The sequence below is a fragment of the Cupressus sempervirens genome, chromosome 6, assembly GCF_028749045.1.
Source record: "Cupressus sempervirens isolate cs-2001-9-10 chromosome 6, ASM2874904v1, whole genome shotgun sequence".
Lineage (NCBI taxonomy): Eukaryota > Viridiplantae > Streptophyta > Pinopsida > Cupressales > Cupressaceae > Cupressus > Cupressus sempervirens.
This window is the reverse complement of record NC_143123.1, coordinates 285,915,220-285,987,308: the sequence shown is the minus strand read 5'-3', so window position 1 is coordinate 285,987,308 and position 72,089 is coordinate 285,915,220.

The following is a 72,089-nucleotide window of genomic DNA, read 5'->3' as shown; positions in this document are numbered from 1 at the left end:
CAGACTCATGTATTAGGGAATCTCACTATCTTTTGAGTCAACCTTCCAATCAGTGGGTGAGAAACTAGCATATGGTCCATTTGTGACGTGGCCTCTTCCCATGCCTCTATACCCCTCCAGGGCCTCCAAAGCACTGACATCAAGTCATTTAGCTACCTCCACTAGTAATGTATCCTACCTAGCTTGGACCAAGTAATCTAATGTGTGTATCTTATGATATATGACAGATCATGTTGCCTTAGATCCACAAAATAAGGCCTCACAATGGGAAGATGCTCCCATTCCCATATCTATACAACAATGACTCCTTTCGTGCTATTTGTATAATGGTATACCACCTCATGCATCTCATAATACATATGGGAAATAATTCTCTCACCCAATCCAAACTCTATGGGCTCCTACATCATCCATTCTAGCATCCTTCCTCATTGCATAGAAATACATGCTACCTTTGCCAACCACTAATATGCAACCAATAAATCTGGCCAACACACAAGGAAGAGAAGTCATTAAACCATTTCTTTGTACCCTATCATCTCATGTGATCACTTTATCTAATATCATGTCATCCTAAAAGACAGGTTTGGACGCCTCAATGCTTGGACGCACCTCTCAATCATACTCAATATGGGGTCCATGCATAATAATCCTCAATATGTAGAAGCTATCCTTTGCTACAACTATCATCTCACAACTGGGTAGGTGGAAGGTTCTCGTATCACTATGGAAATGCTCCACTAAAGCCATAAGAAGACTATGATCAATTTGAATGTTGGGTATTTCATGAAGATGTGATAGGCCCAAAATGTTGATATGAGTTACCTAAATCTTTGATAACTAACAAATAAGCCCCTATATGGGTGAATATCTAAAGGAAACATCTAGGAAATCCACCTATAAGAAGGAAAAACAAAGAAACTATCAATAATCAATTGATACAAGAATTTTTTTTTTTGTAAGAATGCATAATGAACATGTACAAAACTACTAAACAAGTAGGCAAAGATATCCATAAGTCAAGAAACAAAATTTCCAAGTCTAGGCCTATGCATTTAACTCGCTATTTTCCTATGATAAAACAATTAAGGAAATAACTGACACCTATTCTTCTATGAGAATATATAGTCTCCCATATGAGGATTCTCACCAGGTTGAATGCCAAAAGCCCCTCTTCTAGGGTACCATGTACGACAAATAGGGATGCCCCAAATAATCATACATGAGACTATATATGAGACTAAGTATTAATTATAAAGTCTTGTATGAGACATGAATAGACATTAGATAAGTAAATAAGCATGCTAGATGAAAAAACACAAAAAATGAACTAAAAATGTGCAAAGTAATGAAAATTTCAACAACCATGCAAGAATTTAATATAAAAAAGAAGGTAATAAATGACTTACCAGTGGTAGATATTCACTTGAGAAATTATCACCTTTGAATAGAAAATCTATGAGAAGGAATGAGGATCACCATTTTGGCTCAAAGAAGGTGATGTAGGGGCATCCTTGGGTTATTGGAAATCTTGCATCACTGAAAAAGATATTTGTTTAATTTTATTTTTTTCCAGTTATCTATTTGATAATTTGATTCAGTGAACACCTATTTTTCCTTTCTAGATTTTTTGTGCTTGGCTTCCTATTTTTGACTTATCAAAAATCATTATCCTAAGTGCACATAATTTGACGTTACACTTTGTGGGAGTTATGCTTCATCTTCTCAGGGGTTGATTTCCTATGTTATTCTTCATAGGATGTGTGGTATTTATTTTGGCAAGGTTCTATATTTATGAGTTAGATTACATGCTCATGGATCTAGACATATGGATAACATGTGGACCTATATATAAGGTCCTTAAAGGTTTTATAATGTATTATGCATTTAGTCATTAATTTATTGAGGGTCAGGTGTATATTGTATAATACATTTATTATTATTGAAGATTGTGAACTCAAGCTAAACTACTTGTCCTAATGGCTATATATGTATTGTAATTGAGTCTTGTGAGGTAGCATGGAAGATCCTAAATTGGAGAGAAATAGGATAGCTCAAGAGTTAAGGGTTTGGTCTGTAATCTGAAAATATATTGATTGTAACTGAGAAAGCCTTAAAACCTAACATGTATATGGCTCATTTGATGTGATTCAAGATTTGTTGTTAATAAAAGAGTTTTTTCTTAATTTATCTTGTTTACTTGTGTTATTAGTTTTTGGGGGATTGGTCATCTCCTTTGGGGATACACCTACCTTGTATTGCATTAGAAGAATAGTGAAAAGTCAAATGTATGAAATGAATTTAAAATGACCTTTTGGGGATTATATAGGTTTTGACCTAATTTTTAAAAGTGTTATGATTGGCATCAAAATCACCCCCTACTTAATTTGACAATCCTAAATCCATTTTTGGATTTGAAATCTAAATCTAAAATCACTAAACAACTCAACTCACATTAGTGTTTTTTAGGACTGATATAGACAACCACTTGTGCAATTAGTCATACAATGCAGTATTAACCCCATGATGACATCAAGTCAATTTCTCATCAAAATTTGATTTTTTTCATCAAAATTCAACTTTGGTCAACTTGGTTTAGATCAACTTTATATCATTTAATCTTCTAATATCACTCCCAAGGGGATAAAATGAACGCATCACTGCATCCCAATCAATCTATCAACCTAATCTAAATTGTAAGTCCTCATCACTAGGTGAGCATAAAAATAGGGGCATCTTAGTTTTGTCATAATCCATATCAAGCTTTAATCCATAACCTATCTACATTTATCTCAACTTTATCAAGACCCAAATAAATTTGAGACTAATTATATTTTCTAAATGATTTTTTTCCTCAAAATCCATATCAATTCACTCTAACAAGCATCTACATAAAATCTCTAGGGGTATATTAGGTTCATCAAAACCCATATCAATCTAATATTGTCTTATTCATCAAGTAATTGGCTTCATTAAGACCCATATTAAGTCATTTATCCTGATTAACTTCTTACAATAATTAGGTTCACAAAGAACCCTATAAATTTTATTATTCATTCAAAATCAAACTTATGGTAGTGACCAGTTTCATCAAACCCATATCAAATTGGTTACTTCATCATTATCATTGGATAGATGTTCAGTTTCATCAAAATCCAAATCAAACTGAATATTTTGATATCTTATCATCTTGACCTTTGTTTGATCAGCTACCCTTATACATCACATACTAAGCTTTGACTAATTAGGTGGATATGGGTCCAATTCTACTTACTTTTTCACTCCCATTTAGTTTTGTGCATTTTTTTGTTAGTTGTTCAAACAAGTTTGAATATATTTAACTTTTACTAACGCAAAAAAAAATGGTAATACCAAATGACAAAGAAGATGGGGTTGGATGGACCCACACAATCCGCCTAAGTTAACATCAAATGAGTTTAGGCATTGAAGGAAGCCTTATTTGCTCATTCGATGTGTACGAGGGCACAAAAGATCATCGATGTCATATAGAGAATGAAAATATCCTACAACACAACATCATGGTATCAAATTACCTCTTCTAGTCAAGCCCTACAAGGATGTGCAAATACAAAAAAATGCACTATAGTGCAAGATCATAAGAAGACTTTCTCTTTCTTCAAAATAACCTATGATGTCATGCAAAGGTCAAAAACACACAACAATGCAAGATCATGACATGAAAACATCATGTTGAACACAAATATATGATGTCATGTAAAGCACAAAAACACACAATTTTTGATTTCCACACCCATCGAATGAGAAAAATATGTTGAATGAGAAGAAAAAGATTCCTATGATGCCCAAACACATTTGATGTATGGAAATATACAATAGTTTTGTCCTACACAAAATCACAGCAAGAAATATCCTCTCCTCAATTTAACTTGAGATCATGCATAAGCATGAAAATATACGCGAGCTAAAATTAAAGTCTATTTTCATGCTCTACACAACATCGCAAGTCTTTTGTGTAGGAAGAGGTTTCTTGATGTGAAGTTGTGCCAGTGTATACTTGTACTTGCATAGGATCACAAGTCAATCATGAAGGATGGAAAATCATGTTGTGGTCTTGTAAAAAGCACAAAAATGCAGTGGCAAAAAATCACAACATGATTTTCCATCCTTCACAATAGACCTGTGATGTTGTGCAAGCACAAAAATACATTGATACAACATCACAATACAATTTTCCTTCTCTTCAAGCTAGCTTGTGATCATGTGAAAAGGGAAAAAACACATTGGTGCAAGATCACAACATGAAACTCTTCTTGCATAAAATACCCAAGATGTCATACAAGAACTAAAATACACTTCAATTTTGACTTTAGTAACATCGCACCAAGACTTTCATCTCCTCAAATTAACCTTGTGATCATGCAAAAAGTACAAAAATGCACTGTGCAAGATTGCAACATGATTTTACATCCTTCACAATAGACTCATGATGTTACACAAGCACAAAAATTTACTGATGTAACATCCCAACATGATTTTCCTTTCCTTTAGACTGGCATGTGATCATGCACAAAGGTCAAAAAGACACTGGAGTAAGATCACAACATGAACCTCTTACTGCAAAAAAGACCCAAGATGTCACACAAACACTAAAATACACTTAAATTTTGACTTTCGCACCATCTCACCAAAACTTTCATTTCCTCGTATTGACCTTGTGATCATGCAAAAGGATCAAAAACTCACTAGCGCAAGATAGCAACATGCGCGACTTTGAAACTTGCAAGATCACAATATTATGCATTTTTGGTGTTGTAGGTGCTGGTCAAATGAGTTTTTTTTTTGTTGTATGAGTCCTCTTTTACTCATTCGATATTCACAAGTAAAATATGCACTACATTTTCATGCCTACATAGGATAGCAAGTGAGTTTAAAGTGAAGGGACTCTTCGATACGATATTGTGCATGCCAAAAATGTACAATGGTCTGCACCATATGAGTTTGTCTTGTGACAGGAAGTCTTATCTTCTCATTCAACATGTTTTTCTCATTTGATGCGCATATGGACCAAAAATGTGGTATACTTTCATGTTTTTGTGACATCACAAGTCTTTTGTGCAGAAAGATGGTTCATGTTAAGATGTTATGTTGCAGGATGTTTTTATTTTTTTGTATGACTACAAGTGATTGTGAGAAGATGGAAAATATCAGTGTGATGGTGTAAAATTTGACTATGTTATGTATTTTCATGCTTGTGCGACATAGCAAGCTAAATAAATTAGATAAACAATCTTGATGCAGTGTTACATAACCCAAAAATGTTGTGCATTTTTGCATGTCATAGGAGAGGCATCAAATGAATTTGGGATTGTAGGAAACCTTATCTTCTCATTTGATATGTTTTTTCTCATTTGATGTACATGCCAATAGAAACTATTATGTGTTTTTCAACCTTTTCACATGATTGCATGTCTTTTGGAAAGAAGGAAATATTAAGTGTGATGGTGTGTTGTTAAAAATGTTGCGTGTTTTCATGCCTATGTTAATTTTTTCTATTGGTTGTGATGCAACCTAAGTGGTCAATATTTATTTCCAAATTTGTTTTGGACCTTTATCATGTGACAAAAATGATTTTCCTTCCTTTGTTGCCACTTGCATAGGGTATGAGGATGATTTCTCGATTGGGGGAGCATTTATAAATCCAAGCTAGAATGTAATATTTTATATATTGTTAGTCAATAAATGAACAATGAAAATTTAAAACTTCTTGTGTTTATCCCTTCCAAATGAGTGAAAGTATTAATATTTGTTTTTTGATAAAAATGCATCACACATTAAACGTAAGAACTCATCCATTTTGGTAAAATGTTGGGTACTGGAACTATTAAATGGTTCAATGAAATGTTGGTATTAGCTAAAAATTAGTTGTGGCTAAGGATATCTCTTCATCTTCTATAATCACCCCTAGAGGTGTCTTTGCTTCCTAATGTGGCTCACCTAAGTAAAATTTTAAATCCTTTTCAACAAACCAATTTTTTTTCTAATATCCTAAAAATAGATGTTCCACTACAATGGTGTGCCAAATAGTTCAAGTGCTCACATTTTACATATCCTATAGTAATGGTATTCTATAAATAATTCTTTGAGGCATTATATTAGTTAGATCAAATGTCTTGTCTAGTCTTCCATATTTTGCTACATATCTATAGCATCTAGGAGAAATTATTTCTTTTATCATGTGGTAGAAGTTCATGCCACATTCAAAAGATTTTATTTTGGTATATGAAGGGAGGATCCTAGCTAAGATTGTGACCTCTTGATTTACACTTGCTAGTTACATTAGAGAGAAAGTTTTTGAATCCTTGTCAATAAACACATTTTGGGCATATCCTGCAATTGTAGTAGTAAAAACATCACCCTGTCAAACATTTATCATGCCTTGCCTACACTTCCACATTTTTCTTATGTGTTTACCAATGTATTTCCAAGAAAAAATGACAAAGGTCCATGCACTCTAGTCGAAAGCTCCCATTTTGATACAAGCCAGTACAAATGAAAAATGTTGGTTTGGTAATCTTTTTGCTTGATTTGGAAATCTGATGGGTGGGAAAAAATTCAAAACATGTTTGAAAATATTCAACTTTGGGCAAGATTAAAATGACGAACAAGATGGGGTTGGAGGGGCGCACACCATCCACCTAAGTGTGGTCAATGCTTAGTGTGTGATGTTTAAGCTGCATGTATTTGATCAAGTTCAAAGTCAATTGTCTATTTACTTGTTTGATATTCTTTCAATAAAGTTTGAATTCAATTCTAATTGTCCTTTGACATATGTTAAGTTTCATCAAAAACCATATCAAACTACATGTTTTGATACCTTATGGTATTGACCTTTATTTGATCAATTTCTATCTTACCACTTGGTCTTCATCTAATCAAACTCATAGTTGGTTTTGCCTCACAATATTTTTAGGAGTGGCTTCATCAATCCATATCAAGTTGTCTTGTGTTTTATAATTAATAATTCTTTGAATTAGTGTGTTTCTTGCACATCAATTCAAAGAGGGCCAAATCTAATCACCTAAAAATGGTCTTCTAAACTAGGCGCCCCTAATCTCAATTATCGATCAAAAAATCATTAAAGTCCTAACCAAAAAGACATTTCAATTTCCATGATTTATTTGATCTAAATATTAAATTTCATAAAATCCTTAGCTAACAATGATCATTAAAATCTATTAATCCTTTAATATCGACCTTTATTGGTAATTAAATCATCCTAAATTGATTAATTTAATTAAAAGTTTTAACACATTTAATTAATTTTGAACCCATTTCCCAATTACACATGAAAAGATAATTAATTGGATTAAAATTGAATCAAATATATCAAATATATTGATTTTGGGACTTAATATTCATAAATTGAGATAATTTATTTTTTTGAGATAACTTTTCAATTGTTCTTTCAAAAGCTCAAAAAAATCCTAAAATTGTGGAAAAACATGAATTAAAATAAATAAATAAATAAAGGTGACAAATTAGTTAACTCAAAATTAGAAAAGGAGATTAATTTGTGAACTAAGCTTTCTGAACAGATGGATCAGTCAACTCCTTAATCACTCCCAACCATGAAAAGGTAATGGGGTTGTTAACTAAGATTCTCAGTTTTAATTTCTCTATTAAATATTCTTATTGCTCTATTAACTTTCCTGATTGATCTTTTAACCTCCTTGATTGCTTCATCAACTCAGTTTTGAGTCATCCTAGACTCAATTATGATTGATCTAATAACTCATCTCTAACTCAACTCTGATTTGATTGTGGGATTTCTATAAAAGGAAGTCTCACACTTCTCATTATATATGTACAATTAAAGAGAGGAAAAATGCTCTTGGAATTATTTTTGAGACATTGTGCATCAAACTTGAAGATCATTATTTATTGTTTAATCTTGCTATCATTTAGGCTTATCTTGCATACTAGACCACTAATTGTTCATCTAGACTCAATCATTTTATTTACATTAAAAAATAATAAAAAATAGCTTATCTTGCATTCAAAACTCCTTGGTTTTAATAGTGCCTATAACTCTAAGAGTATTTCAAACTCATGTTAGATAGGAGGCACCAATTTACCTTGTTAATTTGATCATGTTTTATTTTGATCATTATGTTATCTGATTCAATCTAACTTGCAATAACTTATTGAAGTGTGTTGTTATAAAATGTTGCCTTGTAGCTATAAACAACACACTTTAATAGGTCAGTGTAGGTTATATTGAATTAGATAAAATAATGAGTGGGATAAAGCATGAAGATCCATCTATACTAATGAAACCTACTAATACTATGTGTAAGGAATGTTTGATGGGTTAGAAAACTATATCTCTTTCAAAAAAAACTAATTTTACAAAAGTGATGTTAAATCTTGCGCATATTGATTTGTGTGGTCCATCTAGAACTAGGAGTTATCATGGATATCAACACTTCATATTATTTGTGGATAATTATTCAAGGATGATGTGGGTTATTTTTTTGAAATAAAAATCTAATGTTGTTCACAAGTTTGGGATCTTTAAAGCAATGGTTGAGATAGAGAAAAGTCTAAATAGTATGTGGCTAAGATCAAATAGAGGTGGTGAATTTACATAAGGTGAGTTTAATACTTTTTGTGAGTAACATAGGATAAAAAGAAATACTTCTCTCTAAGGAGTTCACAAGAAAATAGCAAAGTGGAGATAAGGAATAGATTAGTCCTAGATACAACTAGGATCATGATGACAAAGGAAAATGTTTCACAGGTCTATTGGAGAGATGCAATTCTGACATCAAGTTATACATTGAACTGAATGCAAATAAAAAGTGGAATTGATAAGACACATTATTTACTTTGGTATGGTAACAAAAATTATATGAAATATTTTAGAGTTTTTGGAATAAAATGTTATATCAAAATATATGAAGACTTCCAAATTTTTATCCTAAAAGTGATGAAGACATTTTTCTTGGTTATTCTACTGAGAGAAAGACATATAAGTTCTACAATAAGAGGTTGAGAATAATAATTGAGAGTGCAAGTATAAAAATTAAATAATTGAATCAAAGACAATGTAGATATTTTTCTTATGAACAAACAACAACTTGATACAAATAGAAATCAGGAAGCACAAACACAATCACACAATTAACTTAATATTGTTCCTAGAGTTCATGATGATCAAGATGAGGAAGTTCATATTAAACATGGCTCTCAAGAATTAGGTATTCGTACAAATCCAAAGACTCCAAGGTATGTAAAGCTAAATAATTCTTAAAAATGGATAACATGTGATAAGAATCAAGGTGTTCATATGGTTGGTATCTCCAAGTTTTGTTGTCTATTAGTGTCAAACAATTAGTCATAGATAAGGCAGAGTCAGTCCCTCATCACTGCAACCGAGCTACTCTATATAGGTCGAGTCATGTAAAGACTTGTAAATAATCATGTATATGTCAAGATTTAGAGGAGCCAAGAAAATATTTGGTTGCTAATTTATATAGAAGAAGCTAAGTAATTAAGGTTGAGCAACAATAGGAAAAATATTTATGACTGAACATCAGAGACAATGTGTGCCGAGTAAAACAGAGGGAACAAAAATGTATGGAATGGTTCAAAATTTGAGGTAAACCATTTTGAGCTAACTTGTACATGAAATTTAATGATCCTAGAGTTTTTTTATAGAGGTTGTTACCCATTTTTACTTGGATCATTGATCCCTATGAGGAATGAATAACCAATTAGATGAAGAGGCAAAAAGGGAAGCATCTAGAAGGCTCTAATGGTGTCTTTAAATAGGTAGATCCAAACTCTTTTTTGATATGATGATTATGATGATACATTGTGGATGAGAATGCAAAGTATATGAAGGAAGTGAAGTATTGTACAAAGAATTTAAGTTTTGGATGTTGCATGCGAAAGTTGTGAAGAACAGAGTTAGCAACCTAATGAAGTAGTGAAGGATAAAGTAAGGACATATCATATTGGAGATCATATCAAAGATTGGAAGGAGAATATATGTAATCAATAATTGTAAGTACAAACTAAAGGATCAAGGTAGACCCCTCATAGGGTATATCATCAGAAGTGATCAAAATTTTAATTCTAATAGGCTATCTTTGTTATTGTAGTACTGAAGATTTGTGGGTGTCATCCCCACCCTAGTTTTACCTTGACCCTAGAGGGTTTCTAGATTATCAAAATTTGTTGTGTTATGTGTTTAGATTTCATGGATGTGATGCATAGTTAGATTTATTTTAGTGCTTGAGTTTTCAAGTTATCTTATGCATAAGCTAGATAGGAGATGGTTAACTTCGTGAATGCCAATAAAGGTTTTTTGAAGGATAAAAGTTTTATAGATCTTAATTCCTCCCACCCCCTCAGTATCTCAATTTCCCAATAAACTTCCAAAAATTGGTATCAAAGCCCAATTTTCTTTAAAGAAGTTTAACAACTTGGGAGTTTAAATCTTGGAGATGGAGGCTTACAAATTGGGAAAGATTATTGACAACAAGTAATTGACATCTAGCTCATACTACAATAACTTGAAGCAACAAGAGAGGAACTAGGGAAATCCATAAGAAAGAGAAAATATATGGTCATTTAACAGAGTGACACACTTTATGAAGAAGTTGATACACATGGATTATTTTACACTGGAAATTCCAATTGAAGTGATGCAGCAATTGCAGATATGTTAGAGAAGAACAATATCCTAAATGAAGAAATCAAAGGATTGAAAAGAGAACATGAAATCCAGTTAGTAAGGCTATGTGAAGTGACCAAATAGAAGAACAAAGATGAAGAAGAAAAAGTTGTGGCTAAAGAAGACAAAAGACAAATGTCTATTAGACTTAAAGAGAGGTTATCTAATGTACATAAGCTTAAAAACACTCAGCTAGACATGATGAATCAATTGATGCTTGCAAATCAAGAATTTAATAGGAAGGACATAGAGATAGAAAATTCGAGATCATAGAGTGACCTATTGAGGAATGAGTTAAGATCTGAGAAAGAACTTGTGGAAATAATGACCAAGCCTAGTGAAGCAAGAATATACCTTGAAGAACTAATGAGATCGCCTAGGTCACGTGGTGACACTTTTGGACTAGGACATATAAAGAAACATTCATCTACTGAAGAAGGAGAATCGTCCAAGAGTGGAGAGATAAGGAATGCAAAATCAAAAGAAAAACCTACATGCTATCATTGTGGTAAACTTGGACATAATGAAAACATTTATAGAAGCAAGAATGGTATGAAAAGCCCTAAACCTAAGTTTACTGGTTACTATTTTTATTGTAAGAAGCAAGGACATCAAATACATGAGTGTAGATCTAAGATGAACAATACACCTACTACACTTGGTTTTGAGGGATATTGTTATAATTGTCAAAAGTTTGGACATAGAGCATATTAATGTAGATCATAGGCAGAACCTAAGTGGAAAAACAAAAGGTAGAACAATGCACCTAAGATAGTTTTTTTCTAATTGTCACAAGATAGACATGTGAGAAAAACTATAGGACCTGAGCGCTAGTACCAAATAATGAACACATCAAGGGTAAAGGAAAAGTGGATGTTAAACAAACAAAGAAGGAGTTGAATAAAACCTAGAAGAAAAAGGTGGAAGCAGAAAGTAGTGGAACAAATGAAGTTAAGATCACCCAATCCAATAGAGAAGGTGATCACACCACCTCAAACTGATTAAGAAAGATATGTAAGGAATTGTATACTTAATGATTTATCTTACAACTGTCCCTAACATAAATTATGCAAAAGTTCATATCTACATGAGAAAAGATGCACTAGAACAAATCTATGGAAAGAATAGTGCAAAATAATCATTTACATGTTGGGTGTCAAGAATTAGTAAATTTATCTATATTGACTGAGCATTGTAATAAGGACCGAGTACCCCAAATGTTATGTATAAGCCAATTTAGATGGAATTGATTGAGCTATATAATGGAAATTGAGTTCAAAAGTTTAGTAATGACTGAGACAATTGGATTCCACCTAAAAAAGGATACAACATTCATGGAGACCCTAACTTGAATGAATGGAGGGATATATCAAGAATTTGAAGGTATTTTACACATCTTGCATTCAAATTTTGAGAGCACAAAGTGATTTGAACAACTTGAAAAGAGATTTTAAGGTGATTGGAAGAAAATTAGAAGTGAAAGAGTGATTGAGTATTGATTTTTAGTTGTGTTGATTTGTTTAGGAAGTGCACAATTTCAAAACCCTAACACACAAAAATGGCATCATCATCATCTGCAACAAAGAATCAAGGAGAAGAGGTAAGACATGTTCAATTGGTGAAGAGTGACACTTTTCCTCCACCTAAGTATCATGCTATTCTTGAAATTTCCATGAAAGGAGATTCAATGGATGCATTATCATTGATAATGATTCACAATGTAAGGATTTGGTACATGTGCAAAATTGGTAAAGTTGGAGACTATGAGATTCATGTGACATATAAAAAATTGTGTGATGAAGGAATATTAAAGGATGAGTTTAAAATTTCTAAGAGGAAAGGGTTAACTTGTGCCCTAGATTTTTTGAGAAATATCAAAATCAAATGGATTAAGGATGTGTGAGCAAAATTCATGACATGAAGTTATGTCTAGAAAATGGACCAATTAAGATTCCAAAGAAGATAATTCATGTTGTTATTGGTCACCCAATATTCAACAGAAAAGAAGATAATGTGGTGCTAAAGCAAAGAAGTTGTTGAGGAAAATACCGAAGTTGAGTGGAATGGGTGTGGCATGTCTAATTATAACTTCACTAATTCATTAATCAAGCTTTCTATGAGAGTAATCTCTCATAAGTTTTATCAATCAAGCCGACTGAATAGTGTGTCGTGTATGGTAGTTGATTAAGCATGGAATATTGTGTTGAAAGATCATGAATATGATCTTGCCAAGTTACAATAGATGTAACTAGTAGAGAATTTGATATCAATTAGGAAAGCGAAGAATTTAATATGTAAGTTTGAATCATTGATTATGTGTATTTTATTTTACACTCAAGATTATTTTCTAGCTATTGGAAATTTTGTACGGGAACAAGACAAACCTACTACAAAGACGATTAGTGAGTATGCAATGTAGTTGGGAGAAAATTTTGAGAATGTTCTCAATGGATATTTTGAAGATTTCAAATAGAAGATGAGAAAGTGATTAAGGATTCCTAAACCCTTAGTAGAGAAGCATTATAATGATGTATATTTTCTAGTTGATATAGGTAACACATTTGTACAGGTAGTTAAGCCTAATATAGCCTAGATTAAGCCTTTTGGCTATGAAATTGAGATGATGATGTGAGTGAAGCCATCACTACACTACTAAAGGAAGAAATTGATGCAAAGGTTGAGCCTTTTTCCAAATTTGAAGAAGAAAAAGGTAGAATAACAATAGACATCAATATTTCTCTTCCCCATCTTTGTTGGGGTATTTGGAAAGAAACGAATAATAGAATTTTTAGAAGTAGGGAATCTCCTCCTTTGGATTGGTTGAAAGCTAATTTTGATGGATTTGCTAAAGGAAACCCTAGAAGAGTGGTGCATGGTGGAGTTTTGAGAGACCATTATAATAGAGTGGTGGATGTTGTTGCTATTCCTAATGGTCACTCGAATAGTCATAAAGTTGAGGCTACAATGACTTTATATACTGTTAAGCTAGCAGTGGAATCTAGATATAGAAACTTATGGTTGGAAGGGGATTCTTTAAATATTGTGAACATGTTGAATAACAAGAGTTTGACTACATGGAATATTGATGGTAGTATTATAGAAATTAAAGATTTAATTTTAAAAATTGGCAAAGTAACTATAACCCATATATTCTATGAAGGCAATAAAGTGGTTGACTGTATAGCAAATAAAGTGGTCATTAGGGACACTAAGATGACTTGGTGTGATTACCTCAGCAAGGAAAGTGCACTGATAGTGATTATTAATAATGATATGACTAATGCTATTGAAGGAAATATCACTTAAGATTGAGCGATTTATTATGACAAGTGATGATTTTATTGCAGATTTTTTGTGTATCTTTAGGAGGTACTATTGTGTCATCATCAAAAGTACTTGGCACATTTTAAGGGTGAAAATTTTTCTTGAGATAAAATATACCTTGTTCTTAGTTGAAGTTACCATTTTAAAGAAAATTTATAGATCAGGTGACACTATGGGTGGCGAGTGAGGAAACAAGAGTCATATACCTGGAAGGAATGGAAGGCAAAATTTGTGGTGTGGGAGATTCTCTAGAAGGGCAAAGTGACAGCATACATCAAGAAGTTGCATGACTACAAGCACCATATTACTAATTATTTCTTCAAGAATTGGACTGAGGAATGGGTTACTCTTCATCGAGTAATAGTAAATTTGACTGAGGAGTTTATTAATGGTCTTCCAATGGGGGGGCTAAAATTTAGAAAGCAAACAAACATATCGAATGTAATGTTGGCCTAGTTTCTCACATGTTGAAATTTTCCTCAAATATGGTATGAAAAAATCTAGTTGACATGGAATAATTAGGGATTCTATGTTTCTTTATATTTTATGCCCTAGAAATTCCTTCTTTTTTTTGTTTTTCCCTAATGTTGTTTGTGCCCTAGGGTATTCATAATTTTTTTATATTATTGTGGTCCACATTTTCAAAATGTGCTTGGGAAATTCTAAAGCCCTAAAAATCTTCCAAAATCCTCTTATTATAAGGTTTTCCTACATTTGTTTGAATTTTTTTTTCGTTGTTTCTGCCCTACCCTAGTTCCTAACTTTTTATTAACCTAAGGTCTTATCGTAATACTTTTATCTCCTACATGGGTTACCCTTTTAAATCAAAGTTATGGTTAGATAACAATAACCCTTGATCTTCCTTTAAGATCAAGGGTTTTTGCTTTGTCGTTATAGAAAACTAAAGGTATTTTAATCATAATGACATAGTGATAGAGTGACACTTGTCTGTGGGACCCAGATGAGGTAAAAATTCATAATAGACTACTATTGTAGATCAAAATTTAAATCTAAGGTTGTTGCTATGTCACTAACAAAAGCTGTTTTATTTTTAATCTATGTGACATAATGATATGAAGACACACATCCTTGTGGGCCACTTCCTTTTGTAGCTGGTAAGGTTGTCAAGAGAGATGACATGTGTTCATTTTTTATTGGTTGTTCTATAAAGTAAGTTAGGTTCTTGAAATATTCTATTCACCATCAATCTGCAGATTAATCAATAGATGTCATTTTGTCACCATGAAGATTGGCATGATGTTTAACCATAACGACATAGAAACAACATGACATGTGAAATTGGTGGGACCTTTTCTTTCTAAGTCACCATTTGAAATAACTAAAGAAAATTATGAGGATCGTCAAATCAAAAGGAAGATCTATGGTTGTCACTTTATCGCTATGGAAAGATGAAGGTATTTTAATCATAACAACATAGCGGCAACATGATTCGTGTCCCAATGGGCCCATTTCATTCTATAATGTAGTCATTAATCCAACCATTAGATCAAAGGTAGATTAAGGGTTGTTTCTATGTCCCTAACCCAAAGTGTAAGATTGCTAACTATAGTGACATGATGACACATAGCACAGGTGGACCACTTTCAAACAAAGTTGAAGTCTTGTTCTTGATTGTCAAATTTGTGAAAGATCTATGACTGTCACTATGTCACTAGAAGAAATTTCTCAACTTTTAACCATAGAGACATAACAACAGAATGACACGTCTTAGGACATCTAAGTAGTATATGAGGAATTCCGACAAGGTAAAAAGGTATCAAAGCACAAATTGTATTTTGACCATCAAATTTTTGCGAATCAATGACCCTTTCTTCAAATTTTTAAGAAAAAATGCCATTATATTCTATACAACACATTTATGGAAATTAAAGACTTCTCGTGTGAATTAATACGAAGGCTATAAAAAAAAAGATTAAAAATCTCATTCTGCTAATAGATTGTTGAAGAATTGGAGCGAGTTTCTTGCTAAAGAATTGTTACTTAGTTGAGCCAAATTGTGAGCTACCGCATCACCAATCTACTACAACCATTAGAAACAAATTGATGAAACCGTGTAAGTACTTTTCTCCACTTGTAAAAAAGAATTTGGGTATCATATGTCTGATAGTTATAATGCCTCCAAAGAAGGGTTTCTCCGAGCAAAGGGATTACACTTATAGAGATATTCATGATGGATTTTTGGATTAGTTGAATGAATCCATTAATGATGCTATACAGATGGAAAAATAAATCCCTGTAAGCCCTACGTTGAAGGTAGAAAAAGGTTTGTATGATAGGGAGAATTGAACCCAAGATCTAGTAACATCCAAAATGGGATTACACTTGTTCAAGAAATAGTTCTCTAAGAGGAAATCGTTTGCTCCTCATGGCAATATTTGGAATTTTGACCTAGGGAAGCTAGTAGTCCTAGGAGTATTTATGGACTTAAACCTACTTACTTCTATAGCTCAAAATTATGACCCTATAGCCCAAGTTATAAGGGGAACAAACAAAGAATGTCTGATAAAAATCATTATTGAAGAAATTCAAGAAGTGTTTGGAATAGATCTCACTTTGCAATATCATGAAGTCATTGATTTCTAGGGTTTGGAGAAGGAGTATATGTCACACAAAGACTAGATCAAACAAGGTGCACTAAGACGATGTTCAACCACAATTGGAAATTTCATGTTAGTCACAACCTCTACTAAGGAACACTTTAAGAAGCAATTCTTTAATTCTTGTGCCATAGACATATGCATATCTCTATGTAGGGTTTTTGGTGAAGATGAGAAGGATTTTATGCCCATAAATTTTATGTATATGATGATTCAGATTTCATCATTTTGGGTTGATGTTATTTTTTATTTTACATCTTTTCTAGCTAACAAAATCTATGTGGGATTGATAGGGATTGCTAAAGGAAAAAATGAAAAGACTTTTAGTCTTTACTCTATGCTAATGCACATGATTCTTTTTAAGGGAGTTAAATATTTTGAGAGAGAGATGGACTTGACAAGAGAGCATGAAGTAGAGCCTCTACCAATTCAATTATGGAGTGTAGATATGACTTGGGATGCAAAAGAAGCCAAATTTGTAAGATTTAACAAATACTTTGCATCTAGGTTGAGGATCCTCTTGTCAGATGATAATCCTAGGATACCTAAACTATTATTGGATTTCGTTAGACACATGGATTTCCCTAACAATTTGAAAATCTCCCATTATTGGGCAGAGATTATTCCATATCTAGTGTTTACTTTTTTTAGGGTATATGGATTCCAAGGAACTCCACATGTGCTACCCTACCAAGTTGCTTTTGAGGTAGGACTAGCTAAAATTATATGGCAGATAGGTGGATTAGAAGAGGTAGAGTTAATTGGTAGATCAAGGGGTTCTATTTTTCCATCTTATATTATGGCTCATCAGTTTGTAATTACAAAGGGTGGCTGGATTTTTCTATATAAAATATTAAACCCATATAAAATGATAGTTTCTCATCCCAGATTCAGTGACAGCTGTAATCACCTAAAAATGGTCATCTAGACTATTAGCCCCCTTCTCAGCATTTTGGCTAAATTAATTTAATCATTTACCTAGACCAAATTGCTAATAATCAATTTATTTGATTATAACCTATAGTTTGACTATGCTATCCTAAGTTCATTATTTGATTAAAAGAACATGTCCCCTTTTAATTAAATAAAAGACCCCATTCTTCTAACCCACTTAAAGTGCACACATAAAGTCCTTTTTCTATTTTGCAATTAAAAGAAAAGGCTTTGTGACTTTTGTCTTATATGACAAGTCAACTTATATTCTATTGGTTGATTTGTGTGTGCACATGGATCACTCCTATTTTCGAATTCCACCGTTGATCATCCACCATCTTTATCTTGATCTCCACCGTCCATACATCTTTAAAAGGGAGAGAGCTTTCCCCCTCAAAGCATCCATCTTTTGAACATTGTTATGCTGCAGGTTTTCTAACAGGTTTCTTTGGAGCTTTGTGGAGAACTTCTATTTCTTGTCTACATTCTCTCATCCATGGCATCCATGGCATTTTAGCTTAGCTTAGCTTCATTTTTACATTTAGCTTAAATCATATAGTCTAATAGTTGGATTGTAACACTCTCATTCATATTCTAGCATAGCTGCATTTGACATTCTCATTTTAGCTTAATCTTCATTTGCATTGCATCCTTGAGGAACTCCTTGAGACATTTGCATTCTTGCATCTTGTCTTTGGAACCTCCCATTGCTTTCCACATAGACTATGTGTATCCTCAAGGGCTACCTCTAAAAGAAACTCAAGCTAACCTTCACTTGGTTGCAAACTTTTTCCATGCTACTAATCCTAAACATCCTCAACCTTCATGCACTACTCCATTCACTCTTCATTCTCCCTTGTCCTTAGAAGTGGCTCCATGTCAAGAGGACTCTCAAAAAGAAAAAGCTATAAATGTCAAGAAAGATCAAAATCAAGCACCCTTTCATCTCTTTCAAGATTTTTCCCCTCCATATCCTATAAATTGTCCACCTCCTAAGTATGATGAAGATACCACTTCCATTATCTCCCTTGAGCTTACTGAAAATTATGAGAAAAGTTCTCTTCATATGCTATCCAAAGCTACTTGTCAAGATCAAAGTGTCCCCTCATGTTCTACTTCTCCATATCCACTTAAAAATTGTGCTCAAGCTTCAAGTCCTCCTATTAAAAATGGTGTTCCTATCAAAGGTACTCATGAGTCTATTCATGGCTTTGACCACGTTGCTCACTCTAAAGATGTTGATATCCCTTTTCACTATCCATTTGCATCTCCTAAGTCTATCCTTGGTCCTTATCCATCAAAGCTAAAGCATTCAAACCTTCCATCCATTTTGGGGCCTTATGTTCCTCCATCTCCTACATTCACTCCTAGCTCTCCCACCATACCTCAAGATCAACAAAGACACTCATCCTTGATGAATTATCACCCATCTATCCACCTAAACCAGTCATATCAGCTTTATTCATCCATAAATCCCAAGTCCTTTGGAAGTGAGAATAAACATAAGAATCCATTGAAAAAGAAAGATCACTATGTCCCATCTAATCGACATGTGAATGCTAAGAAGGAAAATGCACAAAAGAGACTACAAAGGTCCACTATTAAGAGAGCTAAATCAAAGAAAATGTGGGTTCCTAAATCCATCATTGAAGAAATGCACTCTCAAGCACCCAAAGAACAAGGAAAATCTAAAGCTATATGGATTCCCAAGTCTCTTTTAAAAGACTTGAATATTGAAAATACTTTAGAGTTGACATTCAAGCTTCCAAAGGCTTCCATTCCATCTTCTTCCAAAAATATTTCTAAAAATATTCCAAAGCTTTCCACTCAACTTTTTTCCAAATCTCTTCTACCACCTCATACATCTAAATCTCAAGCTATTTCATCCATGATTCCTCCATTGTTCCAATACCCTTCAAGGTGTGTGTCAATGTTGATCTTGTCCAATATTTTAGCTACCCACATGAAATCCTCTAAAGCTTACACCTCCTTTCTATACATGAACTCTTATCCTCCATATATTCTTCCTACTACCATTTCCCTTTCATCACCCTATCAACATCTTTGAGCATACCTTTCTATGGTCTTGGATTATCATGACTTATCTTTCCTATAGGAGCACTATCTACATTCAAAAAGCTTGAGCTCTTTCTAAAAATGAAAAAAAAAAAAATGAAAATGTGCCTTGGTGAAAATCACTTCTTGTGGCACCTTGGTAGCAAAAGTTAAGAGAAATAAATCCATCCTATGGTGAAAACTACTTCTTGTGGCACCTTGGATAAGTACCATGATGAAAACCTGGCAAACAGGCATCATGCGTAATTCTTCCATCATCCATCTATCCCCTCTTCTCTCTTTGATCTTGACAATGTTGAGCTATCTTTGCATATTGGCTATCTTATCTACCAGATTTTTCTATTGTGCTCTCCCATTCACTCATAGCCTCTATCTTGAGCTTTATTCTTATTGCTCTATCCCATTGCTATACTATCTAGTTGACCCCTTGGTCTTGATCATAATAAATGAAACATGGTTCTCATAGGTCTCTTGACATGGCTACTCTTTTGGACTACATGCTTCATGCTATCTCACTTGTTGGCTTCACTTCTTATCCTACATGCTATCTTGCTCATTTCTTCCATTTCTTATCCAAAACATGCTTCATATGACTATTTCACCTCTTTCCCTAGCTTGGGTACTCTTGAGGAGTCAGTCCTTGAGGATCACTTTCACTTGCTTCATACTCTTTTTTCATCCATCTTTGCTTATCCACTGGCTTGTTGCTCCATCATATCCTATACCTTGCTAGACATTAGGAGAAAATGATGTGATCTTGCTCGAGAACTAGCAATCTCTAAAACCTTCTAAAAAATCCAAAAAAATCATATATGATGCTGAAAAAATCCTAAAAATCAAAAAATGTTCTGAAAAAAAAGATTTTCTTAGTGAAAACCTAGCAATAGGTACTTTGATGTATCACCAAAAAAAAAAAATCTGTCAAAGTGGTGAAAACCTGGAAATAGGCGCTACTTGAAACCCTTGCACTTATGTCTATCAATCTCAATCATCCACTTTGCTACACATTTCCTAGCTTGGAATTGTTTCTTGTCCTCATCTTGGGGGCATAGCTACTTAGCCTATTGAGGTATTCTTGTGGATTAGGGTTTCTTTGACAACTCATAAAATAGTGTTTCTTAACACTACCCCCACCCACTTTGACATCAAGTGTTTTTCAACACTTTACAGATAGTTTACCTATGGTCTCCGATGTTGCGATATTTCTCACTATCAGAATCAAGTCTGGAAGAAATGGCCAAGTGACTTACACACACACACTTTAACACTTAAACGACTGAGCTATGCTGACATTTATCTACTTTGTGTGCTGTCTATGATGATTTCTTTGCCAGGTGTTCCCTCCCTAATAGTCTTTCAAGGATGTCATTGACTAGAAGACTGGGGGCATGGGACATATTTTCTTGATTTCTGCTTGTGGATATACTTTTGTTTGTCTATAGTGTTGTAAGCATTTATGCTTGACCTATTCAACACTTTGACTTATAAATGTATCATCCTTGACTGTTTTGCAAGATCACACTTAGGGTTTATCCTGGCGCTTATGCCTTGATATAAGTGTAATATTGCTAAATTAAACTTAGGGAATCTAATCATGTAGTTATCTTGACTTACATGTCTCTGATGCTTAGATTGGATTTTCACATACCTATCTAATATCGATCATATTCATATCCTCATAGTTATACTAGTGATGGTTGTATGATCTCATGATGTCCCTAATAAATGCTCAATGATGAAATTAAGAGTCTAAATGTTATACACTTCTTGCTGGTAAACCACTTTGCATATTAGCTTGCATTTGAGGTTCATTTTCTAGCTTAGTCTTGCATTCTTGCATATGGGGAGAGCTCTCTCTTCATCTTTTTGTGGACATATTAGCTAACTCCTTTCATATATTTCTTTACTTTCTTCTTGTTCATGTCTTTTCACCTTCTTAATCTTTCGCTTCATCTCTTTTCTATCTTGTCATCACATTATATAAAGTTTTGACCTCTTAAATAATTTTGACATCCTAGATTCATTGTCGGGATCGAAATCCAAATTCGAGTTCATCTTGATGGTCAAAATTGTATTTTAAAATTCTACTTTCTTCTGAGCAGTTAGCTGACCTTTTGAGGTCTAATCTCTGAATCATCACTAGGGCATCTTCATTTCTTCATGTCTTCATCATTTCCATACTTAATATCTACTTAAATTCACTATTTCATGTCTAAAATCACCTTTCTACTCATTTCGACCTTATTTTTATGCTATATCCTTCAAGGTCAACTCTAGTCAAACTGGGGCATTTTATCAATTTTTTTATATAGTCATTCTTGGGTTCTAATCATCTATCTGTTATCTTGGACATTGCTATATTTTGATTTTCTCATTTCTAGCCAGTTTTTGCATCCCTTTACCTCATTTCAATTTCGATCCCGAGGGGGCAGAAATACTCTATCACTACTTAGGAGCATTTGTTTGATCTTCTCACTTGCTCTCACTCTATCTGCTTTTCTAAGTGTTAGTAATCTTCTTGAATTCTAACATCATCTCTTCCTAGTGTTCAGTACTACTGCTATCAGGCTGTGCATTTAGGACTTGCTATCTATTTCTGCATTTCACTCTTTGGAATTAGACATCTATATCTATCATCACCCACTTGGCTTCGATTTTCTTTGACATAATGTGTTCCCAGATCGATCACGCATTAGTCAAAGAGGGGCAAATGTAATCACCTAAAAATGGTCATCTAGACTATTAGCCCCCTTTTCAACATTTTGGCTAAATTAATTTAATCACTTACCTAAGCCAAATTGCTAATAATCAATTTATTTGATTATAACCTATAGTTTGACTATGCTATCCTAAGTTCATTATTTGATTAAAAGAACATGTCCCCTTTTAATTAAATAAAAGACCCCATTCTTCTAACCCACTTAAAGTGCACACATAAAGTCCTTTTTCTATTTTACAATTAAAAGAAAAGGCTTTGTGACTTTTGTCTTATATGACAAGTCAACTTATATTCTATTGGTTGATTTGTGTGTGCACATGGATCACTCCTCTTTTCGAATTCAACCGTTGATCATCCACAATCTTCATCTTGATCTCCACCGTCCATACATCTTTAAAAGGGAGAGAGCTTTCCCCCTCAATCGATCCATCTTTTGAACATTGTTATGCTGCAGGTTTTCTAACAGGTTTCTTTGGAGCTTTGTGGAGAACTTCTATTTCTTGTCTACATTCTCTCATCCATGGCATTCTAGCTTAGCTTAGTTTTTATTTTTACATGTAGCTTAATCTCACATAGCTTAATATTTGGATTGTAACACTCTCATCCATGCTTAGAATAGCTTCATTTTTCATATTCATTCTAGTTTAATCTTTAGTTGCGTTGCATTCTTGAGGAACTCCTTGGGACATTTGCATTCTTGCATCTTGTCTTTGGAACCTCCCATTGCATGGTTTACTAGCAAGAAGAGTATCTCTAAGGCTCATCTAAGAGATTTCTTATTCTTGAAATATACTCTCTTGCACTCCATGGATAGGGAGCTCTAAGCCGGCATCCAAGCATTCCAACTCATGGAATCGTTTGGATAGAAGGGTTTAGAGTGGGACACTTTCGAGTGTACAACAGCAAGGGATTCTTCAAAAAATTTAGAGAGAGGGCCAAGGCCAAAGCTCACCAGCATGAATTCTATTTTCCAAAAGATATAATAAGAAATGATTTCTCCCTACAAGAACAAGAAAGAAAAAACAAAAAATGGAGAGTTTATTCTAGAGTATTGGAATTCATTAATTGTTTTGAGAAGGAGTATAGTCCATTAAAAGATGCTAAGACATCAACTAACAAGATAAATAAGTTAATGATGACCTTTGCAAAGAACATGGACACCATGAATGAAAAGAAAGCCCTCCTTATCAATACTCACCCTAATAGAGCAAGGGATGTAATGAAAAGATTATCTCTTACCCCTATTGTAGGTACAGGCCAATTGATTATTCAAAAGAGAAATGGTTATAGCATAGTCATAATTAAGGAGTAGTTTAGTGTAAAGGGAAAGGAAAAGGTTGGATCAAGCACTGGTGTTCTAACAAGGAAACTTCAGTTTGAAGAGAGACCTTTAGAGCTAATGCCTAAGAGGAAAAAAATAGAAGCAAAGCAGGTGCTACAAGAAGAAAATAATACACCATCCCAATCTCCCCTACCTATAGGAGAAGAAAAACTTACTAGTGATAAAATTGAACAACTTGGATCCCAATGTGGAGTGTTCATTACTATAGTAGGACTGGAAGAAGGAAATCCTAGGGAACCTCCTATACCCAACCTAGAATTAACTGTTGTTGATTTCAAACGAAAAGAGCTAGATCCTATAATTGAACAACCTAGCCATTAATTTTTATTTGATGATAATTTTATTAAGTCAAGGGCCTTTTACCAATTTGCATGGAGAACAAATATTGCAAATTTTGAGGAAGGATGTAATAGAAGGAAAAATGAGCAGCCATAGAAAGAAGACTTGATCATACAAAATGAGATCAAGGAAGAGATGATGCAAGAAATGCCAAAGACTTGCCATCTATACATGTAGATATAATCAATATTCTCCCTTTATCATTACATGTGATTGTAAATCTTCTGATTCAGCTCCTTCATTAATTTAGGTAGCTCCTAAAGTAAGATCCACTACATCAAGTTGTAAGATACAACATTTAGCTTAGTTGATGCAGGGCACTACTCATGCTTCTCAAGTAGATTTGGATAGGGATATCACCCCTAGTTTACCTCTAAGATATTCATGAGCATCCTTAGGTAAAGCTTTCATGAATATATTAGCTATCTATTCTTTTGTATTCACATATTTCATTCTCACTTCTTTGTCTTGAACTAATTCTCTCAAGTATTGATACTTGATTGCAATGTGATTTGTATTTGTGTGCATCACAGGGTTCTTAAATATATTTATAACACTTGTATTATCACAATAAAGTACCACAGGTTCAGTAATTTCTTCCTTCATTCCTTTGAATAGCTATTTGATCCATACTATATTGCTACAATTTACTATAGTAGCCACATATTTAGCTTCAATAGTAGAATGAGATATACAATTTTGTTTTTTACTAGTCCATGAGACTAATCTATTTCCCAAGAAAAATGCTCCACCACTTGTACTTTTTTTGCCATTAATATTTCTAGCCTAGTCAGCATCTGTGTAGGCTCTCAATTCAAATTTATTATTCTTCTTATGCTATTGACCATAATCTTCTGTTTCTTTTAGATATCTCATAATACTCTTATTAGCCATCAAATGATTATCCTTAGGATTTGTAAAAAAACTTGCAACAATCCCAACAACTAGTGCAATATTAGGTCTACTATGCACTGCATATTGTAACTTGCCAATCATAGACCTGTATAATGTTTGATTCACTTTAGCAAAATCATCAATATTTGAAAGTTTATGTGACCATAGGAGTCCTAACTAGTATTGAATCCTCCAAACCCAAAAAAAAAGAATATTTTCTTGACATACTTAGATTGAGCAATGTAAATACCATATTTCATTTGATAAACTTGCAAACCAACAAAGAAATATATCTATCAAAACATTGACATCTCAAATTCTTTCTTCATTTCATTTGCAAATGTTTTGCATAATTCATTTGGTCCACCAAATATAATATCATCAACAAATATTTCAGCTAGTAAAATTCCTTTTCCTCCTTCAATATTCAATTATAAGTTGTTGTTATCATCAGTCTTCTCAAAACTAATCTTCACAAGATAATTGTGAAGCCTTTCAGACCATGATCTTGGGGATTTCCTTAAACTATATAAAGCTTTGTGTAATCTACATACCATGTTCTTGTTGTCTAGATCATCAAATCCTTCTGGTTATTCAATGTAAACCTCTTCTTCTAATATTCTATTCTAAAATGTTGACTTCACGTCCATTTGATAAACTTGGAAACCTTAGTATGCAGAGTAAGCAAACATAGTTCTCACTCCTTCCAATCTTGCAATAGGAAAATGTTAGTTTGTGGTGACCGATCAAGGAAGTATTGTACATACTTTATAATTCTTTGGGGTTAGGCCCTATTTTATCGCTAATATTTTTATCAATAATTTTGGGCCGACATGTTGTAACCCTAAAGTGGCAAAAATACTTTTATAAAAGTGCTTAGGGTTAGGTATCTTTTCATTAAGGTATGATGCTAAAATTGGTTCTTGTGGTAGTATTGAGCCATAAGGGATTACAGATTGTAATTAGGTTTTAATTACTAGATTATAATAATATTGGACTTGTTGTTTGGTGGACGTAGCCCAGGGATTGGGTGAACCACGTTAAATCTTGGTGTCTTGTGTTCTTCTCTATGTAATTTATTATTCCGTGATATTGTTTATATTTGCATCTAATTTTTATTATTGTCTAAGGTTAAACCTAATAGGGAAAATGTCTCTCCATAGTCAATTCCCTCTTCTTGTGCATACACTTTGCAAACTAATCTTGCCTTATTCCTTGTGATTTCAACATTCTCATCTAATTTGTTTCTGAATAACCACTTGTGTTAGAAATATAAGAGGAGTAAATAAGAGGGGAGGGGTGAATTTATTACCACAAAAATAAATCCCAGATCCCTTAGATGTCAACACAGAACATAAACTTCACTAAAAATATTGATGCTTAGTAAACACATAGGCACTCAATTTACACTAGATTATAACTCGACAAGAACTAAAAAAGCAATTGTAACTTGGCAAATGTTTAACATGTAAATTTTAAGATATTATCTATGATTAACATTACTTATTTGCATACACATGAAAGAAATAGCATGAAAACAAGTAACACCAAGATTTAATGTGCAAACCCAATTTGGAAAAAACCACCAATTACAACTAGTTATTGATTTTCACTCTTCTAAAGTGAGCCATGTTAGGAGCCAACCCTATTAAAGGTTAAAAAATGAACTATTAGGTGTGACCTTGTCAGAGGATTTAATCACCTTGTTAGGAGCAGCCTTGTTAAAGGTCTTTAGACACTTCAATCTAGAGATGCCACCTTGTTAGAGGATTTACAAATGGTTGTTAAGCCAACACTATTAAGAGATTTAGATCACTACTAACAATGATTAGAGAATGAAAATGAGATGACCTAATTTTTGATACAACTAAATTGCTTATTATAGATATCAATTCTAGCTTGCATACTTGATCCTTTCTGATCAAATGTATCTTTGCAGCTCCACACAAATATTCTTCTTATCCTTCTAACTCAATTCCTCTAAGCATCTTCAAATCATCTATTCACTTCCACACATTCAATCCTCAACTTGACCTTATATTTATATCTTACACATTGTCAAGGTGGCTTGAATGCAACTTAGGATAATTAATATTCATCTCTTCAATCAGCTAGAACCAACAAATAAATCTATTACAATATGCCAAAACAAGAAAATCCTTCATTAGCTGACCCTTCTTAGTAGACACTAACTCATAAACAATTTTCCTATGTTAACCAAGTAAACTTGGTTAATACTGCATATTCACAAAGTTCCTTCTGTAATCGAGTGAGATTGGTTAACACTGGTTCCATCCAACTTTCCTTGATTAATCGAGTGAGCTCGATTAACACTAAATCTTTGCAAACTTCTCTTTGTCGCCAGAGTGAACTTGGTAGACATTATCTTCTGAACTAGGAAAACTCTAGAATACTTGGCAGACACAGGAAACTTTCTTCATCACCTAAGTGAGTTCAACATATACTAACTGGAAATGATATGAAATTTTGTGTAACATCAAAGACAATACACAATTAACCAAGTCTCTTCAATAATCGCCCTCCTGGCATTGATTGCAGCACAACATGTCATAATATAATAAAATTTTGGAGTAAGAATAAAGTACAAAACATATCCTTAGTTTTATTCTGATTCTCATCCATGAGAACTCCCTCTATCAATTTGAACTCTCTCTACCTTTAGTTTCTTCCTTTGTCAACAATAATATGTCTTCAACATCTTCTTTTGATAAAAACCCTCCCTTTATGATATCAGACCAAGTTCTTCCTCTTTGACATCTTCAAACAAAATTTATGTGATATGACATCAAACTCTCCCTATCATTATGCATGATGCTTAATGATAGGAATACTTTTGAACTCTTCTCTTAAAAAGCTAATCTGGGATCAACTCCAAGGTTTTGGGCAATCTTGCGACCTACTAGAATCTACTTAGTAGAATATAAATGTGAGTGTTCACAAGGAGGCCTTTGTTGTTTCAATCGATTTTGGATAAGATGTTGAATCTTCTTGTTATCCCACAAAAGTAACCACACAAAAAGAAATATATTTTTGTATTTTTGTATTTATAATGAATTTAGTTTTAACTATACAAATCTATGAATTCCTAAATTAACAAGTATTTGTAAAAGAAAATAATGAAGATAGGGCAATAAGAAGTTTAAGAAAATGACTTGAAAAGTAAATTACTAGTGGACATAAGCCATGGAAACAACACATCTACAAGTTAAGCCTTTCAAAAGATTGGTAGGTAACCAATAAAAATAAGAGCAACACTTCCTCAATTCCACGAATGCAATCATCGATGGGAATTTAGTAACCATAAGATGTTTTACTTTTCATTAGATCACAAGGCTACAAAAAGTGCTCTCATGTGAGATAAAAAGCTATGCAAGAACAATAGGTAATCTCTTCTCCAACTAAGTATGTTAGTGAAATTTGTAAACACGCGAAAAACACCATAATTAAAAGATTGCTCAATCAAAATAACATAATAAAACAATTAGCTCCATTACACTCCATGAATATACATTCACAAAATATAACACACTTTCACAAGAATAACTACACTCAGAATGAGAGCACCAATAACATATATTATAGCATCAAAATAATGGTTTGGAATACATATTTAATTCCTTAATTTATAGGTAATCTTCTCCTCAATTTGTGTTGAGAGTGAGAGATTCATTCATGAAAATATATGCTGAAAACTAATAAAACAAATCTAAATATATACAAACTGACTCTCTAGGAGGTGTTAAGTAGGACTACAACTTTATTTATATAATTTAATGGGTGCATGAGCCTTTACATATCTTTAAAAAAATTAAGCATGAGAAAATAAGAAAGGAAGCCAACAAATGATGTAGGAGTCTCTAGAGATGGCAAAAATAGAAGCTCAATCTTCTTTGGGTGTTTGTAAGAGTTGAACTGTCATCAGAATGTGTTTATAGTACATGGAAAGCTCTAAATTTGGAACTCATAGTTAACTATCAGTGCACCTCTGAATTCTTCAAAAACTTCCAACACACCTTTGGAGAGGCACCCCTTGTGCACCTTGCTCACCTTGGGGGAAGCACACCTTGTGCACCTTGGTGATAGGTCCAAAAAATGCAAAATTTTCCCAAGTGTCAAAACTGAAATTCTAGCTTCTGAGTTTTCTTCCTCTTCACTTGAGCTACATCTGGTAAATCCAAAGCAACATACTTATCCTTTACTATTTGTCGATAGTTTCCTACTTCTATGCGAGTCTTCATAAAGTCTCCCAATTTTACATCCAACTCTAGCAATCCCTCCTCTATCTTAAATGGTTGTCTAATGTCTTCATCAGTTGAAGCTTCTTCAAAGGTCTTCTAAAACTGTTCGACAACTGCTTGTATAGACACGAGTTTATCCCTTGACTCATCTTCAAAAATGTCAAGGCAAGCATCACTGTAATACTTCTCAACTTGCAAAATTTGCTCTTAGGTTTGATCCTTAAGCCTATGAATGTCCACATGTAATGTCTCCATTATTTTATTACCAGCTACAATCTTCTCAATCCAATCATCTATATTATCTAACTCATCCCCTGAATATACATCCATCAGCATACGATACCTCTTACCTTTTATTGACTGCAATGCTCAAAGGTCTTTTCCCCAAGTATGTACCTCGTCCATCAATCCAAAATCTTAGTTCAATATAGTAACCAACTTCTCTACATTATTTTTCATATGGTGTAATAATTTAAGGTTCCCCTATATTATTTGCACACCCTTTTCCTGAAAACTTTCTTGCCATAACTAACAAGCCTTCAAAAATGGATCCACCTGTATAACTACCCTCTCTTTATCTCTCTTCTCTAAAGATACTTCAAGGGTTGCCTTTGGATTATTTGGGTCAATAGGACTGACTAACTCATGCAGAATCCTCTCATGATTTCATTCCACTATCTCAACTTGACCAATTCAGCCTCATCTTTATTTAAGTGGTTAAACACTTCTTTAATTCTTGTGGTGACCATCAATTTAGTTGTGTCCATAGTTGGCTTTCCCAACAAGACTTCTTTCATCTGATAATCATTTTTGGTCAAATGATCAGTATTTACATGTAGAGGAGGGATATCAATGTGAGCAAACAAGTCCTAATTTTGGTTCCTCATAATAAAGTCCAATGTACATGCACCACCCTTAGGTAACTTAGGCTTCTTGAGGGCTTCTACTAATTCTCTCATTCCCTCTTCCTCACTATAATATAGTTGTCTTTTATGCCTTACCATCACCTCTTTTCTCAACCATCTTGGAGTAGTTTCCATCATAGACTTATATTTAGATAAAGAGCGGGTTTTTTCTGCTAGACCCTTTCCCTTATCACTCCTCTCCAAAGTCCTTTCTTTTTGTGATGGATCTACATTAGGTATCCATGTATCATTTGAGTCCACAATCCTTTCCTCTATATCTTGGGAATTTTTTTGAGGTTCTTCATATATCTGCCCTTTTTTTATTCTTCATCAATGGGTTTCTATTGTGGCTCCTCCTCCTGCACAACTTGTATTTTCTCTTCATTAACAGGAGGGAGAGCAATGGATGAACCTTTATCCAAGAAAGATAAATCTTAACTCGGTGATGGTGGGGCACCTTGAATTCCTTGTGGTTTAGGTGGTGATTGACTCCAACCCCCTTCCAAAGGTTGATTTTATTGGTGTATCCCTTATCTTATCACCAACAAGTTTAGTGCCTACAGGTATGAAGTCAAAATCTAATTTATTAAATTTATCATTTCCTTTATCCTATTATTCATCAACCCACTATTGTAGCTCATTCTCTGAGATTGTAACCTAAATAGGTTATGTGGGAATAGATGGTGGCGTTATAGTGGAACTCCTTCTTTGTTATGCCTTGGTAGCCCTAGCTAGATGAGTCCTTTGATTCAAGGGAATGTTATGCTCTTCATCTTCCTCATGCTCTTCAACTTCTTTAGGAATGGTTTCTGGTACTAAAGGAATAGGAATAACCTGACTTTTTACTTTTTGTCTCCTAGTAGTTTTAATTGGAGTCTTAGCCTTTTTTCTCTTAGGATCTGAAGGAGAGGCTTCTTTTTCTTGAAACTATAGGGACACCTCTTGTGCTTCCTCTTCAAGTTCCTGTACATATTCTAGTGGTGGCATTTGTGGATTATCTTGAGCTTGAGTGGCTTCTTGGGCTTCAATTGCCTCCTGGGCTTGAGTCCTTTCAACTTCAAGCTTAGCTCACTGCAAAGAAACTCTTTTCCTTTTATTCTTTCCTTTCTATGCCTTGAAGTATCCAAATTCCCTATCATGCTAATACACTATCTCTAGCCTAATTGGAGATTGGATTGTGAATGTTGGTATTGTAACCTTTGCCTCTCTACCTTTCACTAGGTAGGTTGTAGCTTGGAAAACTACTTCTTGTGAAATTGGGTCCAGCTTGAAGGGCTTCTTGATCCAATCTTTGCTTAACTGAATAATATGTCTTTCCCTATAATTGATATCTGCATTCTCCTCCCTGTCAATCTCTACATTTATGATTGGTCAATCAAATATCTTATCTTGATTGTATAGGGGATCCAAGACATCTAAATTGCCTTGTTGAACAACCTTCAATGAGACCTTCATTTTCAAGGCACTACTTAGAAAATAAAGAGCGATTCTACAATAATTTCTTATCTAGATATCATAGTCATCTACTACATTCATCCAGTGATCCTCTATGGTATCTTCATGTTTAAATTGTTTCCCTGCCAAGTATTGAACTCTGTCAATATTGTCAAAACATGGAGAAGGGGAGTTATAGTCCTCCAAGGAATACTAATCTCATTCTAACTCAAAATTCATGATATCCTACTTCTGCTTGACACCAAACGGACCTATGGTGATGGGCCATACGCAAGTCTTCTTATGCTATTTCCTTACTCTGTCATTTGTAGATGATAGTTGTTGAGCAATATCTAGCAAAATGAGTCTATCACATGGATACATAGAGAGCTTCTTAGGATTTACAGTCATACCTACTATGTTTAGGTAGGTGAATATCTTAAACCTAATGTAGTAGGCACCTATTTCTATAATTCTTGTTGCTATCTCTTCTGACATCCTTTTTGCATAGTCTCCCTCAATGAACCAAATGATTACAAAAATGAAAGCATCATTCACTATTCTATATTCTTTGTTGTGATATGAGAGCTTTTCTTCACCAGTTGGGAGTATACCACATAAGGCCATGCATCAACATCTTGCAAGTTGCCCCTCTTAAACAACCCTGGGTAGTTTTTAGTCCTTACTACTAACAGATACACCAAATAAAATGTCATATAAAACCTTAGATAATTTTTTACTGCCACTAGTTGTTCATCTAAATTCTCACTGAGAATTGTGGCCCAATCAATTGGAATTTTAGTTGTTCTAATGATCTCAAGGAAATGTACCATCCAAATGTTCAAGTGCCCTACTGATAGTAGTCCCATGATCCTACTTAGGAGCACTATGAAGTAGTTGATATCATCCTTCATATACCCTCTATTTATGTCAACTTTTCCAACTTTTCTTCCCATAGGTGTCCTATCAATCAAATATGATGATTGAATAATTTATGTGGCTTCTTGTTCATGTTCCCTGTACCAACATTTTGCTTGATGATAAGTCAACCTAATATACTGATCTACCCTTGGAAGATGGAATACTTTCTTGATGTTCTTTGGTGTCAGATCTAGAATGATCTCTCCTATTATGCTTTTCACCGCTCTTTCCTCTGATACATAATTCTCTACTATGGCCATAATCAATTCTAAAGATTATACTAATATAGGGTGTGAAGTTGCTTTTACCGGTCCTGATCTAATAAGTGCATAAATCATTGTGGATCTCTCATTTGGTTTGTTGCAAAGAACTAGGAATGCATTCTAGACAATATGACCTAACTCAGTGACTTGAGACTCTAAATGTGCATCCTAGAATTGTGATTTTGGTTAGACACCTTGAAACTTAAAGACCATCAATTTTGGAGTAATCTTCGTTGTGAGTGAGGATGAGGAGGAAGCCATTTTATCTACACAAAAAATAAATACATTAGTCTAAAGGTGGAAAAAAAAAATCCTAAACAAACCCTATTCACTAGAAAATCTGACCCAAAATCGTAAAATGCCAATAAAACACCTAAAAACCTATTGTTATGCTATGTTACACAAGTTTTGGTGCACCTTGAAGGTGCAATTAAAATTATCTCAAACTTTCAAGACTAAAGGGTGCACACCTTGTGGGATGTGCATGTGCACACCGTAACTCTTTGCAAAGGCACTTTAAGTGTCAAAAAAGGATGTGCACATTCATACCTTGGATAGGGTGCGCATGTGTGCACTATTTTTACCTAGAATTTCTTAGTTTAGCTCTTTGAAAGTTGTGCATATGTACACCTTTCTCTTAGATGAAGGTTTCTTAAGTTATGTTTTGTAAATAAAGGTATGCACCTTGCACACCTTATTTAACTTGGTGTGTGCATGTGTGTAGGTATGAAGAAAGTGGCACACCTCAAAGGGTGTAGAGGTGCATTATCGAATTGATGAGGGAAGAAAAATGCATAAGGGGGGAGGGGGATCCTGGGCTTTTATAGGCCTGGGATAGAGTGCACCTCATGCACAGGTGCATGCTCCAAGAAAGTGTGCTCTACACTAGTGTAGCTGGCATACTAGTGCACCTTGAAGGGTGTGCTAGGTGTGCTAGGTGCGCCTGTGTGCCCCTCTACATGCAAAATTCACAACTTCATCCAAAATGCACAATTTCTAACACATGGTTTTTTTGGGCAGAGGGCTAGGCTAGACTTAGACACCATATAGAGCCCTAAAAAGACTCAGACCCTAGACTAGGGGTCTAGAAAAGAAAAAATTTACTAGGAGTCCCCATTTCTTAGAAATGGGGCATGCGTTGTGAAACCACAAAAATATGAAAGCAAACTCTCCATCCTTGACATCTCATGCCAAAGATAATATTCAGTAAATATCAGTGTACCTCATGTACTAATTCATATGCAATATACCCTTTTGAATGCTGCATCGAATGACTGATGTTTAGCATGCTCTGGTTGATGCATCACTAAGCTTCATTTAGTGAGCTTCAGATAGGGGAATGGCCCCTAACTTACCTCTTAGATACAAAAATGCATCCTTAGGTAATGTCTTAGTGAATATGTCTACAATTTGCTCTTTAGTATTCACATATTCTAATCTTACCTCTTTATCTTGCACCAGTTCTCTCAGAAAATGATATTTTATAGCAATATTCTTGGTTTTGGTATGCATCACAGGGTTCTTTGATATATTAATTGCATTGGTGTTATCATAGAAGATAACCACTAGATCCTTGATTTCTATCTTCATACCTACCAATAGTTGCTTGAACCAAACAACAATGGAACAAATAGCTATTACTGCCACATATTCTGCCTCTATCATAGACTGAGAAATACAATTCTACTTCTTGCTTGTCCAAGACACTAATCTTTTACCAAGAAAGAACACTCCACCACTAGTGCTTGTCCTGTCATCAACACTTCTTGCCCAATCAACATCTATGAAGGCTTTCAAATCTAAATCACCTCCTTTCTTATACCATAATCCATAGTCTTCTATACCCTTCAAGTACCTCATGATTCTCTTGATTGCCATCATGTGATTTTATTTAGGATTTGTAGAGAATCTTGCCACCATACCAATTGCTAATGCAATATTAGGTCTTGTGTGCATTACATATTGCAATATTCCAATCATTGATCTGTATGTGGTCTAATCTACCTCTTTGGAAACATCATTCTTGGAAAGCTTATGTCTAGTAGACATAGGTATTCCAACTGGTCTTGAATCTTCCATTCCAAACTTATTTAGTATCTCCTTATGTAATGTAGATACCATATTTCTTCTACTAGATTTGCAATCCAACAAAGAATTTTATCTCTCCAAACATGGACATCTCAAATTCTTTACTCATCTCTTCTAAAAAATCTTTGCATTTGTCATCATTTCCTGTGAACAATGTGTCATCCATAAATATTTTTGCCAACACAATCTTCTTGTCTGGTCCTTCTTTGATATATAGGTTGTTATCATTTTTTCTTTGAAAACCAATCTCTATCAAGTAGTCATGAAGCCTTTCACACCAAGCTCTGGGAGCTTGCTTGAGACTGTAGATACCCCAAAATGGGCAAAGACCTAAATCACACAATTTTGATCAATCAATGCAAATTAAAAAGAAAATCAAAATAAACACAACAAACTTTCAAATCAAAAATCACATCAAGTCATTAATTATCTATCAAATCGACAAGATCTAAATCAACTTTAAAAAAGGAGAAAAACAATTCAAATTCATAAAATGAAATTCCAAAAAAAAGGAGGAAAAAGTCAAAGTGTTGAGAATAAATAAGACATTTATTAAAACAAAAAAATCATTTATCCTCATAAAATTGAAAATCTCCCTTTTTCATTTTAAAAGAATTAGAAATATCCTCAATTATCCTCAAAACTAAGTTTGTTGGATTCTTTCCCCTGGTCTCTTATGAGATATTTTTAGTTTCACTTTCGTCCACCAATCAAAGGTAAAAATCCTAATTCTTACCCCAACCCCTTCTGAATTTCTATAAATAGGAGGGAAATCCAAGAGCCAAGGGACCCAAGTTTTAGGCATCTACACTATAGGCACACTCTAAGTTACCATTTTAGCATTATCATTCTAGTGAATTTGTAGCATTTTAACATTGTTTCTATGTCATTTAGCATCATTTATTACATGTTAGATAATTGTATGTCCATTTTCATAGCATTTTAAGAGTTGTTAGCTTCATATAATTTGCATTATAATCATAGATCTTGCATGCATTCTTATAGATTTGCATTCTAAGCATACTCTCATTCTAGAATTGTCACTGAGATGCTGGTCTAAGAGCTTTCTTAGGAGTTGTAGTTAGGGAAACATGAGACACTCATAGAATTTACATTTTGATAATGATTTCTTAGGTTTAGTCTAGTTTTTTATCAGTCTATCTGCATTCTATATTAAAGTTTCATGAATATGCATTTAAACTGTATACAAATTGGTGCTCATCATGGGACTTGAGCTCAAAGCTTCTCTATCTTCAAATCTTTCAGTCTAATCTTTCATTTTTAGTATAGATATGTGTTTTGCATTGTCTCCTTGTACAGATCTAATTGATTGTAGGTTATACAGCATTATGGAGGCTTCGTATCAGCAGGAATAAAGTCCTAAAGTCTTTCTTGAACACATGAGGGCCAAATTTGAATCTTCTGACAACTTTGAGCTCTGGTTTAACATTTTTGAGAGATATTATGTCGCTTCTAAACTTTTTTTTAATACATTTAATATTTCTAAAACGTATTTGAATAGTTTTGTAATGCATTTACATCTTTCTGTAGTGCTTTTGAATAGTTCTATAATGCATTTGAACATTTCTGATGTGCATATAAGTGTTTTATAACACATTTGATGTTACCATAGTGCATTTGATAGATTAAACAGTGCATTAAAAGCTTTTTGTAATACATATGAGTATTTCTGTAGTGCATCTGGTAAAAATTACAATTTCCTGAATCTAACTTCTAGATTCAAATATTGTTTTCTCACAGGTCCCTTCTAAGTTAACAAAAAGCTCTCAGATTGGAGACAACGTGTGATAGGAATGAAGACCCTCCTAAATGTACCTAGCCTTTGCTAGCTCTAAATCAGGTAAGTGGACCTCGGCTCTTGTTAATATAAAGTGCGACATTTCAAAGTTCCAAGCATAGCTTAATAGAAGCATTCAATCTAGCTGATCTAAAACAAAAGTAGGCCTATGCTCTCAACTCCTTCAACCTGATTAGAATGCTTGAACTTCTATAAATATCGTTTACAATTGAATGAGGAAAGAATCCACACATAGCTTAACTAGGAGCCCCTTTGCCTTTAGTAGTATAAGGGTTGATGATTAAAACTTTGTGTCTATTGTGTTTGGGAAGCCAAAATAGTAGGGATATTCTCTCACTCTTCTGGAGTGATTAGATTCCCAAACCTATTTTTGATTTCCATTTCCTGCTTTCCACTAGGTAGGATTATCTAGCCATAGAAAGACTACCTCCCAAGTTGCCTTAGTAGGGTTGGTGAGAGGGATTGCCTTCCAATCTTGTATTCCCAATTGAATGTAAGCCACCCATGTTTGGAATATAGCCTTCCTCTAGTAATCCTATAAGGGATTGCACCAAACCTCTTGAGTGTTGGTGGGAAGATCTTTATCACAAGAGAGGTAAATCTTAACATAGTTGGTTAAACACTAAAACCCACTACTCACTAGCATTAGATGACCTTGTTAGGAAGCTCTTTCCTTTTACTTTATAGGTGTGTGCATTTTTATGTTTTACTTTGATTTATACTACTATTATGCTTGGATGTGTCTTAAAATTTTGATAAGAAACACCAGTGTAGATCACTTTACTTCCAAAAGATGCAACTTCAAATTGGTATTGAGAAATCGAGTCCAAAATAAGAACATTGGTGAACAATCCTAAAGTAGTGCATATACTACATGAAATAGCACATTTGAACACTCCTATGATGCTTTTGATCTTTGTTATAATGCATGTTCCTACAAAATAGTGCATCTGAGCCTTTAAATAATGCCTTTGCATGGTAAAACAATGCATTTGAAACATTAAACAACACATATGACAATTAGAATAGCACATCTAAAGTATTTAAAAAGTGCATATGGTCAGTAAAACAACGCATTTGACCAATCCTATGACACATCTGAGAAAAAGCATAAAACAAAGGTCATCTGCATGTATGATAACTATGAACAAGCGACAAATTTGGATACCTTTTTTCTCGCTGGTATTTTACAAAGTCTGAGAAATTACATATTTGATCAAAAACATCTTTTCAAAACAAGCAGAGCTACAAACATCATTATCAACCCAACAATTATCATTGCTTTATTTTGCACATCAAGCTAGAGATATTCAAAGACACACATCCATCATTTACTTGACTTTGTGAAAGTGAAACTCATCCTATTGACATTAGCAAACACCTTAGCCAACCTAGCTTGTTACTCCAAATGAATCGTAGTCAATGGAAACCCTCACATTTTGGAAATTCCTAAGAACTAAAGGAATCCAATTCACATTTCATCCTACCACATAAAACTAGTATAGCTACAAAACCAAAATGATCACCTATACAAGTGAGTGATAGAATAGCCAGCAGAACTATCAAACGCACAAAACCTCTTAATCTCCTTGAACCTACTATAGCAACAGATTGCTCATAGAATGCAGTTATTCAAAAGTCACCCTTGTTTAATCAAAAATTAGAATCCTTAGCCACAATGGGTTCGTCTAACATATGGGATGACAGGAGTATTGAAACTAAAATCAAATATTTTCAACAAAATCCTGAACTTGTTGACATCATGGATAAGATACTCAAGAAATACAAGGAGCATTATATACTAGCATTAGCACAAGGAGGTGCAAAATTGCCATCCAATTTTGATGTGACCAACTTGAAATGAGATGAAGAAGAGTCACCCCTAGATGTTGTCACACAAAGATTACAAGACCTACAAATGAAAATAAAAAGAATGAAGAGAGGAAAAACACAATGCCTTGAAAAGGTGTGTCCTCTCCCTTTTGATAAGAATATTGCCTTCACACCTTTCCCACAAAATGTACAAGTACCAAAATATGATAAATATTTTGGTACATTAGATTTGCAAGATCACCTTAGACAATTCTATACCCTGAGTATGGAATTTTTCCATGACACAACATACTTGATGCATCTATTTCCTAGGAGCCTTGGAGGGTAGACCATGGATTGCTTCTCCAAGCTACACTCCAATATCAAGACCTTTAACCGATTGGCTTCTATTTTCATCTCCCAAAATTCCTACAATATTGAAAGAGAAGTCACAATGATCAACTTATGCAACATGAAACAACTCCCTAACGAGTCATTTAAGACCTTCCTACAGTGGTGGAGACACACATTCACAAAGTATCATAGAGAAATACTAGACAAAGAGAAGACTGACATCTTCATTAATAGTCTCTCCAAACCAATGAATTACTAGCTCCAACTCCAAGGGCCTAAAGATTTCAAAACTACCTTAGAGAATGTTGCTAAGGTAGAAGAGACCTTACTAAATAATGACATCATTAAACTATCAAAAGATGGTAAGGGATTTTCAAATAACTCCACATAGACTCATAATTCCTCTGATCAGGAAACCGATAAAAAAAAGTCATGGTGGAGAAATAACAACAAGAACATCGTTAATGGTGGGATGGTCGAAGCTAACCATGTCAAACCTCAAACCAATCTAAGTCAATTGTATCTTTTTTTCAACAATACCAACTCCAACACACCCCAACAAGACAATGCCTTCCCATTCTATTGATGTAATGTGGAAATTCCCTCAATGTCCAATCAACAAGTTGCTTACAATCAAGCTCCTCCTCCTTGTAGATATCAATCCTCTGATATATCCAAGGTGTATACTCTTATCGAGTACCTTACAAAAATGCCTTGAAAACCCTCTTAGCTGATGAGCTCATTGTACTTCATTAGGCCAAACTCTAATAACCCCAAGTCAAGCCGAAGTGGTGGAATGACAAGCATGTTTGTGCCTACCATCAAAATAGGGGACACCTAAAAAATAATTGTTTTTCCCTTAAGGGAGCAATACAACAATTAATCAATGACAAAATCATCAAAGTGAACAACCTTAGCAATAATGAAAACCACACGACCTTCAAGAACCCTTTCATGAGCCATGAAAAGGGGGAATCCTCCAAAGCTATTTGGACTAAGGTTAATTATGCACATCATTATGACAACACCATTAATATGATCTCCAGTTTTGATGATGTCATGAATGTTATCATAGTTAAGGATAAGAAAAAAAACAATCCTCAAACATCATTACTCGAGGCCAAGCCTCTAAAGTTATCTTACCATGACCTGTGACAAATCTTGATAATGCAGCCACAAGCTCCTCCTTGCCCAAGTACAACTTGGTCAACCAATTACTTAAGATTCTAGCCCACATCTCCATCTTTGAACTATTGCAAATCTCCCCAGAGCATAAAGAAATACTCACCAAAGCCTTAGTGCCAAATCACCTAGATGTGAGTAGATTTTAGATAATGGTTAGCAATCTAGTTTCCCCTCACTGTGTATCTTTTTCAGCCCAAGATGACATGTCTATCATTCAGCCACAAAAATCTCCTTTACATATTGAAGTCTTTATCCACAAAAATAGAGTTAAAAGGGCATTGGTCGATGGTGGGGTAGGCCTCAATATTTTCACACTCCATCTACTAAAAGCCGTAGGGTATGTAGAGGATGTTGTTGAACCAAGAAAGAAAATCACCATCAAAGCCTATGACAATGAAGAGAGATCCTCCAAAGGCATGGTTATTCTGCCAATCAAAGTAGGACCAGTTGTGAAAGAAATTGTTTGTTAGGTCTTAGACCTACAATTAACTTATAACATCCTATTGGGAAGACCATGGATTCATGACATGCAGGTCATTCCCTCTACCTACCATCAATGTCTTAAATTTCCTTACGTGGGTCAAGAGGTGACCATACTTGGAGATCAACATTTTGCTCGATATTGTAATTCCCTTGTCCCTCATAACAAGGAGGAAATTGGCACACTGAAGATAACATCAGCCAGTCCACATCTACAGATACTTCATGCTCTACTAGTCAAAAGGACAATCACTCATTAACATCAACTAAGGGAAAAGAGATATTTGGTTGTTTGGTTGCTTCCCATCCTTCACTGTCATCATCCAAAGACCCTAAATAGTCACACTATAAAGAAATGGATAGATTGATGAAAGAATTTGGTAGAAAGTGTAAATTTCAATGCAAAGGGGTGGGAAAGTACTCAATCTCCTTATTTGGTCCTCCACTTTCTTTGAAGTCTCATGGGAAACCATCATCCACCATTAAGCCTTATTATGCACATTTTATCAAAGTAAGTGGAGCACCTCCAAAATTAATAGAACAAATTAGTCAAAGAAATGTTGACATCTCCCCTCACCTACACGAAAAAGATTTTGATCTCATGAAAAATTGGGATATAGGGGAGATGATCCCTTAGGAAGAGGGATAGGCATTGTCACACCTCTAATAGCACAATTTAGGTCCAACAGGTCCAAAATAGGCGTAGGTTATGATGAACAAGACAAGACACAAACCTTTCCTAAGGCTCATCCTAAGCATAGTGATTCCTCCTCTTCCACCTTGGTGTGGGTACCTAAACAAAGGGATGATAATTGCCAGACAACAAAAGACATCATAAATGTAAATCTATCCCTCTTAGGTTCACATCACATCCATAATGAACACAATGATGATTCCACTAAATGGGAATTTGAATCATTGAGTCAGTATACAACTGAACAACTTAGAAGATGATGGACATGTTGAAGGTTTTTAGTTTCAAACCCTATTACCTAACTTCTCTGCAATAGAAGTTGAAGATGACTACTATGAGCCTCTTACAAGCTCTACTTTTCATGATACTCTAGAAGAAGCTCATGTCATAGATCTAACTGATACATCGTATGATCCATCCAATGAAGTCATGTCTTTAAACCCCACTGAACCCTTTCCATATTGCGAACCACTCTCCCTAGTCCATCTTGAACTTATTAGCTGGGATACAACTGAGCCTCGCCACATTCCTTATTTTGACATTGACAATCACATTTTCATCTACCTTAATGCATTTGAACCATCTCATCAATGAAGAACAAAAGAGATGCATATAGTTGGGTCTGATATCAATCACCTCGATTACACTAGAATAGGTCAGGCATTTCATGGCCTTTATGATCACTACCAAGTTGTAGTTGATCTTGAGAAAAATGGAAACAAATAGAAGTGACACATCCCAAAGTGAAAACTCAATTGTTGCACCCATGGATGGGGTGATTGATACCTTACTCGAATACTCCAAGGAAAGATCTTCTATTTTGATTGAACCAATAGAACAGGTCAATATTGGCATAGAGCAAGAATCAAGGGTCATTTATTTAGCATAGTCCCTAAGCACAAAGGAAATAAATGCATTTTTTCACTTCTTTGAAGAAAGAAAGATAAAATTTGCATGGTCTTATGCATACATGTCTGGATTAGACCCAACTTTAATTCTCCACCATCTCAACATTTCACTAGAGGTCAAGCCAGTAAAACAAAAGCTTCAAAAGATGCATTCCCATATAGCTCTACTAGTCAAAGTAGAGTTAGAGAAGTTAATCAACACCAACTTCATTCGGCCTTTGGCATACGCATCATGGATATCCAACATTATCCTCATATCAAAGAAGAATAGTAGCATACACATCTGCATTGATTTTTGAGAATTAAACAAACCATGTCTCAAAGATGACTTCTCTCTTCCCAATACTAACACCATTGTAAACCTGACAGTAGGCCATTCCATGTTTTCACTCATAGATAGGTCTTTAGGGTATAATCAGATCAAGATAGCACAAGAAGATTAAGAGAAAATAACCTTTACTTGTGTGTGGATCATGTTCTATTGGAATGTGATGCCCTTTGGGCTAAAGAATGTTGGGGTCACCTATCAATGCACCATGACTACTATCTTTCATGATATCAACATATCTTTATGGAAGATTATGTGCATGACATCCTCACTAAATCTCGTAGTCGAGAAGAACATCTCCCCATACTAGCCAAGATATTCACCCACCTAGAAGCATTCAAAGTTAGGCTCAATCCCAAGAAATATGCTTTTGGCATTAAATGAGGCAAGCTTCTAAGATACATTGTCTCAGCCAAAGGAATAGAAGTTGACCCTGAAAAGGTCCAAGCCGCAATCAACATGCAACCTCTAAAAAACCTGAGTCAATTATGCTCTCTTCAAGGTAGGCTTCGATCAGTTTGTCAGTTCATTTCTCAGTTAGCAGAAAAGTGTGTACCTTTCACCCACTTACTACACAAAGATATAATTTTTCAGTGGGATGGTGAGTGTCAAAAAGCTTTTGACTTACTCAAAACCTATTTGATGAATTTTCTTATGTTAGTACCTCCAGTCTCACACAAGTCTTTGTTATTGTACATTTCTCTAATGGATAAATCAATTGGAGCCCTCTTAGCACAAGAAAATGACCAAGGAAAGGAACAGGCTATCTATTACATCAGTCATAGCTTGGTCAATTATGAGCTTAATTACTGTTTTATTGAAAAGGCATGTCTAGCCATAGTTTTTGCTTCCCAAAAGCTATTTCATTATCTTCTAACACACAAAGTCAAGCTCATCTCCAAGATCGACCCCCTCAAATATCTTCTTAGAAAAACAACATTAACAAGTAAATTGGCCAAATGGGTGATGATCCTAAGGGAACTTGACATTGAGTACATTGATAGGAAAGCAATAAAAGGATAGGCCATTGCTAATCAATTTTTAGAGGTTCTTATAGAGAGTTCAAATCCTATCCTAGCTAATTTCCTAGACATGCACATTCTTCAGATAGCCAGTAATATGGAAGTTCTATATGGATGGTTCCTACACACATCATGGATTAGGCATCAATATTTTGTCCATCATGCCACTAGGTGTTACCATCCATAATTCTTACAAACTACTTTTCCCCTGCACCAACAACATGGCAGAATATGAAGCTTTGGTCTTAGGTCTCAAACTAGCTTTAGAGTGGAAACTGGTAGTACTAGAGGTTTATGGAGACTCCTAGTTGATCATCAATCAAGTCACTAATGCTTATTAGACCAAAGATGAAAATTTATTGCCTTACAAACATATGCTTGATACCCTCAAGGCATGGTTTTTTCATATTACCTTTGAACAAATTCCCAGAGATAAAAATAGAGCACTAGATGTTATGGCTACCTTGGCCTCCTTACTCTAGCTCCCAAAGTAGCACCAGTGATATGAGTTCTTAGTAGAAGAGATGGTTCAACACACATTTATTCAACCTAATTCCTTTATCATTTGCCACTTAGACACTCCCAATTCCCTCTGGTATAGCCTCATCATCACTTACCTCTATAATAACACCATTTATTCTAATTTTTCACATAACAAAAAATGAAATTTCATACGAAAAACCTCATGTTACACTTTGGTGGCTGATACACTTTATAGGAAGGGTCTCGACGATACTTTGTTCAGATGTCTTGAAAAGGATGAGCCTAGAGTCGCTCTGTAGGAAGTCCACTTAGGGATTTGTGGGTCACACTCAAGTGGGTTTACACTAGCAAAGAAGATTCTTAGGATGGACTATTTTTGGCCAACCATGGAAAAGGATTATATCAACTATGTTAAAACTTGCAAAAAATGCCAAATCCATGGTAACCCTTTTCATGCACTAGCCCAAGAGCTCAACCCTCTGGCCACGCCATGGCCTTTTTATTAGTGGGGCTTTGATTTGATTGGAGCCATCCATCCACCTTCCTCTAGCAAACATACATGGATTATCACCACCACATAATACTTTACCAAGTGGGTCGAAGCAATGCCACTTGTTGACTCTATCTCTATGGGAAAACAAATCTCTTCCTTCGTTCTAAACCATATCATTTTTTAGTTTGGCATACCTCATGCCATTCTCAAGGACAATGCCTTGTACTTTAAAAATCAAAAAATTGATCAATTATGTGAAAATTTTCACATTATACACCATTCCTCATCAATTTATTATCCCCAAGGTAATGGCCAAGCAGAGGCTACCAACAAAACCATTATCAACATCCTTAAAAGAACTATCAATGATATTGGTAGAGATTGGCATTTATAGTTGAAACCCTCCCTATGGGCCTACAGGATCAGTATTAGGACACCTACAAGTGCAACACCCTTCTCCTTGGTTTATGGTTGTGATGTTATTCTCCCTTTAGAAGTGGAGATTCCATCCTTGAGAGTTACTCTTCGAGACATCCTATCAGATGAGGATTACAAAGTGGCCCATCTAAAATAGCTAGAATTGTTAAAAGAACATTAGCATGCAGCACATGAACATCTCAAAGTTTATCGTAATAGGTTATTAAGATATTACAATGAAAAGGTCAAATCCTATGTTTTTCAGATTGGTGACCTAGTGCTCCGAGAAAACCCTAAGAACCAAGTGACTAGAGAAAAGAAAGGTAAGTGGGAAGCCAATTGGATTGGTCCTGACATTATCATAGAGTCCTTTGGGATTGGTACTTATAGACTTTTAGATTGTGATGGCACAGACCTAGCAGAACCCATCAATAACATCCATCTCAAGATATTTTATGTCTAGAGCCTTGAGAAACGTATCAAAAATACCAAAAATCAAATCAAATCAAAAACACCGAAAAAAATAGTTTCAAAAGGAGCAAGAGATAGCACCTTTGGACTTGCCTAAATGACACAAGTCCTTCAATGCTAAAAAAATCAAGACAGTACTCGACCAACTATCTCTGTGACAATTTTTTCTTGTTTAAGGCTTATCTAGCATAGTTGAGTTAATTTCACACATACCCAAATGAGAAACACTTATAGGTTATAGTTCAGCAGTCCCTTAGCATTCAATGCAACTTGTAGTAGTATAGATAGCCAGTATGATAGCAACAAAAGGCAAGAACTACATATTGGGAGAAATAGCGAGTCAGATTATTTATTGAGATACCACAAGACATGAATTATCGGAAAATCAATACACATCTCAACTATCCACCTTGACCAACAATCTCCAATGTTTATTTTAGCCCTCGATCAACCCATTTGATGTCCCAAACTCCCTTCATTGCCTCTTTAGGTACCTCACATGATCCTGGTTACCCCTGTCTTCCAACAAATCTCACTCATATCCTTCGTTCCACCCCCACAGACCAAAAATCATCTAAAAATAACTAAAAAATTGTCAAAAATTATCAAAAAAATTTAAAAATTGCCAAAAATTATAAAAAACATTCACAAATTGTCAAGAATTCTCAAAAAAAAAAAAAAATGTCCAAAATTATCAACAAATTCAAAAAATTGACGACAATTGCCAAAACCATTCAAAAGGGGGTCATAATTGGCAAACATAATTGCGACAACTCAAAAAATTTACAACACCTCAAAATTCTTATCAAACGTGTCTCACTAATATTAAGAAGTAACGTAGTAATATCTTGAAACATCTCACTGGGTTTTGGAAAATCTGGCACCACGTGGATAGCACAAGAGGTGCCCCCTTTCCTTCCTCTTGTCACAAACAACAATTCCCAATGGATCATTAGCCTTATTTATGTTCCAGTGGCCATGATTGGTCTAGTCCCCTTCAACAAATATATCAATGCTATCACGAAAGCCTAGATATCCATTTGTTAGGAACCTGTGTGTTCCTTCTGTTTATTTTGTTAGAGTAGTGTTGTTGGACGCATATGCTTTGTAAGTCGTCCCGTGAGTATATTTTATTATCCCACATGCATAGGTAGTATTACTTTTCTAGATCGTAATCAGTATATAAGAATAGGTTGAGGCCCTTGATGGACACGGACGAATTTATTGTATTGAGCTTGCTCAAAGGAGGTTACCCCCTCGAAGTGGCCTGCGATCAGTAGATTCATTCTGAGTTCTGCTATCACTTTGTATTCTATTATTTCGAGCATTCTCACGATATTGCTATAAGGAGGTTCATCACATCTGGTATCAGAGCACTCTCTTGGGCTCCCTGGGTGGAAATTACATCAAATTTTTTTTCTGTCGTGGCCTTCAGGTTCCTCTCACTTCTAATATCTCTTGTGATTGCAATAACTCTTTTCAGTTGTTCTGTCTGTGAGTGAATTTTTCTAAGTCGACTGTTCAAAAAAAAAAAAAAAAAAAAAGAGTAAAAATTTTTCTGTTTTTTAGTCGTAGCTTCCTTGTTTGCTTTCTGTTTCTGCTCATACTTCCGCAGAACGTCTGCAATATCATTTCGCATACTTCCTTCCTTGGCGACCCAACCCCAAATTTTACATATCAAAGCCCTAAATCCCTCATTTATCTAATTTTAGGGTTTGCCCTATCTTTTTCACCTCTCATCCAATCGCCACCAAACTGAGCCACAAGATTCAATTCCTCATTTTGCTCCCTTATCCCTCTTGGACTGTTCGCCTCATTTCGCCTCCCTACCCTTGAAACCCTCATTTTTCTGTTTCCCTTGTCCCCAGATAGTCTCCCACCACCCGTCGAACACCCATTTCCTATCTGAGTTTTACCCAAATCCAAGTTTGCCGTAACTAAAAAAGTTTTTGTTTCTCATCTTCTACCCATTCCAAAAAAAAAAAAAAAAAAAAAAAGCCTTGCTTTATGGTTGTTACGCGTACAGGAGAAAAAATCATGGAAGAAGAAATGGCATCCCTCAAAACCAAACTTCAAGATCTGGATGACAAAATTCTGGGTCTTAACTTTCAGCAGTCAGCCATGAGCCGAAACCATTCAGGAGATACTGGGTCCTCTTCTGGCAATTTCCGTGGACCAAAGCTTGATTTTCCACGCTTCGATGGTTCTGATCCGACTGGATGGATCTATAGGGCAGAGCAGTATTTCAGCTTGCATAATACTTTGGATAACCACAAAGTCCCCCTTGCATCTTTTCATTTGGAACATGAAGCTCTTCAATGGTTCCGTTGGTACATCAAGGCTAATGTAGGCCCAACATGGAGAGAATTGTGCACCCTCATTTTGGAGCGCTTTGGCCCTAGTTCCTTTGATGATTTCACAGGAGCACTCACTAAACTGCGTCAAACAGGCACTGTAAGAGAATACCAGACAGAGTTTGAAAAATTAGCTAATCACACAGAGGGCTTGTCTGATGAATTCTTCCGTAGTTGTTTTGTCAGTGGTCTGAAGGATGCACTTCGCTCAGAAGTCAAAATGTTTCGACCTACTACAATGATGGAAGCCCTTGGGTTGGCTAAGTTAGCGGAAGACAAGATTAGTGCTCTACAACGCTCCAGATCTAATTTTGTTCCATTCAGAAATACAGGTTCTCACAACCCTCCAGTCATACCAGCTCCCAGAACTACTCCGATCAAGCACTTGTCTGAAACAGAGATGCGAGTCAGGCGAGACAAAGGGCTTTGTTATAATTGTGATGAGAAATGGTCTCGGGGCCATAGATGTGTTCAGCAAAAGCTCTATCTCTTGGATGTGGATTCTCCACCGGAACTGGAAGAATATGTAGATGCTCAGGAAACAGTGGATGATGAGGTTGAGCCTCACCAGCCTGAACCTCCTTCACCAGAAGCTCCACCAGAGATATCTGTCCATGCTTTGGCAGGAGTCACTACTCCACAAACCATGCGGGTCCAGGGTTTCTTCAAGAAGATCCCTCTTACTATACTCATTGATTCTGGTAGCACTCATAACTTCATTGATCCACGCATAGCCAAACAGGCTGATTGCTTTATCCATCCCTGCTCTAGCTTTGAAGTCATGATTGCCAATGGGGGCACTTTACCTTGTAAAGGGAAATGTCGCAATGTGCGTCTCTCTATTGGAGATTATAACATGCGCTCTGACATGTTTGCCTTACCCTTAGGTGGTTGTGATGTGGTTTTGGGTGCCCAATGGTTACGCACTCTTGGCCCCATTCTCTGGGATTTTGCTGAACTTTGGATGCAATTTTCAGCCGAGGGGCACCAACACACTTTGAAAGGCTTACAACCAGGGTCTCTCAGCATCATCAGTTCACACCGTATGGAAAAACTTCTTAAGAAGAATTCACATGGTGTCATCGCTCAGCTCCATTCCATTCAGATGCAGCCATCAGCAGTCTCTAGCACTCCTGCCAATCTCCAACACATTTTGGACAAGTATTCTGGTGTATTTGCTGAACCTGTGGGATTACCTCCTTCTCGTCCAGAGGACCACCGTATTCAGCTCCTTCCTGGCAGTGTTCCGCCCAACATCAGGCCCTACCGCTACCCATTTCATCAGAAGACCGAAATCGAGATACTTGTCCGTGACTTACTCAAGCAAGGTATTATTCGCCCTAGTACCAGTTCCTTTTCTTCTCCAGTTCTGCTTGTTCGCAAAAAAGATGGGTCATGGCGACTCTGCATTGATTTCCGAGCACTTAATCATCTCACTATAAAGGACAAGTTTCCCATTCCAGTTGTTGATGAACTTCTTGATGAACTTCATGGGGCTCATTTTTTCTCCAAGTTAGATCTTCGTTCTGGGTATCATCAAATTCGGGTTAATGAGGAGGATATACCTAAAACTGCCTTCCGCACACATGATGGTCACTATGAATTTTTAGTCATGCCCTTTGGCCTCACGAATGCTCCTTCAACATTTCAGGCAGTGATGAATAACATATTTCGACCATACCTTCGGAAATTCATTCTGGTCTTCTTTGATGATATCCTCATATATAGCAAAACTTGGGCTGAGCATCTCCATCATCTGGAGCTTGTCTTGCAACTTCTCTCTGATCATCAACTCTGTGCAAAACTATCTAAATGTGTGTTTGGCCAGGAGGAAGTGGAGTATCTCGGGCATATTGTTGCACACCATGGAGTGCGGGTGGATCCTACAAAAATAGATGCCATGAAAACTTGGCCGCATCCTAAAACTCTCAAGAGCCTTCGGGGTTTTTTGGGGTTGACTGGCTACTACCGCAAGTTTGTCAAAGATTACGGGAAAATTGCAGCACCATTGACAGCTCTGTTAAAAAAGGATGCCTTCTCCTGGACCCCTGTTGCTGAGACTGCATTTGAACAACTGAAACAGGCTATGTGCAGTACACCTGTTCTCGCGATGCCAGATTTTTCCAAACCCTTCACTATTGAGAGTGATGCTTGCGGCAATGGATTGGGTGTTGTTCTCCTGCAAGATGACCATCCTATTGCGTTCACTAGCAAAGCCCTCTCTGGTAAGAATCTAGCCCTCTCTACTTATGAAAAAGAAATGATGGCTATTTTGCATGCTGTACAGAAGTGGCGGCCATACCTCTTAGGGAGTCATTTTTGCATCAGAACCGATCACCAAAGTCTGAAATACTTCCTGGAACAACGGGTATCCTCCCCTACACAACAGAAATGGGTCAGCAAACTCATGGGGTATGATTATGAGATCACCTACAAGAAGGGTAAGGAGAATATTGTGGCAGATGCTCTTTCTCGCACATTTGATAATCAAGCTTCCCTTTCCGCTATTTCTATGCCCATTCCCAATTGGTTAGCGTCTGTTCAGCAGGGCTATGACAGTGACTCTTCTTTATCTCAAATCATTCACCAGCTAGCCAATAATCCTTCTGCTATACCACATTACTCTTGGGATGGTGCTTCTCTTCGATACAAGGGTCGGCTAGTGCTTCCTCAGAACCCAGCTCTACATCAGGCTATTTTTTATGAACTCCATGCTTCTCCTTCAGCAGGGCACTCAGGCTTCCTGAAAACTTATGAGCGAGCACGGAGAAACTTCTTTTGGAAAGGGATGAAGCAAACGATTCAACAGATGGTGGCTGAATGTGATACTTGCCAACGCCACAAGGGTGAAACGACCCTCCTTCCTGGCTTGCTCGAACCATTGCCCATCCCTACACGGATTTGGACTGATATTTCTATGGATTTCATTGAAGGGCTTCCTAAATCCGGTGGCAAGACAGTGATCTTGGTTGTGGTTGATCGTCTCTCAAAATATAGTCATTTTTGTGCCCTCAGCCACCCCTATACTGCCTCCTCTGTTGCACAAATCTTCATGGACCAGATATTTCGTCTTCATGGACTCCCTTCTTCCATTGTCTCTGATCGTGATGCAACTTTTACCAGTCATTTTTGGACTGAACTGTTTCAGAAAACTGGCACCAAACTCAAACTGATGGTCAAACTGAAATTGTCAATAAATGCTTGGAAACTTATCTTCGTTGCTTCACTTCCGAACAGCAACATCAGTGGGCCAAGTGGCTCCCTTTAGCTGAATGGTGGTACAATACCTCTTACCACACTGCCTCTAAAATGACTCCATATGAAGCAGTCTATGGTCAGGCACCTCCAGTGCTCCTTCCCTACACTCCCAACAGCTCACCAGTCCAGGCAGTTGACATAGTTCTCCGCAGCAGGGATCAGATTCTTCGTACCTTACAGGATAATCTTCACATGGCCCGTAATCGGATGAAACAGCAAGCAGATCAACACCGTTCTGAGCGCTCATTTCAAGTTGGGGATATGGTTTTTCTTCGTCTACAGCCATACAAACAATCCTCCCTAAAGCTGAAAGGGCGTCATAAGCTGGCCCCAAAATTTTATGGGCCTTATAAGGTTCTGCAGAAGATTGGTTCAGTTGCTTATAAACTGGAACTTCCTCCTTCTTCCCGCATTCATCCAGTCTTTCATGTTTCTTGTCTAAAGAAAGTTCTGGGTACCACTGTCAGAGCACAAACTACTCTCCCTGAAATGGATACGGAAGGATCCATTATCCTGGAGCCGGTGGCAATCATTGACCAGCGCACTCGCCAGCTTCGCTCTCGCTCCATCTCTGAGGTCTTGATTCAGTGGCATGGCATGCAACCAGAGGATGCTACCTGGGAACCCCTTCTTCAGATTCAACAACAATTTCCACACCTTAAGCTTTGAGGACAAAGCTTTTTTCTAAGGGAGAGGGGATGTTAGGAACCTGTGTGTTCCTTCTGTTTATTTTGTTAGAGTAGTGTTGTTGGACGCATATGCTTTGTAAGTCGTCCCGTGAGTATATTTTATTATCCCACATGCATAGGTAGTATTACTTTTCTAGATCGTAATCAGTATATAAGAATAGGTTGAGGCCCTTGATGGACATGGACGAATTTATTGTATTGAGCTTGCTCAAAGGAGGTTACCCCCTCAAAGTGGCCTGCGATCAGTAGATTCATTCTGAGTTCTGCTATCACTTTGTATTCTGTTATTTCGAGCATTCTCACGATATTGCTATAAGGAGGTTCATCACACCATTTGACTCTTTCATCCTTACTCAACCAGGGGCACAGAATAAGTAAGCGTAAGCATGAGGGCTTGGCTTAGAAGGGCACAGTTGGTAGTTTCTAGGTACAATTGGTCAATTAGGAATATAAAATAGGGGTTATGGTGTCTCCTAGGCCCCTAAAATTACCTCCTAGGGGTCCTAAGTGCGCCTTGATAGAGCAGAGTGCACCCTAGGGCAGCAAGCTAAAAAACTGCATGAAATAAGAGCATACAAGCATGTTATTGGACCCCCTAATTATGCTAGGTGTGATAAATGAGAGAAAATAAGGATTATACCCCTCAAAATGAGCTTCTTCCTTGCACCTACAAGCACAAAACAAGAAAACCCAAGTTAGATTAGCATGTCATATCGGGTTCACAATTTGTAGGACCAAAAAATGGGCTAATGCCTAACATACTATGAGCAAATCACAAACCCAATAAACATATGTTAACACCCTCTAGTCTACCATGAAAGCCAAATGAATCAAAACAAGAAAGAAAATCTAAAACTCCCTCTTTCATTTGTAGCTCCCATGTCCTTCTTTCTTCTCCATGTGATGTAGCTCCAAAATTGTCTATAATGTACACAATATTGAAGCAAAAGTCTAAGATAATGATGGTGCTATGAGAATACTTGAAGTTGTGATTTGAATGTAAGAGCAAGAGTGAAAATACTAAAGAGACAAGGACCTAAAAAGACTTAAGAATTAGGACCCGAAATGAGAGAAATAATTCTCATTTTATAATCAACATGGAGGATGAGAGCATTGGAATTATCACCTTGGATATGCTACATGGCAAGAGATTCCTTTGAGAATCCATGATGCATATGACACAAGATTACAAGTGTAGGATTCTGTGACACTTGTAAGTCAAACTTGGCTAAAGAGGGAAGAGAATCTATGACACATCATACGACACCTCAAACCCATTTAAAGCCAAGAATCTATGACAAAGGAAGCCAAATATGGATGTACATAAGAGAATAAGAATATTGGGTTATGACATATCTTAGCCAAGTGTCAAAGGAGAATCCATGATGTGTCATGCCCACGTGTCATGATGATGTTAATATTTTATGGAAAATTTGAATTAAAAATCCTTTATTCCACAAAGTAGAAATTAGTGAAATGGAATTAATGACTTAGGAAATTGTGAATTTCCATGGTTTGTGAATGATAAACCAATTAATTAATAAAATTAATTAATTGAGGAAGTTAGTTAAGAAGAATAATTAGTGAAATGACATAGGATTAAATTATGGGTTATTTAATCCTATAGGAAGAGTTAGTAGATGATTGGCCAAACTGATTAAATAAGTGCGACAGTATCGTTTGATGAAGTGCGATGATAATGAAGATTGACTAGAATGATGATGGATATACCAAAGCCATGGTCAAATTGATTGATTTATTGAAATTGATAACATGCCAAGGAAACATGACATGAATTAAAGATACGTAACATTTAATAGATATCGTAAATGCTACAGGATCAAGATTGATTGATATGATTGATCATAATAACATCGACGGATGTTATCAATATTATTAAAATGGTTTGATAATGTCATGATCTCACACTAAGGGATTCAACAATGTCCATGATTGAATGACAAGAATGATAGTTTGACCTAGCACTGAGATCCATGACAATACTAAGGTCAGATTGATAAGATTTGATACATTGATAAGTTTCCAAGCATTGAAAACCATAAAAATGCCTAGGATTGGATAGATGATGATTTATTTTGGATGTTTGATATGTTCTACGTTGATTAGGATTGATTTCGGGTGTAACTGAGTTGATTTGGGGTGATTTCGGGTTGATTTGATATGGTTTTGAGTTTATATTAAATGGTTGCGAGTTGATTTGATTTGATTCGATTTCTGATGATGTTGAAATGGTTCCAAAATTATGTGCAATTGATGTGGAAGGGAATATAAATGATGATAGACACTAAATACAATTAGGTTGGCCAAAAGATCAGAGTTAGTGGAATGAGAAAATGGGATGAATTAGTATGAAGAAGTGATGTCGATTCAGAGGCCTGAGAGTATTTTCAAGGGTTACCAATCAAGATAGTGACCAAAAAATGAAAATTATAGCTCAAATTTTTCACAATGAAGATACAAATCCAACGCAACTAACGATTCAAAAATCAAAGTTGAAACACAAAAGTTATGGCCTCCAGAGTGCAACATAGGGGCTCTGGGAGTAATTTTGGGCATCCTATTGGCCCAAGTGTGCCCAAAATGCCCCAAGTGCACTCAATGCACACTTGGTAAGCCCAAGTGTGCCATGATAGTGCCAAGTGTTCCTATGGTGCACTTGGTAAGCCAAAGTGCACTCTAAAAGTGCAGATTGTGCCCTAGAAGGCTCCCAGGGCCAAAAACAACTCGACTGGACTTAGAATGACCTAAAACTTTGTGCGAGTGCCCCAAATGGTGGAAAGAGGTTAGAACATGATTTAAATCAGTAAAAAATGGTCAAATTTGGTCAACTTGGTCAAAAAAAGGTCAGACTAAGGCTAGACTAGGTGGAAATCCCTAGAAGGTTGACATACAATGTAGGATGATGTTAGAATGTAGGAATGCAAGATGAAGATGATTTGGTGTATCAGAACACATGATCATGGTGGTGAATGAAGATATGAATTGAAGAAGACCTAAGAGATGAGATGAGGACTAGTTAGAATGAAGAGGAGACTTTTTCTTTCAAAGGAGTGGACTATATGTCAAATGGAGCATCACTTTGATCAAATCGTAGACACAAACCATTTTTGAGCGTCTACATTTTTCCCCTCTTTGATACAATGTGATTTAGAGTGTTGTGTCAAGGAACACTAATGAGAAGGCCATAACAACATTCCCCAGTATGAATGATATATATAGGTGCCTCCTCAAGAAATTGACTGAGATATGCATACGGTAGGTCAATTTGGTTATAATGAGATGCAAGGTAGCGGATGAAGAAGACATAGAAGATGGAGGAGATGAGATGATAAATTGTTAGTATGATGGGAAGGCTTTGCTTTTGTAAAGTGCACTACATGTAAAAATAGAGCTTTATTTTGATATGCCAAATAGAATGCAAAACATCATGGCATAAAGGACCAGAGTGCTAATGCAAACCTTTTGCATAAACAAGCACGATGCAAATAGAAAATGACCTTCTCCTTCCTAAGGCATATATACATGCCCCAAACTCTCAAAGGTACATTTTAATAGATAAAAAATAAAAGATGACCATGAACCATCCCAACCCTCTCATAGATTAGTTTATATCATTGAGTGGCATAGGAACATGATCAAAGAAAAAATAAAGCAAAAATAAATCACTCACTAAATAGTGTGAGCCAATAGCTATTCTTGTCCATTATTACTTGCCTTTTCATGTTTTAGGTCTTCAAATAGTGTTTGATAGGTTGATCATGTGATAGTTTAGATTGTTGATTCAATGTATAGGTTCATGGTAACATGTTAGATTGAGTGTTGGTTCATATTGCTCGGATAGTGTGATTGCCATTGAAGTCTAGTGCTTTGAATTTTAGTCTACAAAAGTGTGAGTTTTATGCAAAAGGGATGATTATGTACAAGGTTTATTACAAATTTTTGATGGAAATTGTGATTTTTAGGGGTTTTTTTTTCAAGAAATTTTCTGATTTTTACTAGTTTTTTTAGGACATTTTATGATTTTTTAGTGCTTTTTTTAGGACATTTGATGATTTTTAGTGCTTTTTTCAAGAAATTTTATGATTTTTAGTAATTTTTTCAGGACATTTTATGATTTTTAGGATTTTTTAAGATTGTAAAAGCATATACAAGTGTTAGCTCCAATCTATTATGCGATAAGTCCAATGGATAAAAAGTGCTTAGGGATATGCCCCCAGTTCAAGTTCAAACTCATGCACCATGTAGGTAATATGCCCCCAGACAAGACACAAACTATGTACAAAGGCCAATGACAGAGTATATATAGACTGGTGATACGTTAGGTAAGATAACAATGGACATTAACTAGTTCATGGACCATGGTCAAGGAGCCAAGGATGTCTTGTAGGATAAAGGATATGATCAAGGAATGACAAAAGGGGAAAAAACCAGATGGAATCCTGATAGATGAAGGAACAACAACTGATTACACATGGCACTTGTTTGCCAGGTTTTCACCATGGTACTTGCCCAAAGTGCCTATTTTCTAGGTTGTCACTTGTGGACAAAATTTTTCTCTTGACTCAAATTTTCGTGCCAAGATGCCCGTTTGCCAGGTTTTCATCAAGGCATCCATTTTTTCACTTTTTTTTCTTTCCTTTTTTCAGGACTTTTTGCCATTTTTTTGATATTTTTCAAGACTTTTTTGATATTTTGTAGGACTTTTAGATAGAATCACGAATGTTGCTAATGAATGTTGAGAATATAGTTATTATTGGTGCTACTAGCTGATAATCTCTCGACCCACAACTAACCATAACTATGCAGGAGTCATTTTGAGTTTGTAGCTAAGATCAAACCACTAGAAAGACCTCGAGATATACCATTGTGTACCATATCTAAGACAGTGTCTGCCTCTTACGAATCAAGGCATCTGAGGATAAATGGATCAAAGGATTCTTTGGATGGGATGTCATTAATGATGACATATGAAAAGGGTTGTTGGATAAAGATTTGATCTTGGGTGTTGGGAAAATTAGGTAGTTGGATTTGGGGATAAACAACTAGATATAAGGGAGGATTGGGAGGATTGAGACCAATGACCTTCCACATGAAGGTTGATCGAGAGAGCTCAAAAAAACTTTGTGGCATGTTGAACACCAGAACACTTATATTCATGGCATCAACTTGTTCACCCCATATCCTTGGGAGCTGCTTAGCTTTTGATTTTTCATGGTCTAATGGTGCCTTTCGGTTTTCACCAAGAGACCTAATTTTGTCATTTTTTCCTCTTTTGTGTTCAACTTTGCATCTAGAAAATGGAATTGACTCCCCAAAATATGCCAATGTGTTCTCTTTAGGAGAAACTGCTTCCTTATGATCACCAATTTTAATGCCTTCATAGATTTTAAAGTCTATTGCAAGAGCATCATCATTGTTGAATCGATCAAAGATCGATGGTCCACGTTGGTCCCAATCCAATAGTTCAGGATAAATTGAGGGGATGTCATCATCAGTGTTGAATGGACTCTAGTTGAAGGTATAGATATGGACATTACATTCCGTGGTATAATTGGGGTCATGCTTAGAAGCTAGAGAGCTATTGGTTTTGGGTTGTATATCCTCAAATGCCTTTTCATCATTCAAAACATCCATAGTCTTACACATATGTACCATAGTACTAGGAGGACCTATTTGTAATGGTTTAAATCCAAGCCCCAAACTAGGAGGTCACCCTTTTGTAGTGACAAGTTCAATTATTCCTTGTTTCTGACATCCAAGACTGTTATAGCCATCATAGCCTTGTTTTTGCATGATAGTAAACCCTAGTCCATACTTGCTAGGAGATTTCAAAGTGGGTTCTTGTTGTTCTTTTTCTTTCTCAATACATGTAGATGTATTCTCATGGACATGTTCTTCATCTAGGACATCTCCACTAATGAAGTTGATAGAAGTGGAATTTTGTGTACTAATCTTAGAATGTTGGTTTTATAATAGATGTGATTTAGCATAAGATTGGGGAGAAAGTGGTGACTCCTTAATGGTGAATACTTGATATATAAAGTATTCTCCACACCCATTATCTTCAATCTTTAGCTTTGCCTTGGCCTTACTAAGGAGTATATCAGCATCCACATACTTAGAGGAATTTGTGGGTTGTGCTTCATTGTTTGTTGGGACTTGGTATGCAGTAGCATCTCTTAGATTAGCACAAAACTGGAAAGGATCTAGATCACCAGGGATGGTAACCTCCACATTGTTGTAGGAAAACTTCAGATGTTGATGGTATGTAGAGGGCACTACTTTCATAGCATGAAGCCAAGGGTGTCCAAGTATCATGTTGCAATTTATTTTGATATCTAGGACATGGAATAATGTGTCTTCAGTAGCTAGACCAATTCTTATGGGTAATATGATAATGCCCTTGGAGAAGCATTCACCATCATCATAGGCCTTTATTGTGATTTTGTGAGAGGGATCTACATCATCCTCAGAGTAACCTAAACCCTTGACAACTTTAAGAGTACATATGTTTAGTTTTTCTCAACCATCTATGAAGACACATCTGACCTTGGCTTTATGTATAAAGACTTTGAGATAAAGGGGATCATTGTGGTTTGGTCTATCTTTAGGAATATCCCGAGGGGAAAAGGTTGTATGTTGTGATGTAGATAGGTTTCCTACCATGGCTTGGAACTGGGTAGCATCGATGTTATCTAGGACTACTGACTCTTTAAGGGCTTGATCCAAGATCTTTTGATGTTGGGGAGATGCACAGAGTACATCCAAGATGGATATTTGTGTAGGGGTCTTGCCAAGTTGTTCAACAAGGCTATAATCAGATGAAGTAGGAGCAAGAGGTTTACTAGGGGGTGCAAGTCTAGTAGAGCGAGTAGGTCAAGATGGAGCTCCAAGTAGGGTGATCTTGGTACAATGTGTAGTGACAACATAATGAGGGTCTTCAACCTTTAAGGTGAATGTGGATATGTAGGAATCTGATTCATTGAAACAGTTAATGGTGTAGTCATATCCAGTGTGCATGTAATTCACATTACCTTGTCAATTTGAGTTTGAACTAGAGGGTTTCTCTTTGTCATGATTACACAAAGGATCTTTAAAGATAGTATGATCAGATTTGGATGCTATTAGTGATGGATCAACTATGATTATACCATCATCAATAAGATCTTGTATTGCATGCTTTAGTTGGAAACATGATGAGGTTTTATGTTTTTTAGTGCAGTGGTAATCACAGAATTTTTTGTCATCCCACCAAGAAGCTTTAGTCAGTGGCTCATCTTTGATTGGGGGTAACTGTAGGAAGCTATTAGTGAGTAATTTTTGAAGTACAGTTTCAAGAGGTATTCCCAATGGTGTGAATTTTATATCTTTTGTTCTAGGATGTCTCTGAGGTCCATCTTTCATGGAAGTTTTAGTTTTCTATTGTGAAGGTGATGTTTGATTGGGAGTTTGTGAACTCGTACGGTTTGCACCTTCCAAAGTACATTGAGTTTGTGCTATGCTAATTGTTTGTGATTCCACGACACCATCATTAGTCACATTCTTGTTTTTGGAGAAATTTTTTTCCTTGTTATTAGACAAGTTGGTGTTTGTGTTTTCTTTGTTTATCTTGAGGATTCCCTTATGGATAAGAACATCTTCAATACTAGCCCCTTTTTTCATCAGTTTAGAAATGGTGCTTGGAATTTTGATTTTTAATTCATACATTAAGTCTGGGACTAAGTTTTCAATGCACAATTTAACTTGTTGTTCTTCAGGAATGTCTAGTGAGCATTGACTGACTAAGTTCCTCCAACATAGTATGAATGTGATAAATGGTTCTCTCATCTTTTGTTTAGCTAAGCACAAATCAAAAAGCATCACCTCATTTGTAATGTTAAAGGAAAAGTGGGAGATGAACTTATCTACAATTTTTGACCAAGATTTCATAGTACCAGGAAGTTTAGAGTACCATTCAAGTGCAGGCCCACCTAGAGAACGGAGGAACAACCTCATGAGGTAAGTGGGCTCATCATTGAGTTTAGTACAAGAAGCACAAAATTCTCAGATGTGATCAATAGGGTTTCCTTTTCCTTGGTATTTTTCAAATCTTGGAGCCTTAAAGTGTTTTGGGAATGGAGACATATAAAGACTTCTATCAAATGGATTAGGACATAGGTCCCTTTCTATATATAGAGTCTGTTTCTTTTGGACTCCCAATGCCTCGAATTGTTTGAAAAGTTATTTAAATTGTTGCAATAGCTCTTCATTAGGGTTTTGCATGATAGCTTTCCCTTCAAGTATTTTGTTCCTATGAGTAGATCATTTATTATGGTGGGAGCTATGCCTACTTGGTTCTGACATTTCTATGTCTGATGAGTATGGTGATGTGTCACTAGGTGGTGGAGGCATGTTAGTACCTCGAAGATAGAAAGGTCCCTGTTGTGACACATGTTGGGGTGCATGTGGTATTTGATGTGGCACTTGTTGTGGTATCGACTACGATTGATGTACCATGTGTTGTTGTGGTGCCATTTGTTGTGGTTGTTGTTGGGATACCTCTATTGGTTGCATATGAGGCCACGTATGTGATTGTTGTTGTAGAGGTGTCTTCTGAGGTTGTTGTGGCACATGTTGTTGTTGTAATAAATGTTTTTGGTATGCAATTTGTTGCTCAAGGAATCTTTGGTATTCCAACTATTGTTTGAGTTGCTCTTGTTGCTAAGCAAACATGGCTTGCTGTTGTTGATACATTGCATAGAAGTCAAGTGGGTTTATATTGGATTGTGTGTTAGGGACATTGGATCCTTGCACCACTTGAGGTTGTTGCTACTATAGTTGATGTTGCTATTGATACGTTGAATATATGTTGGAAACATTAGGTCCTTGGACTATTGTAGGTTGATGTTGTCGAGGTAGTTGGTTATGTCCTTGCGAATTGACCACCATGTTTGTATTGTTGTTTTAGCACCTTTTTGTGTTAGAGGTTTCTCCTTGGGACATCATATTGACTTGACAATGAGAAGCATTCCTTTTAGGAATAGGTGTAATATCAATAAGACTTTTCCTTTGTGTATCAATAGGGATTTTTGTAGTTGATGTTTCACATGGTATACTTGTGGGAGGCTCCATAACATTTGACGTCATGACACTTGGTAGAGTTAGGAGAAAAGGTGCACTTTGTTGATTTTCCTCCAAATGAGGTATGTTTAGCATCACTAGAGCACTAGTCCCTTTAGGTATGTCTTGTTGTTGGACCATGTATTTGAGATCAAGTCTTAGCATCCTTTTTGGATACTTAGGAAGAGTCTTATTTCCCTTCATTGGTTATGGTTCATCAAACAAGGGATTAATGTTGATGTGTTCAAATGTACTTTGGAGGATCTCAATGGTTGATTCTTGATGGGAAGTTATAGGTGCCATTATTGTGTTTGAAAACTCCAAAGGTTATTTTCCCTTATCTAAGTCCAAATTGATCATGGGTTGTATGTTTTCAATTGTTGTGTTGGTTTGATTTTTGGACTTAGGTCCCTCTACATTTGGGTTCAATTTGACAATTTCTTGGGCTACCAAAATTTTGAAGTTCTTGCAAAAAAAATTGTCTTGACATGTCCTAGCCATTTCTTCATCAGTGATGCCATAGCCAGTGTCAGATTCATCACTTAAGTGCACAATACCTTATTGTGTGTTTGAAATATTATAGTTGAAGGTACTCATGTTAGGTTTATTGAATTCAAAGGAGTGTGTTTGTTCATCTTTGGGTGTGGTTGGTACACTTCCACCTCTGAGTGGTATCGGGACAAATATAGATTCAAAGTCAGGACTCCATTGAACCATCCCATGTGTAGGCAAATTTTTTGAAGGAAACCTCATGGTAGGTGCATTGTTTTGGGTTTATTGCATTATCTCCTGGTTATGGTGATCTTGTGGATACATGTTTAAGGGGTCTGCAAGTAACAGTTGTGATGCCTCAATTTGGTCTTTGTCAAAGTTTTTTTGGGTTTCCTTGCTCTTCTTTTGTCTTGGATGAGGTTTTGGTTGTGTTGGTACCTCAAAAAACAAAGGTTGATAAAGTTCTTTGGGTCTCTGAGCTGATTGTGTCCTAGTGAGTGTTGGCATGATACCTAAGGATGCAGATGAAGTGGAGGAAAACCTAAATGGACTCCCTACCTCCCAAGTGTGCACCTAAACTACCAACTATGCTCAGATAGTACCAAGTGCACCCTTGGTGCACTTGGGTCCCTAAAGGTAAGTTCTTGGTAAGTAGGAAGTATGCAATGGATAAACAAAGGTGTTAGGGTGCCTAAAGTGAAAAATGTGAATGATTTGAGTGATTTAGAGTGTTTTGCAAGGTTTTGGAATGCAATGCAAGGTGTGGATGTGAATTTTAGGGTTTTGGAACCTAGAATGGAGTACCTAATTACCAAGTGTGCTCTGAAACTACCAAGTGCACTCTGAAACCACCAACTATGCACCTAAAGTGTGTAATTGGTAAAATAGGGGTGCAGTTGGTAAAATAGGTCAAAAATTGATAATTAAGATGTAGGTATGCAAGATGTGAATTTTTTTTGGATTTTTAGGTGTTTAAAGATGTTATGCAACCTAGGAAAATGCCAAACAAAGTATGGTTTTGAAATGGAAGATGCAAATGTTCTAGGGAAACTATGCAAATGCAAATGCAAAGTGACATTTTGGAGGTTGACTAGAGGAGATGAAAATGACCCTATAGTATGAAAAATGAAGGTTAGGGTTTGGTTTTGGACTTGGTAATGATGATAGGAGTTGACATATACAAGATGGACTATGCAAGAGATGGTGTTATAGGGTTGGTAATGACACTTGGGATATGCAAAATGAGGATAAGTGATCAAGAAGACAATTTGGTTGCTAGACAAATTGATAGGTTTTGATGGTGAGAATGATGTTAAGGTTTTGAACAATGCAATATAAGGGGGATATACTACTAGGGTAAGTCAAAATGATGTTTAGGGATACTAGGATTATGATGATGCTAATGATAAAGGTATATGCAAGTCTTTGAACTTAGGTTAAATCTTTAGAAAGTATTTTTTCTAGGAGTTTAACCTTGTGATAATGGACTTTGGATCTTGACCAAAAAGTGATAAAAGACAAAAAGATCAAAATGATAAAGATGACAAGGTAAAATCTATCGAGAGATATATAGAGTTTGACCAAAGAAAATGATGAGAAAAGATAAAAAGACTAGTCAAGATCCATCATCCATCAACACTAGGAGATACTCTAAGACTCATACTTTATTCAAATTTTTGACTAAATTCAAAGGTTTTGGGGTTCGAAATTAGATTTAGGTGACTCGAAGTGGTGGTTATGCTGATTGGATATGAAATATGGACATGTCCTGAGATGCAAAATGAGATTTTCAGTGCAAGATGCGATTTTGGGTCAAATGCAGAATGAGGAGGTACAGAGGCTCCTAAATGCAGTTTTGCGGTCCTAAAATGCAGTTTGGGGGCCTAAAATGGTCATATAGGTGCCCAACTACACCTTGATAGCACAAAGTGTGCTCCAATATTACCAATTTCACCTATGGTGCAGTTGGGGCTAGTTTGGGCACAATTGGTAGTTTCATGGCGCAATTGGGAAGTTGGGTTGAAGGGTTGTTGATTCTGAGAGAGGTGGTTGTCAAGTTGCTACAGGAAGCTAAGATGTTGGTTTTGATGTTATGATGGGTTAGGAGATGCAAAATGAAGGTTATAATGTAAGGAATGGTGTCCTAAGTGAAGACAATGAAGGTTAGGATATGTAGAATGCAAATAAGGGCATGCTAAGATAGGGGTATCAACGTACCTAAGGACGTTGTTGAAGCCTCAAAATGTTGTCTAGAAGCCCAAACTAGGTTCTCAAACTACCAAGTGTGCCCAGATAGTACCAACTATGCCTATATTGTAGTTGGGGCTAGTTTGAGCACAGTTGTTAGTTTTAGAGCGCAGTTGGGAAGCTAGGCTAAAACTAAGGCAATTTTAGGGGTTGGGGTTTCCAAATTGATGTTACAGTGAGCTAGATAGTAGAGGACAATGCTAAGACTAGAATGAAGGCTCCAAATGATGTGTATGACACCTAGAATGATGGTTAAAGTGTTCAAGATGAGGGTGGGGTATGCAAAGATGCAAGATGAACAATGCAAAATGCAAGTTTGGGGGTTGAAATGCAAAGAATGAAGGATGCAAATTAAACCTTAATGAATGCAATGTGAAGGATGAGGGATGTACAATGAGGACTAGAAGATGTAATATGAAGCCTATATGATGAAAATATGAGGCCTTAACTAGGGTGAATGCAAGTGGGTTCTATGCAAGGATGAAACCTATGTTATGCCAAGCACATTTAGGATCACAAGTTGCCATGTTTTCTAAGCCTTGAATGTATTGGAAAAAGTACACAAAGTCTTGACAATACTTGCAATATTTTGATAGTGTTTGATGTTATCTAAGGTGTAAATTTGAATGTTGGCTTTATCTTGATTAATGTTTTACACACACACAAGACACATTAAGACAAGAATAGCTATTGTTAAAAGTGAACAAACACACCACAACCTAGGCTTTAGGATTGTATCCACTGAATTCCTACTTGAACCGAAGTTTATCCATGCTTATCTAGAGTGGAAAACTTAGGACCTTGGCACCATAGGCTCCCCCTTATAGTGCACTCAATTCTCAGGGCTACCAAGATCTGCTTCCCAAGGGGCATGACTTCCCAAGGGACTGTTGCCTCTACTAAGGACCACGAGAATGTAGGATGTCTTCACAGGCATGGGTGACCCCTTGAGCCAGTAGATAGAAAGGATTCTAGCCACTAAAACAAGGTTTTTAGTAAGAGCATTATGTTTGGCAAGTGAATGATAAACTTTCGCAGAAGGTCTCCCAGCCTCGAGAACTGGGGTTTGACGCAGCATAAGAGTACTAGAGGAGAGCTATCACCCAACAATACCGTCAATGTGGCTTTTACCATAGTTGAGTTTTATATAGTGGCTGGAATGTTGACCTAGCTTTGGCCCTTTACCACTCTGAAGTCATCCCTAGCATACCCAATATCGGATATCTTGGTCCAAGGTAGGCTTTATTATAGAAGTTACACGAATTTCTCTTACACCCAAGATCCATAAATGGCAAGGGGAGAGGATACTTCCATGTAACTTCTAGGGATTTAAACACTAAAAACACACCAAGTAGAAAATAAAAAATTTCCTTTAAAGCACCAAACAAAGTGTTATCTAACCTAAGAAATCCACACACATGGTTTTGACAAACACACAATATCTTTGACAACGTCCTGTAAAGCAATCATTAGTAGTTTTTTATGATCATGTATTCATCCAACAATTGCCACATGCCTACGAATAGACCATCAATAACAAAAAATCATCTAACCTATGTCCTAGAAGCAAATGAGAACCTTAGATGGAGATTTTGATTGAAATAGGTGCTTTCTGTGAACCAAGTGCGCTTTAATAGAGGAGATTACAACCCAGAAGGCTAGAATGCCCCCAAGTGCACTTAGACAATGGTAACTATGCCCATGGTGTAGTTGGGGCTAGTTTATGCATAGTTGGTAGTTTTTGGTCATAGTTGGGAGTCCAAATGTAGACTATGGGGAATTGTGCCCTAAATAAGACCAGAAACTAAAAAATTTGAAACCTATACACCCAAGTGCACCTAGATAGTGTAGATTGTGCCCATGGTGCAGTTGGGGTTCAAAAGGGTGCAGTTGGTAGTTAATGGGCATAGTTGGTCAGTTAAGAATAGCAAATAGGGGTTATGGTGTCTCTTAGGCACATAAAATGGCCTCCTAGGGGTCCTAAGTGTGCTCTAATAGAGTAGAGTGCACCCTAGGGTAGAAAGCTAACAAAATGCATGAAACAAGAGCATACAAGCATGTTACTAGGCCCCCTGATTATACCAACTATGATAAAGGAGAGAAAATAAGGATTATACCCCTCCAAATGAGCTCCTTCCTTGCACCTACAAGCACAAAACAAGAAAACCCAAGTTAGATAAGCATGTTCACGTCGGGTTCACCAATTGTAGGACCAGAAAATGGGCTAATGCCTAACATACTATGAGAAAATCACAAACCCAATAAACATATGTTAACACCCTCTAGTCTACCATGAAATCCAAATGAATCAAAACAAGAAAGCAAATCTAAAACTCCCTTTTTCATTTGTAGCTCCCATGTCCTTCTTTCTTCTCCATGTGATGTAGCTCCAAAATTGCCTAAAAGGCACATATTATTGAAGCAAAAGTCTAAGATAATATAAGAGCAAGAGTGAAAATACTAAAGAGACAAGGATCTAAAAAGACTTAAGAATTAGGACCCAAAATGAGAGAAAGAATGCTCATTTTATAATCAAAAGGGAGGATGAGAGCATTGGAATTATCAACTTGGATATGTGACATGGCAAGAGATTTCTTTGAGAATCCATGATGCATATGACACAAGATGCCAAGTATAGGATTCTATGATGCTTGGAAGTCAAACTTGGCTAAAGAGGGAAGAGAATCTATGACGTGTCATATGACACCTCAAACCCACTTAAAGCCAAGAATCTATGACAAAGGAAGCCAAATATGGATGTGCGTAAGAGAATAAGAATATTGGATTATGACATATCTTAACCAAGTGTCAAAGGAGAATCCATGATGTGGCATGCCCACTTGTCATGATGATGTTAATATTTTATGGAATATTTGAATTAAAACTCCTTTACTCCACAAAATAGAAATTAGTGAAATGGAATTAATGACTTAGGAAATTGTGAATTTCCATGGTTTGTGAATGATAAACCAATTAATTAATAAAATTATTTAATTAAGGAAGGCAGTTAAGAAGAATAATTAGTGAAATGACATAGGATTAAATCATGGGTTATTTAATCCTATAAGAAGAGTTAGTAGATGATTGGCCAAACTGATTAAATAAATGCGACAGTATCATTTGATAAAGTGTGATGATAATGAAGATTGACTAGAATGATGATAGATCAACCAAAGCCATGGTCAAATTGATTGATTGATTGATTGAAATTGATAACATGCCAAGGACACATGACATGAATTAAAGACATGTAACATTTAATAGATATCATAAATGCTACAAGATCGAGATTGATTGATACGATTGATCATAATAACATCAATGAACGCTATCAATATTATTAAAATGGTTTGATGATGTCATGATTTGACACTGAAGGATTCGATAATGTCGATGATCAAATGACTAGAATAATAGTTTGACCTAGCATTGAGAGCCATGACAATACTAAGGTTAGATTGATAAGATTTGATAGATTGATAGGTTTCCAAGGCATTGAAAGCCACAACAATGCCTAAGATTGGATAGATGATGATTGATTTTGGATGTTTGATATGTTTTGGGTTGATTAGGACTAATTTTGGGTGATTCTGAGTTGATTTGGAGTGATTCTAGGTTGATTTGATAGGATTTTGAGTTGATATGAAATGGTTGAGAGTTGATTTGATTTGATTTCAGATGATGTTGAAATGGTTCCAAAATGATGTGCAATTGATGTAAAAGAGGATATAATTGATGATAGACACTTTTGAGATACAATCAGGTTGGCCAAAAGATTAGAGTTAGTGGAATGAGAAAATGGGATGAATTAGTATGAAGAAGTGATGTCGATTCAGCAGCCTAAGAGTATTTTCAAGGGTTAAAACTCAAGATAGTGACCAAATAATGAAAATGATAGCACAATTTTTTCACAATGAAGATACAAATCAAACACAACTAACGGTCCAAAAATCAGAGTTGAAATGCAAAAGTTATGGCCTTCGAAGTGCAACATAGGGGCTCTAGGAGTAGTTCTGGGCATCCTACTACCCCAAGTGTGCACAAAACACACACAAGTGCACCCAGTGCACACATGATAAGCCCAAGTGCAAATTGTGCCCTAGAAGGCTTTGGGGGCCAAAAACAACTGGACTAGATTGAGAATGACCTAAAACTTTGTGTGAGTGCCCCAAATGGTGGAAAGAGGTTAGAAAATGACTAAAATTAGTAAAAAATGGTCACATTTGGTCAAGTTGGTCAAACAAAGGTCAAACTGAGGCTGGACTAGGTGGAAAGCCCTAGAAGGTTGACAGACAGTGTAGGATGATGCTAGAATGTAGGAGTACAAGATTAAGATGATTTTGTGTATTAGAACATATGATCATGGTGGTGAATGAAGATATGAATGGAATAAGACATAAGAGATGAAATGAGGACTAGTTAGAATGAAGAGGAGACTTTTTCTTTCAAAGGAGTGCACTATATGTCAAATGGAGCTTCACTTTTATCAAACCATAGACACAAACCATTTTTTAGCATCTACAGTGGCACTTGTGGCTATACCTATAGTTGCACCTCTAGTAGCACCTATTGTAGCCCTAATTGCTATCCATCTTATGGATCTCTGATAAGACCCTGCACTTGTGGCCTCTGATGTCGGATAAACTGAACATCCTCAAGCAACCTAGCCATGATCTGCTCTGCCCTACCCTACTTAGCACCTCTATCCTACTACCTAAATCCCATCTCACCAACCATACCTCCTCTCACCCTCACACCACCATGGCCTCAGGTCCCTCCAAACCTCCCTACACCCACTGGCCCCTGCATTGGACCTCATGCCACACCCCTCTGTGGTACCTCCACGGCTACTTGGCCTCTCCTCCCCTATGCTCTAACCACACCTCTTTCCTTGACTCTGGCCCTTAATCTCCCTCTACCTCTCCCTAGACCACCCTCATCATCCTCATCCTCTACCCCACTCAATGGCTGATCAATCCTGAGAATAGGCTTGGCCGAATCTATGTATCTCAAAAAGGGATGCTCACGAAACCACCATACATAATCCCCCTCCATCTCTGCATCTGCCACCCCATCCCATAATTCCCACAACTGTGGTGTGTCTATCATCTACAAAACAACCTCCAAAAAAGCCTCATACTCCAAAGTCGGCCTCCACATTGCTCTCTGAATGCACTCGAGAATAATGAGCTAACCCCTATGGCTTGCCCTGCCTCTAACTGAACTATCTCACCAAAAACCTAAAACAAAACCACTCTATAACTGCAGGTATCTGACCTAGCAAATACCTCAAATCGAAGAAGTATACCATCTCATCATCATCCTCTACCCATGGCTCTATGAAATGGTAGGGTCTCCACACAACCTCATCAATGTCATCTAAAATCTGTTGCCAATACTTTGTCTTTCCCAAATGGGGCTACATGATCACACTAGAATAAGTATACATGTATGGCATACCCTGTGGCTATTTTTGTACATACACTAGAAGTGTAATGGGTAAATGCTTCCATGTCCATACCTACAGCAATATCACCCTTGCTAATAGTGACGAGGCTCTAGTATACACAACTTGATGTAAATCATGATATAAGTGGGCCAAAATGCAACTGCCCCATGTAAATATCTATGGATGATTAATCATGTCATGTATCAACTGGCCCCATCCAATTGGACATCCCTACACCCATCAATCTAGCAACAAAAATGCTCCTATCAAACCTACCAAAACTACTGATAGTGGATCATACTATAGCATCTGGAACCAAGATACATTGTCATCCCTAGTGTTGTCATCTCTGAACAAATATCTGAAAGTAATGCCATCAACATTCTAATCATAATACACCAAATCCCCTAGTTTTAGGATCCCAAATATTTGGCATACATCCTTAGGTGTCACTATCATCTCCCCCATTGGCAAATGAAAGGTGTTGTGGTCTGAGTGCTACCGCTCGACCACAACTGTAAATAGCCCCCTGTTCACTCAAAACTGGGGCATCTATAGTAAATGTGTGAACCCACATATGTCTATCACTTGGTAGTCTATACCTAACAATCAGCCTACTGCCTCTAAAGGCGATGGATATAGTCCTTGTACCATGAGCTTTTTCCCACTTACCTATTTTCATTAGACAAACATAAATGTCAATTTCATCAAAAGTGATCATCTTACATCGATCTACTATCTATATCTAGCTACTCAGCTACTAGTTCTATCTTGGACTTGTTACTCATCCCTCTCTATCCTAAGTCAAATCAGCTTAATTTCCCTACTTTACATCCTGAGATGGGGCATCACTCTTTACTTATCTATCATCAAGATTGATCCTACAACATCACTTCATTAATACTTGATCCTTATGGTTAACTCATTATGAGAGATCCCTGATCAACAAACCTAGAATCTAGCCTCTTACGTTATCTTATGCTCAACTTAGGCCCTACATTCAATTTTCATACTTTAATAATCATTTGCGCTATTTCCTAGGACATATGCGCTACCAAACCAATCAAATGCATTAAAACAAGTAGATGTGCTGCATTAGCATTCAAAAGTGCTCTTTCCCACATCATATGCATAATAACATGTCTATGCACTATTAAAATGATCATATGCACTATTTTATAGCTAAAAAGTGTTATTAAAATTAAATGCATCAAAATATTATTCATATGCACTGTACTACTAATTGTATGCGCCAAATCATGCAAATGTGCTACTAAAACCACTAAATATGCTAAACTTTCCCTACATGTGCTAAATTTCCTATAACCTAGGTTTTCAAATGCACTATTTCACCAAACGTATGCTCTATAAGGGCATTCAAATGTGCTAAAAGATTTCAAAAGTGCTAAAAAATAGGTAAATGCACTAAAAGGCTAAAATTATCACCAAAATTCGTGTGAAATTCCAAAAAAAACTTAGGCATGCATGAAAAGTCATAAAAATGGAGGCTCTCGATGACTTATTGGGGCACCATAGTCTGTTGGACACTCATACTAATGACCCCTCTCAAATCTGTGCTCTCGTGAAGGGACCACCATCCTCGTTGACTCAGAGTGCCAAATCACCAAATGCAAAAGGAGAGTGTGAAGATGACAAGGGTAAAAGGTCTTTTGACCTATTTAACCCTCCTAAGGGGCATTTATATCACTTTTCACTCTATTTACCCACCCTTGGAATCTTTTTGCTCACTTTCACGAATGTGTATTGTATCAAACCAACCTGATCATCTTTATCTATCAACTATCCAACATTCAAAAATAAAATTGGAACCTACTTAATTTTTGCACTTCCATATTTTTTTCCAATTTCATTTATGATGGGGCAATATATTTGTATCAAACTGAGGCATTCAAACTAGGGCATTAGAATTTTTTGAAAAATAAAAAATGTTCTACCCCAGGCAAAATTTCAAACATCAAATTAACCAAAACCAAAGTATCCAAGCAAAAAAAGATTGCAACATCAATCATCAAATCATCAATGATCAGACATCAAACCATGAACAAATAGACATCACGACAATTGTGAAATGTCAAAATATCATCAAACAAACATCCAATCATCAGAAGCTAACCTAAAATCAAAATATCAAGATAGTCTTTGAACTAATATGCTTCGCATATTAGCTCAAAGAGGGGCATTTGTAGACACCCAAGAATTGGCAAAGACCTAAATCATGCAATTTCAATCAATCAATGCAAATTACAAAGAAAATCAAAAGAAACACAACAAACTTTCAAATCAAAAATCACATCAGGTCATTAATTATCTATCAAATTGACAAGACCTAAATCAACTTTAAAAGAGGAGAAAAACCATTCAAATTCATAAAATGAAATTTTAAAAAAAAGGAGGAAAAAGACAAAGTGTTGAGAATAAATAAGACATTTATTAAAACAAAAAAATCATTTATCCTCGCAAAATTGAAAATCTCCCTTTTTCATTTTAAAAGGAATAGAAATATCCTCAATTATCCTCAAAATTAGGTTTGTTGGATTCTTCCCCCTGGTCTCTTATAAGATATTTTTAGTTTCACTTTCATCCACCAGTCAATGGTACAAATCCTGATTCTTACCCCAACCCCTTATGAAATCCTATAAATAGGAGGGAAATCCAAGAGCCAAGAAACCCAAGTTTTAGGCATCTGCACTATAGGCACACTTTAAGTTATCATTTTAACATTATCATTCTAGTGAATTCATAGCATTTTAACATTGTTTTTATGTCATTTAGCATCATTTATTACATGTTAGATCATTGTATGTCCATTTTCATAGCATTTTAAGAGTTGTTATCTTCATATAATATGTATTATCGTCATAGATCTTGCATGCATTCATGTAGATCTGCATTCTAAGCATACTCCCATTCTAGAACTATCACTAAGATGCTGGTGTTAAAGCTTTCTTAGCAGTTGTAGTTAGGGAAACATGAGATGCTCATAGAATTTACATTTTCATAATGATTTCTTGGGTTTAGTCTAGTTCGTTGTCAGTCTATTTGCATTCTAAATTAAAGTTTCATGAATACACGTTTACACTATGTACAGAGACCATACAACACTTTGTGCAATTTATAGACCTTATCCTTTTTTCTAGGATCCACAAAACCTTCAA